Source organism: Stegostoma tigrinum, chromosome 47, assembly GCF_030684315.1.
Source record: "Stegostoma tigrinum isolate sSteTig4 chromosome 47, sSteTig4.hap1, whole genome shotgun sequence".
NCBI lineage: Eukaryota > Metazoa > Chordata > Chondrichthyes > Orectolobiformes > Stegostomatidae > Stegostoma > Stegostoma tigrinum.
In genome coordinates this window covers 2339534-2404495 of record NC_081400.1, presented here as the reverse complement: position 1 = coordinate 2404495, position 64962 = coordinate 2339534, and the positions used below count along the sequence as shown (strand labels likewise).

Below are 64962 nucleotides of genomic sequence, written 5' to 3'. Positions count from 1 at the left end.
CATTTCTTACTCCTTTCTCCCTTGTGTTTATCCAGCTTCCCCCTTAAATGGATCGCTGCCTTTCACCTCATCCACTCCCTGTCCCCAATGGAGCAAGTACTGTACTGTCTCCACACTCTCTCAGATTCTTAGTGTGGAAACAGGTCATTTGGCCCAACAAGTCAACACAGACTCTCTGTCCTTGTAACTCTGCATTTCCCATACCTAATCCACTGTAACCTACACATCCCTGGACACTTATGGACAATCCACCCTAACTTGCACATCTTTGGACTGTGGGAGGAAACCAAAGACACAGTGAGAACATACAACTCAACACAGTTGCCAGAGGCTGGAATTGAACCCACGTCCTGGCGCTGTGAGGTAGCAGCACTAACGAGTCCACAGTGAAGAACATGTCACCCAACCCCTATCCTTGTGATTCTGAATACACCTAACCTACACATCCCAGAGCACTGTGGGTAACTTAGCATAGCCAATCCACCTACCTTGCACATCTTTGGATTTTGAGAAAACCAGGGCACTCAGCAGAAATCCATGCAGACACAGGGACAATGGGCAGGCTTCCCACAAGACAGTTGCCTCAGGACATTTCAGTCTAGCTGGTTGGTTCCAAGTTCAACACATTCCATACCTGCTTTTCAAATATCTACCTGGTTGCCTCTTGGCTAATAGCACACTATTCCAGATACAATTCCATAAGTCCAGTGTACTACTAAGGAAGCACAAGTGCATAATTTCAGAGGCAGTAAAAACAAGCTTCTCAGCAGCTTGATAAAGGATTTTTTGAGGGGAGGTTGGAAAGGGAGGCAACGACAGGGTGGGGAGAGGGATGTGTCCTCATTTCCCTGTCTCCTTTGGCCCAATAATTTACATCACAGCAGATTGTTTGGCCATTATCACAGTGCTTACAGGAATCTGCTGCGCAAAGAATCAACAACTGTTATTTCTTACATTACAACAGCTATGCTTCAGGAAACTTCATTGGCTTGGGGTGGGGGAGAGAAATGTAAGATGGTGAGAGGTGCTAGAGAAATGCATATTATCCTTATGGCTTCCTACATTTTTAACTCTTATTTCCACTGTTCCATCAAGCAGCAGATTACAGCTGTGACAAGACAGAATTTTTGTCTTCTCTTTTCCCCCCACATCCCTGATCCTTTTGGATGAACAGCTTCAATATGTGTCTATCTGGTTACCAACCCTCCAGCCTGCAAGAACAGTTTCTCCTTGTTTACTGTGTCTAAACTCTTGCCTGAATTTGAATACCTCTATCAACCTCATCACCCTACTTTGTTCCAGTCACTCAAGTCCCTCATCATTCCTGCTGTTCCAGTAATTCTCCTCTGCAACCTCAGTCTACTGTTGTCACATTTTAAAGAGGTTTCAGTGAAGGGATTGTGAAATGTCTTGTTCATAAAACCCTTACACCACTGCACATGACTGATAGATACTAATTTTCTAATCAGTAGGCTATTCAAGCCAAGCTTGTTCTCCCATTCAGTCAGACCATGGCCTACACAGCCCTGTCCAACAAAAAAAAACAATTAAAACAAAGTTTTACAGATTTAATTTATTTGGAAAAGAAAACAGAGTTCCACATTTGCATTTTTGTGTGAAAGTGCTTTCTAAAAATCACCCCTCCCCAGTCTAACTTACTTCCCTCACCTGAAGGATCCCATCCACCCTATCAAATCCTTTAATCATCATCTTAACCTCATCAACTCAATCAGATTTTAATCTTCTGTACTCTGGGAATACAAGACTAGTCTGTACAACCTGTGCTCATATTAACCTTGTGAATTGTTCTGGCGCCTCTCCCTCCAAGGCCACTATATCCCTCAAGGTGTGATGCCCATGATTGAATGCAGTTAAGTCTATTTGGGGTTTACTGGAACTTTGTACAGTTCTAGCTTAACTACAGCACACTTGCAATAACTGCATCCTTCTGTTTGTGAGCTGACAAAGGCCAAACCAAACCACTCAAATTCTTCAATACTTAATGAAGAAACACACCCACTCTGCCCTTTCTGCTGAAACCGTTATCTGTGTCTTTATGTTTTGTTATTACTCCTCCAGAGCTCTTCAGTTTGTCTGTCTGGTTGCCTTAGTACTAACTTGCACCAGGCTACGTCTGTGTGGCAGCCTCCGTGCTCAGCGACCTAGCCTGGCTTCTGTTCCTGCAAGGCCTCTTTAAACACTCAGCCTCTCTTCCCAAATCCTTCCCGTGCCGCCTCCAGTTCTGGCCTCTTGCTATTCATTGACTTTTGCGTACCACCGCGGGCAACCAAGCTGCCTAGTCCCCAAGCTCAGTAATTCTTTCCCTGAACCCCTCTGCCTTATTCAATGCTTAAACAACTGAACCAGGCCTTGTGAGGCAGTTTATCATATAACCAGAATGCTGGCAGAAAATTAAGTCCGAAGAGACTTCATCAAAATTAAAGAAACATTTGGGGTCATATGACACTCCAGCCCTTGTGCCCAACTGATGTGAAACATCTGTAGTGTTGGTGATCTCTACATGTTTCATCTCCATCGAAAACTCCTGTCTCCTCTAAGATTCAACTTAAAGCATGCGTACGTTAATGTCCTTTGTGATTCCATGTCAACTTTAGTAACAACACTGGTTACACACCTTGGGATGTGTGACTACATCAGAAGAGGCAACACAAGATACAGGATTGCACCTAGGCCACTTGGGCCTTCCAAGCGCTTGCACCGTTTCCTGAAGAGAATTTTCTTCACTGTTCTGTTATCCTCAATAACCACGGATTTCAGCTTTCAACACATACTCAATGACCGAGCAACCACAAGACTCTAACGTGGAAGATTCTAAAGATTCAGAACACTGAGTGATGAGATTTTCTTTCTTTTCACCTCAACTGCAGCCTATCTTTGACATTTTCAGAGACAGGGAAAAGCAGCTTAAGAATTCTTTGTTAGATCAAACTATAGGAGTCATAAGTCAATACAGTTGTTCCTCATACAACAATCCTGTAAACTATACTGCTCTTCCAAAATGTTAACATGTTCATCCTTGGGTAAGGGAAACAAAATTAGACATACTCCAGGTGTGGTCTCACTAAAGGTTCTGTAGCAATGCATTAAGTCTTTTCTCATCTTGCTTTTGCACTCTGGTTTTAAAAGACTAAAATGCCTTGCTTTCTGGGTGCACATTTTAATTGAGATTGGTGTACAAGGACAACCCCTGAATACCGTCATCTCTTGTTGTCACACTGTATTAAGAAAAACAAAGCCTGCTTTTCTATATTCCTCCACAGTGGAAAACTGCAAGTTTCTGTATGATACCCCACCTACTGATTGCAATTCCTTCTGCATCCTCCTCACGGCTTACCTTCCTACTGCCTTTGTATTGCTGGCAAATCTGAAAATGTCCAGATCAAAAATAAGTTCTATACCACAGAATAACTATTTGATGTTTTTAGGCCACTTGCTCAGCTGTGTTAGAAGATGTCAATGGGCAGGTGAGACTTGAAGCCAGGCATCTAGCCTAGAGGTATGAACACTACCACAGCACCATAACACCCCAGTGCCTACTTGTAGATTAAATCCAAAATAAAAATATACTGCTGAAGAAACTCAGTAGGTCTGGCGGTATCTGTCTGATATGATGACTTCTGAAATATTTGTAGACTTTTTATATTTAAAAAAAAGTATTTGGCTGTGTAAAGACCCACCTCGGGAGCACAGTCTTCTGGCTGAGAGGTGGGACACTACCGCTACAGCATGAGCTCCAAGTAGACTTTTTTTTTACAGAACATCAACCTGTTCAGGCATGTTGTGACAATGGCTGGAGCAGTTGGGACTTGAATCCAGACATTCTGAAGGGAGACACCAACACTGAACCTGTAACCTTTCATAAATTGCACTCTTCACCTTCATTGATACAGACCTCAGATCGTTTAAGACCAAGCATAGATTCTAAAACTGGCCAATATCTGTTTATTGCTACTTTGGTCTGGCCATTAACCAATTTTCAGTCCAAGCTAATATTACTCCCAATCTTGAGAGTGCTGAAACCAATCTGTTTAAATCCATTTATTCTCTCCATTGGTTACAACCTCAAAACATTTTCTCATCAAACCCAGATTCCCTTTGACATGGTTATTTGTCTCAAGCCCCCAGTTAAAACATCTCTGTTAATAAAAGGCAAGGTAAGGGTCACTGTTGTCTTATCAGACCATTGAGCTGCTTTCCCACATGAGAGAGACAACTTAACCGGAGGCTCACCATGCCTCAGGCGAGGGGAAAGGTTGAGGAGGAGAGTCCTTCAGGGTAACCTCAGTAGTGCAGGAATTGAACCCACAAGGTTGGCGTCACTCTGCATTGCAAACCAACTAACTGGTCCCCCACCTTGTTAATAGTATTTACCCTAATTCATGAAGGCTGTTGCAGCGTAATGGTAGTATGCGTATCTCAAAGCCAGGGGGCCTAGGTTCAGTCCTACCTGCTGCAGTAGTGAGTGATAAATAACATCTCTGATCACGTTGATTAGAAAATATCTTTACCATAACGGGTCCATGACTTGCCCCTTCACTCTGTTCCTCTGATGTGGAAGTGTAAGGTTAGACTTGCCACCTTACAATTCAGGGGATCTTACTAAAATCCCAAAGAAGAAATAAACCTGGCAGCTCATCCTGAGCAGGATCAGGCCTGCAGGATACACAAAGGCAATCTTGGCGGAATCAAGGCCGTATAATATTTGCAGACATAAGACAGACCTGCTTCAGTACCATAAAATCTCACCATTACCCTTGAGCTCACAAGGATCGGTCTCCAGGAGCTTGGGTGTATGTCGAGAATACATGTTGGAATTGAACGACTGCCGTGTGCCCCACGTCCGTCCCCCGTCTCCCCCACCCCACATTTTCATCTCTTCAGTTACAATGTCCACAATTGTAACAGATGTAAGACTTTCCATTTTTCTGTGATCCGAATGGATCAAAATTCCTTCCCATTTACTACCGCTGCACACAATCTTAATGGAATCCAAACCCTCTTTCCATTCAAATTGTACACAATCCCAGTATATCCAAACTTGACACCATTGTAACCAAAGTCCTCCCCATTCACTCCCACCATACACAATCGCAACGTATCAAATACCTTCCACTTACTCCCACTCTGTACCATCCTAAAGGAGCACCTGGAGCAAGGAAGGAGAGAGAGAGAGAGAGAGATACAGACCAAAAATACGAAGACAAAACAGCCACAGGCTTGGTTCCTGGCTGGTCTGCTGTCCCAGCCCACCACGGTCTTCCGTGTTACAAACACTGGCACAGAGACACCAGGCAGAAGTCCATAAACTGCAGTCATTAATAAACTGTAATTATCAGTTCAGAAAGATACACATCTTCACAAAACCAGCATACATTTTAAACAAAAAAAAAAGATAAAGGTGCATGTGAAGATAGGGAAAAAATAAATTAAACGTCCACGTTGATACCTAGTTAGAGTGAGGTGAGGGGAGGCCAAAAAAAAAAACTAGATGCAAAAATTGATCCAAATCTATTCAAAATCCAGTTTATATGAAGTGGATTTAAGAGTCTGCAGGAGCAGGATACCCAGTACACGGGGCCTGGCAAGAGAAAGGGTTTGCAGTATTTGTCCATGTGTGTACAGATGTATACTTGTATGTACAGGGTTTAATTTATAATAAGTATATGATCCAAGGTTCCGGCTGAAGCCCATTCGTCTCTCAGGGAAAGAGGCAGCTATCGATAAGATGGAGTTTTCCCAATCAGTACAGCTTAAGTTGGTCCTGAAGCGTGTGGCACCTGCAAGGCTAGCCGTCCTCTTTGGGTGGGGTATACCAGCCTGTGGATACAAAAGTCAGAGTGCTAGATAGTTCTGGAAGACACTGCCTTCTCTCATTTTTGATATCAAACAGTGATCAACTCAATGTCAAATAGAGGCACTGCCATTGTACAAGTTCCCCATGGGAGAAAACACAGTTAGATCCATTGGGATTTATGGACGATAGGAACAAAGTCCCATATCCATTGTTCACAATCCCAATGGATTCAATATCTTTACCATGCGTTATGAACAATCCCAAATGGATTCTAATTCAATCCCATTGTCCACAATCCTAATGGAGCCAAACCCGTTTCCAATGTAAACAATGCCAGTACACCCGAGTCCCATTCCCATTATCCACAATCTCAATGGACTTGAACCCCTACCCATTCACTCCCACAGGGCTAGTGAGTGTGCACAGCAGCACTCCTTACACACAGCAGCTGAACACAATGCTTAAAGCCGTCTGATGCTTTTATTTTCCACAGCAGGCTTATCAATACAAATTGAGGCTGTGCCTTGAAGCCAAGTACAAGCAGCTTTAGCTAAGGTCACCCATGTCTGTTTATTTTACAGCTAGCAGATGAGAAATCTCGGCTGGAATCCTAGCAGGACACAGGTGAAAGTACACTGTACTAACCCAGTCTAACACAAGCCATTGTGCCGTAAATCATACTCGCTAGCAAATAATCCAGAATTATTGCTGCTGATCTTCATACACTGGAACAAATAGTGACAGGCCTGATTCCACAAGCACACTACCCCAGTGTTACACAGCAACAGTCCTGTCTCTACATTGTACTACATACCAGTGTTGTAAGGCTAAAAAGTAGTGTTCTCAGACCTAATCTAGAAATAAGGAACACGGTGCATTCTGTACTCTAGAAACATCTGAAAGGAATCACATTACAGCATTAACTTTGCACTTCAATGTCATCAGTGCCTTAAAGCACTCTGCACAGTTCATTGTTTGTTGGAGCAGTGACAGTGATGCAGGGAATTCCCACAACCAGAGGTGACTGACACTAGGTAAACTGTGTTCCAGCTAAGTGTCTCAACTGAAACCCCTTCCAGTTGAATTCCACAGGAGTTTGAACATTCCACAAGAGCCACTGAGACTGGCCATGGTGTCCAGCATCTCCTATGAAGAATGGCACCTCTAACACTGCAGCTGTACGCTTTTAGCTGCAATTTCATGCCACAACAATGGGTTCAATCTCTGAACCACAAGGCCCAACTATTAGGTGAAGACAAACAAGGCAGGCTGTGGTACTGTTACTAGACTGATAGAGATCCAGGCAACATTCTGGCGACCTAGGTTTGAATCCCATCGTGTGGGGGGGAAAAAAAAGACCAAGTGTAATGATAACCATGAAACTAATCATCATAAAAACCTCTCTGGTATTAATGTTCTTGAGGGAAGGAAATCTGCAGTCCTTATTTCATGACTTACTGGTATGACTTGATACGGGCTTGGTGTGCTGAAGGGCCTGTTCCAGGTGTGGTTGATGTGTGGTTGACCCAGCAAGATACCCCATTGCATCAAACCAAAGGGCTGAGACTTTGTGGAGCACTGGCATTGACTGAGGCACCAGAGATGACACTGGCATATTGTAGCATCACCACACTGACACCTAACATCTAGGGGCTACTGCCAAAAGTGGTAGATCAGTCCAACACACCAGTGAAGCCCAATGTTGTCGTACTCATGGCATCATATCTTACAAACAATGCCAGAGATGCTCCATTGCCACCCCTGCATCACCATATTACCCCACTCCCTGCACCAATACTCCTGTGTTGTTCATGTCAAACAGTAAATGGAGGAAGCGCTGAGGGTGTCAAGGGCAAAACATATTCTCTAGGTAGGGGGAGTTTCAGTGTCCGTCATCAAGAGTGGCTCACAACAACTGATAAGCCAAGTGTTGGGGAAAGTCAGAAGAACATAATTGACCTCTTCCTTGCTGACTTGCATCCTGCAGATGCATCTGTCCATGATGGTTTCAGCAAGAGTGACCACCCTACACTGTCATTGTGGAGACAAAGTCCCAACTTCACATTGAGGATACGCGCCATCACCATGCTAAATGGGACCAGACTTCCAACATATCTAGCAACACAAAACTGGGATCTATGAGGCAGTGTGGTGCCCTCATCAGCAGAATTGTACTCCCAACATAATCTGCAGACTCATGGCTTGGCATATTCCTCCCTTCAACCACAGCAAGTCAGAGGGTGGGAATATATGCAGTAACTCCCCTCTATCTCCCCAGTGCCTGTCCGCCATCTACAGGGTACAGTTCATGAGTGTGGTGGAATATTCTTTACTTGCTTAGCTTTACACCATCCAGGACAAAGCAGATTGCTTGATTGGTACCTAACGTCCCAACTCAAACATTGACTCCCTCTACCCAATGCTCATTGCTTGCAGTAGGTCCCACCTAAAGATGAGCTGCAGAAATTCAACAAAGTTCCTGAACAGTACATTCCAAATACATGACCACTACCCTCTAGATGAACAAGGGCAGCAAATACACAGGAACATTACCCCACCTCCCAAAATCCTCCTCCAAGCCAATCTGGACTTGAAAATACATTGTTGTTCTTTCTGGATTAAGACCGTGGAACTCCTGAACAAGACTGTGAGGGTGTCTACACCACATGGACTGCAGCAGTTCAAGGCAGCAGCTGACCACCACCTTCCCAAGGGCTTCCAAGGGTGGGTCATAAATGTTGGCCCAACCATGTGCGATGCCTGACACCCTTGACTCCACCCTCTCCACGAAGGTTTGTACCTATAGCCGTTGAGTCTGAACCGTTCAGTTGAGACAGTTTCAGCAGCTGTGGGTCCTGTACCCATTTCCCCCCCCCCCCCCCCCCCCCCACTACTGGCTAGGCCAGCATTTATTGCCCATCAGGCAGTTAAGAGTCAACCACATTGCTGTGGGTCTACGGTCATGTGGGGTCAGACCAGACAAAAGGTCATGAGGGAACCAGATTTTTCTGACAATCGCTTTATGGTCATTGTTAGACTCTCAATTCCAGATATTTTTTTAAAAATTGAATTTAAATTCCACCATCTGCAGAGGCAAATTCGAACCCAAGCCCCCAGAACATTCCTGGGTCTCCGGATCTGTAGTCCAGCAATAACGCCAATTGCCATCCCTTGTCAAGAAGCACCCAAGTACACAGAAACCTCAAGTGGAAAACAGACAGAGGTATGAGCGTGGACCGCGATGACAGTTTGTCTGTGATTCGTACCGTTTTTCTCGTGAATCTGAACCAGTGATTTGTAGGACTGCTGAGCCCGCGTGAGGCTGTATTGCGACTAGAAAAAAAAAAGAGGACATGGTTTGTTTCAAAAAAGACAGACTTGCATTGCCTTAGCACCTTCCATGGGCCTGGATATCCTACAGTACTTTACAGCCAACAGTCTTTTTTTCAAAGATGAAATACCGTCACTGTTGAAAAGAGGCACTTTTATACACAGCAAGATCCTGTACTGATAACAAGCTGGTAATCTGTTGGCGATGTGAGCAGGGTTTAAATACTGGTGCCAGGGAGGACTCACCCTGCTCTTCAGAATGTTGACAAGTTGATCTCTAACATCGACTCAACGGGGCAGAGGGTTTCACCAAAAAAACTGCCATGCACGTACATGGTGATGCCCTCTGGGCACTGCCTTGCCAAGTGACTGCTACTGCCATGGTGCTGAGGTGGTGATAACAACCCTGAGCTTTCTGAAGTCCATGGCATGGGTCCTGAATTTTGCCGTGTTCTGATGGAGCCACACTGGATTAAAGGATTGGGAGAGGAAAGAGAGTTCAGGAGTGAGGAGAGTGCACACAGACAGAGGGGGACCAAGGAGGAAACAGGCTCCATGGCACAGGAGTCACATTACAGCAGCTAGAACCAGGGCTCACAGACTCAGGACACAGGATAGGCTGTTTAGGACCGAGAGAAGGAAGCATTTCTTTACTTAGGGTGGAATTCTTCACCACAAAAGGCTGGATCACAGAATATTTAAAAAAAAAGGAAAATTTTCAGATTTGAAAAGCACAAAGTGTTATGGAGAGAAAACAGGAATATGGTAGTGACATAATGAACATCATGATCCTATTGAATGGCAGAGCAGGTTCAAAGGTCTACTTCCACTCCTCATTTCAATGAATGGCTTAGTATCCATTTTGCTGAAAGTGGCTGGGTTGTGGGGGGAGACAGCATATGGACGTACACGGAATAGCGTAGGTTAGATGGGCTTAAGATCGGTATGACAGGTCGGCACAACATCGAGGGCCATAGGGCCTGTACTGTGCTGTAATGTTCTATCCGAAAGACAAGGACTCCGAAGTTTTCCTATTACAGTGGGCACTGCGACGGTGAGGGGAGGGGGTTACGAACAGACACATCTCACCTTCTCACTACACAGTGGGCATCACCCAGCTCCCAATCTGACAGCCGCTCACCTTATTGGCTCCAAATTGAATTCTTGCTTTTCCTTTCACCAGCGTTGCACTAATCTGCATTATGACAGACTCGATAGAGTAAGCACTGCTCCAGCCCTGGGGCAGGGAAAAGCAAATAAAAACACACAGAACATACAGTGAGAGGGAGAGAAAAAAGTGGTTCTCACTGTGAAACAAGCAGGACTGCGCACCTAACGGGAGAGAAGAGAACTTTGCTCAGGACCTGGTGACATGCACACAGAGAGGTGGAGGGTCTCCTGGAATTCAGTGGCTCCCCCGTAGAATGGGACAGAGCAGCACCCCCGACCCAGGCGGCAGGCTGAAGCTCCCGCTGCAAGCACCCACCTTGGTGTCAGCCGAATACAGGATCAGACTGAATCGCGATGCCCACCACAGGCAGGTGCTCTTGACTCAGCCTTTCAGACCCTATCCTGCCCATTCGAGGCAGGGATGGTGCTGCTGGACCCTCCTGAGCAGGAGATGTTGTCCTCCAAGATAAGGAGGCTGCCACGGCCGTTCTAACTGGATACACAACACAGCGGGAAGTTCAAATCCCAGTGTGGCGACTTTAATTGGAATGTGAAGTCATTAAAAGGAAACCTTAAGCACTGATATCCTCCAGAGTCAGTCTGGCCCATCACTGCCCACTTAAGTTTCCTACGTAGTGGCTTTGTTGGAACAAACTGTTACCTTGTAGCACCAGAACAGACCATTCAGCCCATTGTGAGCCTTATGAAAGAGTCGTCAGATTGGTGGGTGGCGGGGTGAGGCCGCGCATGATTGCAGTATTTTGCTTCAGTTCAGAATGGTTACAGTGCAGGAGGTGGCCCTTTAGCCCATCATGTCTGTGCCAGCTCTCTGAATGAGCCCCGCATCTAAAGGATAGCGCAGACCCCGTGGGGTGAATTCCAAATCCTGCCAAAACCAGTTGGGACCCACAAGCAATGGATTTCCTGGTTGAACAGCCCACTTGGTGCTCACCTGTTTCGTCAGGAGCTCCATGCAAATTGCACCTCCTCCAAGGACATAGCTGTGGAAAAGAAAAAGGCAGTGAGGCCCTGAACAACAGACAGGCTTCTGGAACTGCAGCATCTAAACTGGAAGGGGAACCCTCAAGCCCCCTCCCCTGCTCGACAAGATTGTGGTTGATCTGAGCACAGCCTACTTCCTGCCTACTCCCAAAACTCATTAACCACCTTGAAGTTGACATCCAAATTAGAACATCAATCAGGCCCGTTAACTTAACTCCCCCTCAAAGACAGTGACTTCTGAACATGTCAGATCACTTTCTCCAGTACTGTCTCTTGTATGTTGCATTTAGTGTTCCAAAGCTTGCACAGCAAGATTATGCAAAGCATCAGGGTGGTTGAAATGTCACTGGACGTTCTTTCTTCGCCTCCTCTCCCCAGTGCCCAAGACAGGATTGTCAATCAGAGCACCTCTCTCAACCCATTACCCTTGTGGGAAATTCAGTATCCATCCAGAGTTTCAGCTCGAAACTTCAACCAAACATCACCCCTGACAATGTGTGTAAAAGCAAACAAATAAAAAAGATCGCAAGAGAAACTCAATGGGTCTGGTAGCACTTGTTGAGAGAAAAAGCAGAGTCAGCCTTTCAAATCTAGTGATATTGGATCAGAAATTGGCTAGCTGCAAGAAGACAGAGGGTGGTGGTTGATGCGAAATGTTCATCCTGGAGTTCAGTTACTAGTGGTGTACCGCAAGGATGTGTTTTGGGGTCACTGCTGTTTGTCATTTTTATAAATGACCTGGGTGAGGGCGTAGAACAGAAACGTACAGCACAGTACAGGCCCTTCGGCCCACAATGTTGTGCCGTGGAATAATCCTAATCCAAAAATAACCTAACCTACATTCCCCTGATAATAAAAAGTGTGAAGCTGGATGAACACAGCAGGCCAAGCAGCATCTCAGGAGCACAAAAGCTGATGTTTTGGGCTTAGGCCCTGCATCAGAGCATTCCCCTCAATTCACTGCTGTCCATCTGCATGTCCAGCAGTCGCTTAAATGTCACTAATGACTCCGCTTCCACGACTACCACTGGCAAACTATTCCATGCGCTCACAACTCTGGGTGAAGAACCTCCCTCTGATGTCTCCTCTATACCTTCCTCCTAACACAAGCCTCTGGCCATCGACTCTATCCATGCCTTTCATTACCTTGTACACCTCGATCAGGTCACCTCTCTTTCTCCTTCTCTCCAGAGAGAAAAGTCCGAGCTCAGTCAACCTCTCCTCTTAGGATAAGCCCTCCAGTCCAGGCAGCATCCTGGTAAACCTCCTTTGCACCCTCTTCAAAGCCTCCACATTTTCTGGATGTGAGTTTGCTCGCTGAGCTGGAAGGTTAGTTTACAGACGTTTCGTCACCATTCTAGGTAACAACATCAGTGAGCCTCCGACGAAGCGCTGGTGTTATGTCCCGGTTTCTATTTATCTGGTTAGGTTTCCTTGGGTTGGTGATGTCATTTCCTGTGTTGGTGATGTCATCACCAACCCAAGGAAACCTAACCAGATAAATAGAAACCGGGATATAACACCAGCGCTTCGTCGGAGGCTCATTGATGATGTTACCTAGAATGGTGACGAAACATCTGAAAACTAACCTTCCAGCTCAGCGAGCAAACTCACATCCAGAACCTCAACCTGAGCTACAAATCTTCTCAAAACTCGCTACCTCCACATTTTTCCTATAATAGGGCGACCAGAACTGGACTCAATATTCCAAGTGTGGTCTCACCAGGGTTTTGTAGAGCGGCAGCAAAACCTCGTGGCTTTTAAACTCGATCCCCCTGTTAATGAAAGCCAAAAAACCATATGCTTTCTTAACAACCTTATCCACTTGGGTGGCAACTTTGAGGGAGCTATGCACTTGAACACCAAGATCCCGCTGTTCCCCCACACTGCCGAGAATCCAGCCTTTAATCCTATATTCAGCATTTAAGTTCGACCTTCCAACATGCATCACTTCGCATTTACCCAGATTGAATTCCATCTGCCATTTCTCAGCCCAGCTGTGCATACTGTCAATGTCTCGCTGAAGCCTGCAATAGCACTCGTTACTATCAACGGCACCTCCAACCTTTGTGTCATCAGCAAACATACTAACCCACCCCTCAACCTCCTCATCCAAGTCATTTATAAAAACTACAAAGAGCAGAGGCCCAAGAACAGAGCCCTGCGGGACACCACTCAGCACTGACCTCCAGGCAGAATACTTACCATCTACAACCATTCTCTGCCTCCTGTCAGCCAACCAATTCTGAATCCAGACAGCCAAATCACCCTGTATCCCATACCTCCTGACTTTATGAATGAGCCTGCCGTGGGGAACCTTATCAAATGCCTTGCTGAAGTCCATGTACACCACATCCACTGCGCGACCCTCGTCAACCTGTTTCGTGACCTCCACAAAGAACTCAATAAGATTTGTAAGGCATGACCTGCCCCTCTCAAAGCCATGCTGACTCCCTTTAATCACGCTATGCTTTTCCACATAGTCATAAATCCTATCCCTCAGAATTCTTTCCAAAACCTTGCTGACCACAGATGTAAGACTGACTGGTCTGTAATTTCCAGGGATTTCCCTATTCCCTTTCTTGTTAGTAAATTGGGTTAGTAAATTTGCAGATGACACTAAAGTCAGTGGAGTTGTGGATAGTGCAGAAGGATGTTATAGAGGGATGTAGATAAGCTGCAGAGCTGGGCTGAGAGGTGGCAAACGGAGTTTAATGTAGAAAAGTGTGAGGTGATTCACTTTGGTAGGAGTAACAGGAATACAGAGTACTGGGCTAATGGTAAGATTCTTGGCAGTGTGGATGAGCAGAAATCTTGGTGGCCATGAGCATGGATCCCTGAAAGCTGCCACCCAGGTTGACAGGGCTGTTAAGGCGACATGTGGTGTGTTAAGTTTTATTGGTAGAGGGACTGAGTTGAGTTCCGGAACCAAGAGGTTATGCTGCAGCTGTACAAAACTCTGGTGCGGCCGCACTTGGAGTATTGTGTACAGTTCTGGTCACCGCATTATAAGAAGGATGTGGAAGCTTTGGAAAGGGTGCAGAGGAGATTTACTAGGATGTTGCCTGGTATGGAGGGAAGGTCTTACGAGGAAAGGCTGAGGGACTTGAGGCTGTTTTCATTAGAGAGAAGGTGGTTAAGAGGCGACTTAATAGAGACATAGAAGATGATCAGAGGGTTAGATAGGGTGGACAGTGAGCGCCTTTTCCCTCGGATGAGGATGGCTAGCACGAGGGGGCATAGCTTTAAATTGAGGGGTGATAGATATAGGACAGATGTCAGAGGTAGGTTCTTTATTCAGAGAGTAGTAAGGCCGTGGAATGCCCTGCCTGCAACAGTAGTAGACTCGTCAACTTTAAAGGGCATTTAAATGGTCATTGGATAAACATACGGATGACAATGGAATAGTGTAGGTTAGATGGGCTTCGAATTGGTTTCACAGGTCGTTGCAACATCGAGGGCTGAAGGGCCTGTACTGCGCTGTAATGTTCTATGTTCTAAGTCATACTGGACTTGAAACGTTAACCCTTCTTCTCTCTCCACAGATGCTGTCAGACCCACTGAGTTTCTCCAGCAATTTGTGTTTTTGTTTGCTTGTTTCAGATTTTCAGCATCCACAATTCTTTGTTTGACTTTAGAGTTGCAAAATTGTTTTTGCCCACAATTATATCTGGAGCTCTCTGAAGAGTTTACAAGCCTGGCTCAAATTTGCAGCAACGTTTCTGAGAAATAGGAAGGTCTGGCAGACTTGCAATGGAAATTTTGACTGGGACCAGAGTGGGTGCAGGGGAAAATGTGGACACTTTTAGGCAGCTTTCAGCTAAGTCTCACACGAAAGGTCATGGACAAAATTAAAACCACATGGGACTGAGTGAGGGAATTACCATCCTGGATTAAAAACCAGTTTAAAAAAAAAGTAGAGCATAGGATAAATGGATCATTCTTGAATCAATAAACTTTGACCAGCGCGGGGATATCCAAGGTTTGGACCTATGTACAATTCTTATCACCGATTTGGTTGTAAGGATTAAATACAATATTGTTCAAGTTTGCAGATAGCTCAAAGCTGGGCAGGAGTGAGCTGTAAGGGGATGCAAAGACACTGAGGAGATTTGGAAAGGCTACACCAGTGGGAAAAAATGGCAGATGGAATACAATGTAGAGCTACGAGAGGTTATCCATTTTAGTTGAAAAACAGAAATATTTCTTAAATAGAAGGAGTCTAGGAAGTGCTGAACTTCAGAAAGAACTGGGGTGTCCTTGTTCAGGGGCCACTGAGACAGTGTACAGGTACAGCAAATGGTGAACAAAGGGAATGCTGTCTTTATTAAAAGAAGTTTTGAGTACAGGAGTGAAGATGCAATTACTACAGTTAGATAGGACCTTGGGTCTAGATGGAGGCGGCACAGCCTCAGGATGATGTACAATCTAGGACTGAGACAAGGAGGAATTTCTTCACTCGGGTGAGGAATTTCTTCGTTTGGATGAGGAATTCTCTCCGCCAGGGTCTGTGCACGTTCAGTTATTGACAACGTTCAGGATTGATTTCTACATGTCAAAAAAGCAGGGCTACTGCGGTGAGAACAACAAATAAAAAAGTTTTTGAAATGAAAGGTTGACCATGATCGCATTGAATGGCAGAGTGGGCTCGAGGCACTGAATTTCCTCGCTGTTTCTGGAGTTCTTAAGAAAGCTGTAGAGTTTGTGGTGTGTTTGAACTGGAGACCAGCAATTTCTCCTACTGCAGGACACAGCAGCAGTAAAGTAACACATGGCCTACAGCCTATGTTCCCTACTGGGACTAGCGCTCACGATACACCCATTCCTAACACAGATTTACGGGGGGGGGGGGGGGGGGGGGGGGTGAAACAGTACTGTTACTACTTACCCTCCGGACAGAACTGGAGAAACCACTCTTACAAAGGGTGGGTCGAAAGGAAAGTTATCCTAGGGGGCAAGATAATCGTCAAGAAACTCAGCCCATACTGAAATTTCAAAATGACAAAGCATATTCATCTCATAACTCCAATTCCCATTCTTCCCCCACCTTCCCCCACCCTCCAGTGACTGTCTCCGCCCACAGTCCAACGTAGATTCTCGCCCGACAACTTCCCACCCTTGGCCTCCCCCATCACGGGCAAACCCACCCCTTGTCCTGCGTACTCTCTCTTCCCCCCTTGTCCTGCGTACTCTCTCTCTCCTCTCCTCTCCTCTCCTCTCCCCCCACCCCACCCCCCTCCACAGCCCTGTGCATGCACAAGGTTTCCTGAATCGCCGGTCTCCTGTTACCCTGCAGCTCCCTCACTGGCACCCCTCCCCTTCCCGGTACTCACTTTAAAAGAGAAATTTAACAAAATAAAGTCGATTCCTTCTTTCTCGCGAAGGATCTGGAGGTCATTATGCAAAGCACTGTCTTGATCAACTCTACAAGCAAAACAGCAACATGTTAGTCAAGGAGGGCAGCCTCTACAACCCTCACTGCCTGCCACAAATCCCTCTCCCCAACATTGTTAGAGCCTACCAGAGCTTACAGCTCACACTCAACTGGCCCCAGTGGACTTGAGACATGTAGGTGCCAGCTACTGTCCCTGCCCCACCCTCATTCCAAGTATACTGAGCTGCTGCCGGTGCCCGAGGGAGAGAATTCCATCAATACATCACCCTCCAAGTGAGGGTATTCTTCCATGAATCAGTTCAATCAGCCCCTTATACTCCCATAGTCCAAGGGGAGGTGGTAATTGGAGATTGGGAACCAGCTCTCACCTTCTGTGTGATCATACCTTTCAGCACATTTCCATGAGATCATCTCGGTCTCTTCTAAACTTCAGAGAACACAGTTCCACTCTACTCAATCTGATAGGGCAGACCTCTCATCTCGGGTATCAGTCTCAACAAAACTCAATGTAATTGCAACAAGATCTCTTTTTCTCTAACAATGTGACCCCATACCCCTTTCAGTTAATTCCCATGTTCCCTACCATCCCAGCACTGGCCAATCTCATTGGGCTTAAGACTGCAGCCAAATGCACCAGAATCAGGGGCCATCCATTGAGGACAGATGAGGAGGAATTTCTTTCCTCAAGCAGCTGTTGAGGCTGGATCATTCAGTATATTCAAGGCCAAGATAGATTTTTAAACCATCAAGGGTAAGGCTGGAGAGTGGAGTTGAGGATGATCAGATCAGCCATGATTTCAGACATTGGGGGAGCAGACCTGGTGGGCTGAATAGTCTATTTTTGTTCCTACATGGGTCATATGATCAAGATCATTCAACAGGAAAAGGAGAGAATGTGACCGGACTAGAGGGGGAGGATCAGGGGAGTTTCATCAGGATGTTGCCTGGGCTGGAGCATTTGAGCTATGAGAGAGACTCAGTAAGGCTGACGGAGTTAAATGGGACTCTGGGGCACATAGATAGGGAGAAACTTCTCCCCTTAGCAGAGGGATCATTCAGCATGGGGCTTAGATTCAAGGTAAACAGGACAGGAAGTTTAAAGAGGATGAAGCAGGCAGTGGGTGTCTGGGACACATGCCTGACAAGGGTGGCAGAATTGGACCATTAAGAATTATCATTTGAAATGTCATAGCCCTGGGTTAAGTGCTGGAAAATAAAACAAGAATAGATGAGTGCTTGATAACCAGCAGAGAAAAAAAAGGGGCCTTTTGCAAAATTGCTGTAAAGTTCAGTAATTATTATTACCCCTCTCCAGTGAATTACACCTCGCAACTGTAAAAACAGCATTGCTTGGGGAGAATCACTTACTTGAGAATCTTTACGTTCCAGTCGTATAGACTGTCATTGACAAGTTCAACAGCATAGTTTCCTACAGGCCAGAAAGATGAGAGAAGTCAATCAGCACGCTTTCACAGAATTCCTACAGTGTGGAAGCAGCCCATTTAGTCCATGCTGACTCTGTAAAGAACATCCTTCCTACACCACCCGAGTAACCCTGCATTTCTCATGGCTATCTCACTTACCCTGGACACTAGGGGCAACTTCAGCATGGCAAACCTGCACATCTTCGGACTGTGGGAGGAAAGCCACACAGATACGGGGAGAACATGCAAACTGCAAACAGACAGTCACTTGAAGGTGGAATCAAACCCGGATCCCTAGCACGGTGGGACAGCAATGCGAACCACTGAGACACCCCTGTGCTTTCTCAGAGGAGTGGTCTCCAATGTTTAAAAAGAAACACTGATTGGTTTTCTCTGCCTCCAAGCCAGACTCTCTCCCACACCTCTTCAACCTCCTCTACTTATTTAGATGCCAGTTCAAGCTCTTTCACTCTACATATAATGGCTACTCCCCGTTAGCAATGCCTGTGTAGGCACCAGCTGGATGATCATTATATTAATCCTGTCTGCAGCCAATCCAGTCCACTTCCAGTTTTTATTTAAACATGTAGCTAGCATTTAGTGCCTAAGCCAATTCCCCTTGGAACCGCTTGACCGTGCTAACTACAGATCCAGTCAAGGAGAGTCATACAGCACAGAAACAGACCCTTCGACCCAACCAGTTCATGCTGACCATTACTGCAATCTAAACTAGTCCTTCCTGCCTGCTCCTGGCCCATATTCCTCCAAAGCTTTCCTATTCCTGGACTTATCCAAATGTCTTTTAAACATTGTAACTGTACCCACATCCAACACTTCCTCAGCAAGTTCATTCCACACACGAACCACCCTCTGTGATACAAAAGTATTGCCCCTTGCCTTTTTTAAAAATATCTCTCTCACATATGTCAGAACAGGTTTAAGAACTTTGAGAAGATTTGTAGCTCAGGTTGAGGTTCTGGATGTGAGTTTGCTCGCTGAGCTGGAAGGTTAGTTTTCAGACATTTTGTCACCATTCTAGGTAACATCATCAGTGAGCCTTCGACGAAGCACTGGTGTTATGTCCCGCTTTCTATTTATCTGGTTAGGTTTCCTTGGTGTTGGTGAAATAGAAAGCGGGACTAGCACCAGCGCTTCGTCGGAGGCTCACTGATGTTGTTACCTAGAATGGTGATGAAACGTCTGAAAACTAACCTTCCAGCTCAGCGAGCAAACTCACATCCAGGTTTAAGAACACTACACTTCATTCTGGTGGCGGGGGGGGGGGGGGGGGGGGGGGAGTGGTTTTCCTCCCACACTTGCTTCATAATTCCATGTTTGTTTTAAAAATGAATTCACTTTAAATTCCACCAGCTGTCGTCACAGGATTTGAACCGGTATTCCCCACAGCATTAGCCTGGGACTGTGGGGAAATTTCCATTCATGTGCCTGTACCTACTGAGCTTCCTACCACCTCAGGGAATCTCAAGGTGGTACCTGCCAACAAAATATTTTTGAAGTGGTGTGTGCACATAGTGGTTTGAGCACAGCAAGCTCCCACTAAAAGCAACGTGATGACCGGACAGTCAAGTCAATTGTGGGACACATTTCATAGAATCCCTACAGTGTGAAAGCAGGCCATTCAGCCCATCAACTCTACACTGCCACTCCAAAGACCATCTCCCCCAGACACTCCTTTCCCCTAGTAGCCCTGCGTTTCCCTATGGCCAATCCACCCAAACCAGCACATCCCTGGGCAGTATGGGACAATTTAGCACGGCCAATCCACCCTAACTCGCATCTGGAGGAAAGCCATGCAGACACGGGGAGAATGTGCAAACACCACACAGACAGTCACCCAAGCCTGGAATCAAACCCAGGTCCCTGGCACTGTGAGGCTGCAGTGCTAACCACTGAACCACCATGCCAGGCCCAAGAAAAACGTTCTGAGGTAGCGGGCTGTGGCATCTTCTTGGTCGACCAGATGGGACCTAACCCCATTTCAACGGAAAGTCCTGCGACCCTGGCATCATGGCATTACCTATGGACCAGCAGCTCTGTATGCTTTACAGCAGGACTCAAACCCAGAATCTTTGCTGAATCAGAGGAGAAGGGAGTCATACACACACACACACCCCTCCTCCCAAGCCATGGAGGGAGGGAGTGAGCCCATCCGGCTACTTGGATCGGTCCTAACTCCGATCTTGCCGAGTCACAGAAAATTGTCTCCTTGCACAGGCAGACTGGAGAATGTGTGACAGTGCTCCTTTAGAGCACAGAAGGCCGGTGATAGGGTTAGGACTATAGGAAATAGGTACAAACAAGATTTAAAGGAGGTGGAACACAGTTTCATGTGATAGGAGGTGTGGCCAACTATGGCAGTGGGGGGAAAGAGACATAAGACAACTGGTGAAAGAACCAGAAAAATACAGAGAAGGTGGTTTCATTTTTCATGAAATGTGTGATCAGGAGCACGGTGCCCAAAAGGATGATGGGAAGCAGATTCAATGTGAACTTTAGAAATGGACTGTCGGGAATGGGCAGACAGAAGGGGCAATGATTGTAATCCAGTGGAACAAGGTGTCTGAATCCTCGCAGCACCATGTGGTTGAACAGCCTGCATGCTAGCTGCATGGATGGCCACCCAGCACAAGGAACTGCAAACACTCACTCCCCAGCAACAGGAGTTGGGGATTGCAGGGAATGGTACTAATCAGGTAGGAAAGGGGTATGCAGTGTCTTTTTAACATTGACTCAAAGGATGTGAGCATCACTGGTTGGTCCAGTGCTTATTGGTCATCTCTAACTGTCCCTGGAGAAGGTTATGGAACATAGACACACTCAGAATATCATTAGGGAGGTAGCTTCAGGATCTTGACCCAGCGACACTAAAGGAATGGCAATGTATTTCCAAGTCAGGATGGTGAGGCTGCATGGCCTTCTAGATAGTAGTGGTCATAGAAAGCATCTTCAAAACCGAAGGAGCCTCGGTGAGTTGCATTTTGTAGATAGTGCACTCTGCTGATGAGTGGAGATTTGTGGATGTGGGGTCAATGAAGTTGGCTGCTTTGTCCTGGAGAGCATCAAGCTTCTTGAGCACGTTGCTGAAATAGGGACAAGGGCAGCACTTACTTGGGAGCACCACATCCTGTAAAATTGTCCACAAAGCCACTCACTGCCCTTTCATGGAAATGTATGGCTGTTCCTTATGGTGTCGCTGGGTCAAAATGCTGGAATTTCCTCCCTCACTAGCACAATGGAGGTCCCTACACTACGTGGACTGCAGCAGTTCAAGGATGTAGCTCGCCACCACCTTCAAGGGGCAGTTAGGGATGGGATAATAGAGGCTGACACAGCCAGCAACCTACACATCCCTTGAATGAATTTAAACAGAAAAATTACCGTATTGCAGATGATACCAAAATTGGTGGTCTCATGGACAGTGAAGAAGGTTATCTAAAATTACAAAGAGATCTTGATCAATTCGGTTAATGGGCTGAGGAGCAGTAGATGGAGTTTCATTTGGATAAATGTGAGGTATTGCATTTTGGTAAAACAAACAAAGGCAGTGTTTATACAATTAATGATAGGGCCCTGGGGTGTGTAGGACAGAGACCAAATGGATCTAGTACATAATTCGTTGAAATTTGCATCCCATACAGACAGGTTGGGTAGGAAGCCAAGGTGTTAAATGCCTTCATTGCTCAGACTTTTGAGGAAAGGATTTGGGACATCATGTTGAGGTTATACAGGACGTTGGTGAGGCATTTCCTAGAGCACTCTGTCCAGTTCTGGTTGCCCGCTATAGTAACAATATTATTAAACTGCAGAGGGTTCAGAAAAGATTTACCAGGATGTTGCCAGCAATGGAGGATTTGAGTTACCAAAATAGACTGGAAAGCCCAGGATGTTTTTCTCCTGGAGAGTAGGAGGTTGAAGGGGGACCTTAGAGAGGTTTGCAAAATCATGAAGGTTATGGAGGTGGTGTCTTTTCCCTAGAGTGGGAGAGTTCAAGATTAACCGCCATATTTTTAAGATGAGAAAAGGATTTTAAAAAGGACACAAGGGCACATTTTAAAACACAGAGTGGTTCGTGTGCAGAATGAGCTGCCAGAAGAAATGGCAGATGTAGGTAGAGTTACAACACTTAAAAGACATTTGGATAAGTCAGGAATAGGAAGGGCTTGGAGGAAAATGGATCAAGCACAGGCAGGTAGGCTGATGTTTTGGGGTCTAGGCCCGAAACATCAGCTTTCCTGCTCTTAAGACGCTGCTCGGCCTGCTGTGTTCATTCAGCTCCACAACTCGTTATTATAGGCAGGTAGGACAAGTTTTAGTTTGGGAACATGGTTGGTGCGGACTGCTTCCATGCTGCATGACTTTATAACTCTAAAGACAAAATCCTGGGCTCAAAGCTAACAAACAATTTAAGTCATTGGAAACTCCTTACCCGCTTTAAAACTCTCCGACCGGTAAATATCCCGGAGCTCTTTCATTAGTCGGTCAGTGGCCTGAACAGAACCAGACACTGCCCCCTGTGAAAACAAAAGTGAGCAGAGGACAAGTCAGCAACAAAACCTTTAACCTCATCAGCATTACTAGATTCAACACCCTCCACCTTCCACTCCCTCACACTGCCGAGTGTCTCTTCCCAGAGCTGCCACTGCCTTCTGCTGGCCAGCTCTCTCCCTCTTGGCTTACAACAACTTGCATTCGTGTAGCATGCTCAGGACAGCAAAATTCTAAGGCACCTTGTGAGAGCACAAGTCAGGGGGGGAAGAAACAAAATCATTTGATGAGTCAATGGAGCAGGCGTTAGGAACAGGTGTCCAAAAGCTCAGTTTGAAGGACTGGTCTTAACAAGGAGAGACAAAGAGAGGGAATTCTGAAGGTACAGCCGTCAGTGACAGAGGAATGGGAACAAGGAAAATGCACAAGAGGGGTTCAAGTCCATACTCCCTGAAAGTGGCCACACGAGTAGGGAGGGCAGTAAAGAGGGCGTATGGGACGCCTGCCTTTATTGGTCGGGGAATTGAGTACAAGAGTCAGGATGCTGTGTTACAGCTTTATGAGACTTCGGTTCGGCCACGCTTAGTGCATTGTGCTCAATTCTGGTCGCCACATTTCAGGAAGGATGCGGAGGATTTGGAGAGGGTGCAGAAAAGGTTCACCAGGTTGAGAGGGTATGAGCTATAAGGGGAGGCTCTGGATCTGTGGAGGCCGAGAGGAGATTTGATAGAAGTCTGTAAAATTATGAGTACATAGACAGGGTTGACGGTCAGAATCTTTCTCCCCCAGAGTTGAAATGTCTAATACTGGGAGGGCACGTATTTACAGTGAAGTGGGTGGGGGGGGGTGCGGAGAAGAGTTCAGACGAGATGTGAGGGACAAGTTTTTTTTTAAACTAGGGATAGGGGTCTGGAATGCCAGGGGTGGGTGGTGGAGGCTGATACGATAGGGGCGTTTAAGGGGCTTTTAGATAAACACACGAATATGCAAGGAATGGAGGGATATGGACCAAGGGCAGGCGGACTGGATTTGTTTCATTTGGCATCATGTTCGACACAACACTGTGGGCCGAAGGACCCGTTCCCGTGCTGTAGGGTTCTATGTTCTAGATGGTAGGAATGCAGAGATCTGTTTGCCTCCTCACAGGGTCATCAGCTGGGCACAGGGGATAGTGAGGCTCACATCAACAAGGTGGGGAAAATCAGCAGTGTGATCACTTGGTGGGTGTGTCTGTGTGGTGGTGGTGAGGCAGGGGAAGCATGCAGACGGTGGAGGAATCCAATCCCCACCTCCGCCCAGAAGGTGCCAATTCTCCCAGGTGGGCAGAAGTGAGCACTTTGATCACCCAGCACCCAAACCGCACAGTGCCAGCAGTAACGGGAGCCTGGGATCTTGCTGCTCGGGCTTTGTCTCAATGCTAAACCGCCTCTCCCCAGAGCGGCCTTTAAAGGCCTCACAGGTGCCAGTACCCAAACGGAACAGCTACAGGAGAGGCTCGCACTGTAACTCTGGGAGTTACAGACACGTACGTTTAGATAATCTTGCCTCTGGTTCCTCTTTATCTTCTCTAAGATAGCCAGGTTCTCCTTCCCAATGCCTTCGTCTTCTGATTTCTTGCCCTCTGCGGGCTCTTCTTCCTTCATTTCATAATGATCCAGATCCTCGTTGTCCTGTGGGAGCAGATGGAGAGCAGTCAGCCCGAGACACACGCTGGCAACATCAGTGCAACATCCTCCAAGTTTTCAGGCTACCCCCTGCCCATCCTACCAAATCTGGCCACTCCCTGTCAAGCATTACACTGTTTGAGCCGTTCAGTCGCCCTCTCGCCCCCCCCCCCCCCCACCCCCCCCCAAACAACCGACTCAACTCCTCTCCCCCTAGTGCGTTTATGCAGTTTCTACCACTTCAGTGCATCTCCTCCAATGGCCTTGACCATTCCCACTGGGAGAGAGTTTCACATTTTCTATCCATCCTGGGATTTCCATGGGAAGAGGTTCCTCCTGAATTCACATGTGGAGAACCCCACTGCCTCGGCTCTAGTTCTCCCACACCTGTGGAAATGCCCGTGGCCACCCCAGATATCCCCAAAATAAGGGGCTGAAGGAGCCTCACCTCCGCCATCTCCTCATCTTCCTCCTCGGATGTCACGTCATCCCGGGTGCTCTGGAAGCAAGGGGAGGAGAGGGAGAGAGAGAACACATCAACTCAATACTGAGACACAGAACTTGAACATTCAGCAGTGGAGTACCACAGCAGGCGTGATGGTGGGTTCAAACAGTGGGCAGAGAGGCTCAAAGTCATTTCCCAACTTCTGGGTTCCAAGAGTGTCGGGTGGGGGTCAAGGGGCTGACGGGATTAGGACAGGCAAAAGAAATCACACAGATTTACGGAGATCTGGCAGCTCAGGCCCCCAGCCTGTAAAGCAGGAGTTTCTGCTGCTGCTGCTCTTCACCCCAGTTCCTCACCGCCCGAATCCCACAGTCACTGCACCCAGAGGTGCTAGAAACAAAGCTCACTCCGCACACCCAGGCGAACGTACCAGATCGATCCCATGGCCGTTACTTCCTTGAAGAGGAGCACTGGGTTGGTGGGTGTCCCAAAAGCTAGTATGTATCCCTGAGCCAACAATTGCTACCTCGCCGTGTCACACTGCTCGCGGGATCACACTGTGCAAACCGTACAATTTCTGTGGGACGTGCCGAGGAACGGCCAGACCACCCCATCACATTCTCTCTCTGTCTCCGTGTCTCCCTGCTGACCACCATGTCCACCTACACTAGCCCCACGCCCCCACCACACCTATCCCCATTCCACATTACCTGTTCCGTTGGTAAAGGCTGATCCAACATTTCCACATCCGGGTGCTGCGGAAGGTTGTAAAGTTTGCACAGGTCAGAGATTATTCGTTTAAAGTGTTGAAGAAGCTGGAGAGAGACAGACACACACACACACACACACAAATAGAGAACGTATCAATACAGGAAGGCTGTTCAGCCCATCCAGGGCTTCCTAACCCTGGCTGCCTGTCTCGAATTGGACACTGCTGGGCAGATTTTTAAGCTGAGGTCTGAGGCTATTCTAGAAGGAACCAGGATTAAGAAAACACCAAACCCATTGATCTAACCTGGACACACCTCCTTGATCTTCAGTCTCTTTACCCACCAGAGGACACAGATTCTCCCCAGCCACCCAAGTTAATCCTTCTGCAATTTTGACACCGTCTGTGCGACCTGTCCCATTTGAATTTTCAGTGGGAGGACCATTCTGGAAAATTCACCCAGCGATCCCTGACTGAATCCAAGATGGGAACAGGAAAATAAAACAGAGAAACAAACACACAAAGGTGAAACTCAGCAGGTCTGGCAGCATCTGTGGGGAGAAAGCAGAGGCCGTGTTTCATCAGAACAGGTAGGGGCTAGGGAAAGCAGAACACGTGCTGGGCGAGTGGACAGGTAGAGAGACAGAGAGAGACAGGGATATGAAACTGGTATACAGACAAGGGGATTATTAATATTATTAGGCCGGGACAGAAGAATCATACAATCCCTACAGTGTGGGAAGAGGCTATTTGGCCCATCAAGTTTTCACTGGCCCTCTGAACAGCATTCCTACCCCTATCCCTATAACCCTGCTTTTCCCACGGCTAATCTACCCTAACCTACACATCTTTAGATGAGAGATAACGGGAACTGCAGATGCTGGAGAATCCGAGATAACAGCGTGGAGCTGGATGAACACAACAGGCCGAGTAGGAAAGCTGCTGCTTGGTCTGCTGTGTTCATCCAGCTCCACACTTGGTTATCTCTCATCTTTAGAATAAGCAAGAATGAGAGCTGAGGGTAGGAGAAAACAGATAGGGTGAGCTAGAACTAACCCATAACATGAGCCGGGGGGGGGGGAATACATCAGTCTCTGAAGTTATTGAAATTAACGTTGAGTTCCAGAGGTCCCCAAGTAGAAAATGAGTTGACGAGGAGGCCATTCAGCCCATCAAGCCTGCCTTGCTATTCAACACTGTATCACGGCTGACTGAGCTCCTCAACGGCCTTTCCCCACTGTGCCCCCATTATATAAACTGCCCAAGGTACTGAACACCTTTCTGACAAGGCCCATCTTGGGTCCTGGAACTGATTCCAGCAATCACAGCAGTACACACACACATACACAGTGGTACAGGGTCCCACACACACAGATTCTCACTGGCATATGGGGGTCTCTCTCTCTCACGCACGCACACACACTAAACAGATCCAGGTCCCAAATGCACAGGCACTCCTGTCGCCGTCCACCTGGGGCCACAGGTAGGTCCAGACCAGCCAACGACAGCAGACTTCCTTCCCTAAAGGACAATTGCCAGTGGACAGAAAATTGGCTTTTAATTCCAGATTTTTACTAAATTCAGGTTTTAGCAGCTGCTGCAGTGAGAGTCAAACTCATGTCCCCAGAATATTTGACTCACGCTATCCCTGTCCCTGGCAGTGTTTGATGGGGGACAGCGTACAGGAAGCATTACTCTGTATCTAACCTCATGCTTGCCCTGCCCTGGGGAGTGTTTAATGGCGATAGCGATGTGACTGCTCCTCTCAAGTCAGTTAGGGTTCAACAATAAACGTTGGCATAACCAGCAATGCCCATATCTCATGAATGGCTTTTGTGGAAACAAAAAGGTCTGATCCATCCCGAAACACTGCCTGTCCCTTTCACGTGGGAATCTGTGTTGCGAAGATCCCGTGGGGGTGCCAGGTCTGCAGTTAACTAATAGCACACTCCCTCCTTCTCCTACAGACTCACCAGTGTACTGCTTTTCTTAATGTCAGTCAGACGCTCCAGCACTGCGGCTAGGTTTGGGTCATCTGACTCCACAAACCAGATGGGAGGCACTGAGGGATAGGATTCCTGAAAAACAGAAATGCAAAGTACGGTCAGCGCAACAAAGAGTCTTACCCTGCCCTTTGCTGACCAAAAATATCCCTAACCCTACTGCACTTACTCCAGTGAGGCAAAAAAAACTAGGCAGCAGCTACTGGCTGAACAGCACTGGGATGATGGGCCCACTGGCCGGTGTCTGCACCCTCAGTATTCTGGGGAAAAATAAAAATCACACAGAGCTGAAGACCTCATGTTGTTGGGGAAGGAGCACAAGGGGTCATGGATCGGGACCTGGATTTACCAGGATGTTGCCAGGAATGGAAGGTTTGAGACATTAGGAAGGGCTTCGGGCTATTTTCACTGGAGTGTAGGAGACTGCGGGGTTACCTGAAAGAGGTATATAATATCAAGAAGGGTACAGAGAGGGTGACTGGCAGGTGCCTTTTCCATAGGGTAGGGGAGTCCAAAACTGGGGGGGGGGGGGGGTTCAAGTTGAAAGGAGAAAGATTTTTAAAAAGGGGTTAAGAGTAGTTTTTTTTTAAACTGTGTGGTTCATGTTTGGAATGAACTTGCAGAGAAAGTGATGGATGTGGGTACAGTACATGAATAAGAAATGTTTGGAGGGAAGAGCAAGCAGGTGGGGCTAGTTTAGTTTGGGAGTATGGTCAGCAAGAACTGGTTGGACCGAAGGGTCTGCTTCCGTACCGTATGATTCAATGACCATAGACACCAAGACCATCCTTTACGACGAAAGGGGGGGGCGGTGGGGGGAAAAGAGGCAGACATGGACAGAAACTATTCTCTCCTCACTGGTCAGGCAATGATTAGAAGGTGCAACATTGCAAAGTACTATCCCTGCTCAGTGACAGGTTAAGTGGTCAGCGAGCTGCATTGCCCACACCTCCCCATTAGCCAGACGGTTTCTACCTGTAGCCTTTTGACTCGGCTCGCTGCCTTGCCCAGTCGAATAGCGCACACTGGGAAGCTACTCGAGCAACAGCACGTCCAGCAAACCCCCAGCAGGTCAAGGTTCTCGTGGGTGAGCGAGAGAATGCCACCACCAAAGGCACTAGTCCGAACCAGCCACGCGCAGATGGCGGAATTTGAATTCAGTAAATATCAGACATCTAATTATGACTATGAATCAATTCTCAGGAAAATCCCACCTGGCTCGCTAGAAATGGGAAACTGCCATCCTTACTTGGTCTGGCACTTAGCTGCCCTCTGGGCAGTTAGGAATGGGTAATTAATGCTAGCCTGGCCAGTGATACCCACATCCCAGAGTCTTCGAGCTGTGTACAGCATGGAAGCAGAGCAGTCAGTCCAACACGTCAATACCAACCAGATATCCAAAATTAATCCAGTCCCATTTGCCAGCATTTGGCCCATATCCCACTGAGCCTTTGCTATCCATACACACACATCCAGACGCCTTTTAAATGCAATTGAACATAAGACAGAGCTGACCTTGCCCTCACTGGTACCAAGTGAGGTCACAAGGCAGTAATTAGGAATGGATTCCATTGCAAACTTTACATCAGAGAGAGGTTCTCCTGTTCCCATGTCACACTCTCCAGCAGACTCCACCTAATGGTGTGTAACACGCTCAAGTGACTGAACAGCAACTGGCACGAGAGGGGCTGAACAACTTCCGCCAGTTCTTGTGGCAGCCAAACATAGCTTTCTGCTGTCCCTGTCTAACACTGTCAGCAGCCTCACGTTCTGTGTAGTAAGCTCAAGGGGTGGCCGAATGGCCTCCTCCTGTCAAACAGTTGAGGCAGCAGCTGATTGGCTCCCTCCAGTTCCTGTGTAATTCAATGTGTGAAGCCCAGAACCAGCCGGTGACTTTTCATGGGGGGGGAGGGACAGGGGGTGGGTGGAGAGAGAGAGAGAGAGAAAGAATCAGAAAAAAAATTTTAAAAATCCCTACTGACTCAGACTCCCAAAAGGTGGTGACGTGCGACTACAAGGCACCAGCGTTACAACTCGCACAGCCAGCAGTGAGCTGTCATTTAGTTGCAGGGTACAAGAGTGGTTTACATGTCAAAAATCCCACCCCTGACAAGGGCTTTGAGTGATGTAGTGTCCTCACCCTTGATACAATCAAGCGAGTGCCTCCCCTCACTGCTGGGAGTCAGAGACTGAACATGCAATAGGTTTGGGGATAGTTTCAACGCTTTAGCAGTGTTCCACCCAAAATCCAAATCATTAACAATCAGATTCAACGGGAGCCTGGGCAAAGGGAAAAAATAATGGTACATCAACAGTGTCCTCTCAGATTTGGACCAGGCTACCTTGTAATAGTTTAACTGTGTATCCTACCCCATGCTGTACATCTTCTAGCAGTATTTGGTGAGGATAATGGAGGAGTTTTACTCTGTATCTGACCCCATGCTCTCCCTGTCAGAGTCATACAGCATGGAAACAGACCCTTCGATCCACTCGTCCATGCTGACCAAGTTTCCCAAACTAAATTAGTCCCATTTGTCAATGTTTGGCCCATATCCCTCCAAAAGTGGCCTCAGCCACATCCTGTACAACTGCAACATGATGCCCAGGGCCCAACTATTAATCGTGTAAATCCTGTCCTTGTTCATCTTACCAGAATGCAACACCTCGCATTTAATCAAATCTAAACTCCATTTGCCATTCCTGGGCCCACTGTGCCAACTGATGTCTTTGTAATCTTAGATAATGTTCCTCACTGTCTACCACAAACTCACTAACCATGCTTTCTGTATTCTCATCCAAAATGACAAATAACAGTGGACCCAGTACTGAACCCTGTGGAATACTGTTGGTCACAGGCCTCCAGTCCAAAAAATAACCCTGTACTACCACCTTCTTTTGGGTCTATTGTTTGGAGATTTTGAGGGGGAAATCTAACCGTGCACTTTTACATGTCTTCCTAGCTTTCTTTCACTGGAATACTTAACCTCCCACATCTGCAGAATGTGTGAATGCTAGCCCTCTGACATCTCTCAACATCCCTTCAATATTCTGAAAGAATGCAATCACAGGCATGAAAGGATGTCCTTATTTGAGTTCTTGTGGTTTTAACCTGTGCTTCTACTAACACTTTGATACCCCAACTATCTTACAAATGGAGACTGGAAGCCAGGTTATGGCAGTGGCACCATCCCAGCATGATAGAGACAGTGAAAGTCCTGTATTTTATCCAGGAGGCTGATTACACAAATGGCAAGCTTGTATCACCACCGCATGGGGGCTGATTTACAGAGACATGCCCTTTGACACAATCAGTTGCTGCCCCCCAGGGTCAGGCTGCGACAGACCCCATCCCCATCCACACTGTACCCACACCATTCCTACAGAATCCAAAGGCTGATGGACACTGCTTCTGAATGGGCACCTCTCACTGATCACAGGAAATACCCATCCTGCTGTACACACAGAAGAGGCAGGTCGCAGGGAGAGTCCACCAGGCTGGGAGAGGAAGCAGAGCAGGTACTCACGTGAGGCAGATACAGCCACCTACCCACATGAAGACACAGAACTGGGAACAATACCGCAGCCCGCCCTCTAATCTACGACGATTCAGTGCGACGTATTACTTTTGATGTCATTGCATTTACCAAGCCAATGATCCCAAATACAACAGCCGACAGAACTGGACTGCCATCAGTACTATCCAGTAACAGTGTGAAAGACCAGCTTTGGTTTGGAAGGAGGAAACCCCTTCTCCCTGCTTTGCCCTTCAATATCATGTTCCCACACGATCGCCAAAATCTGCCCCACCTCAGTCTCGGATGTACTCAATGACTGTGCCTAGCACCCTGGGCATAAGGATTCAAAAGTCTTTCAACCCTCAGAGTGAGGGCACATTTCCTTGTCGCAGTGCAGAGTGGCCAACCCCCTTATCACAGTCTGCGAACACTCTGCTCTCCGGTCAGGGGAGCAACTGTCCAGTAAACGTCCTTGTTCAAGTCTGTTCGGAATGTGCAACCTCATCACTTCTAAACTTTAGGGAATATAAACTCAATTCCTCTCCCCCAACCCCCTTCCAAGTGCATTGTGGGAGTGGCTGCAAGGGTGAATATACAGGTGTCGGGGGGAGTGCGGAGTGCCTTAAGCACCATGCGTTGCAGAAAGAGAAATTCGAGCCAGGAGTGGGCCATTCAGCCCTTCAACACTACTGCACCACCCAACACAAAGAGGGAGGGGGAGATCTTTGCTGCCTGTCTACACCAGGTCGTCAATTTTGTTGAGACCGTGCACAAGTTTAGATAAGTCATGGCCGTTACTGTCAACTTAAAAGAAAAAACACGACAGTATTTCAGACAACAGAGAGACATCCAATTAAAGATCAAAATCAGTTTCGGCCAAACCTGGAACTCAACGCATTGTGTGCCACATCAGATTCTCAGCTGAGCCCCACAAGTTTCTGTCTTTTTTTTGTTTTAAACATACTTCATCAGCAATCACTGGAAATCAGCAAGTCAGAGTGTGAGCTAATGCTGGCTGATACATGGTCTGACAAATGATTTTGTGCCTTTTATCTGGGCCTAACCAAATCTTGTTCCCGTTCCACACTAAACATGAATGTTAAAATATTTGCCTGTATCTGCCAATATTGGGAGATACAGGCAAATATTTTAACATTCATGTTTAGTGTGGAACGGGAACAAGATTTGGTTAGGCCCAGTTAAAGTGATGAGGTTCTACATTCAGTAACGGTCTTCCATTGTATACAGGAGTGTAATGAAAGACACTACTACATAATGTACAGGAGATTTACAACAATGGCTTGTATTTATACAGCACCTTTAATCTCATTAAAAAAGGGGAAGGAGTGTTAAATTAACAACATTTGATGCCGAGCCACATTAGGATAATTGCAGGGCAGGTAGCAGGAAGCCCATGTGAAGTGGTAGGATTTAAGGAACATCTTAAAAGAAGACCATTTGGTGAGGAATGCCCAGTTAGATCACAGTCAACGTGGATTCGCAAAGGAGAAGAAATCACATTTGACTAATGTGTTGCAAGTTTGTTTTTGAAGGCATGACTAACAAATTTGATAGGGAGGAGCCAATGGACGTAATATACTCGGGTTTTCAGAAGGCTGTGGATAAAGTTCCCCCAGAGGAGGCTGGTTCAAAAGATGAAAGCAAGTAGGAGATAGGAGGTAATGTGCTGGTACAGATTAATGGTTATTTTGTGTGTGTCAGCCAGAGTAGGAATGAATGGGTCAGTCACATTGGCAGGCTGCGACTAGTCGGGTACCACAAAGGGCAGTACTTGGTGCCCAGCTATTTACAGTGAATATCAATGATCTGGGGATGGGATCAAACGTAATATTCCCCAAATTTGTGATGATACAAAGCTAAGTGGGAGTAAGCACTGGGAGAAAGGCAGAGAAAGGGAGATGGGGCAGTCTGCTAAAAGGTCAAGAGTCTGACTGATAAAATACAATGTGGAAATGTGAGATTATTCAATTTGGTAGGAGGAACACAACTCTAGAATATTTCTCAAATGGTATGAGGTTGGAAACTGTAAGTGTACTAAGAGACTAAGTACCCTTGTCAATTCGTCACTGAAGGCTGATAACAGGTGCTGCATGTTATTAGGAGCCTAGTGGAATCTTAGCCTTTCTTGCGCGAGGATTTGAGTGCAGGAGTAGTGAGGTCTTGCTTCGACTGTTTAGGAGCTCAGTTAGCTCACACCTGGAGTACTGTGTGTAGTTCCGGTCTCCTTTTCCCGGGAAGGACATTATTGCCATTGTGGGAGTACAGCGAGGGTTCACCAGACTTGCTCCCGTGATGCTGGGAGCATCCTGCGAAGAGGGATTTAGCGAATGGAGCTTCAGTCCCTGGTGCATACAAAACGCTTAGAAAGACAGATACATAGGGTTGATGCGTTTAAGGCATTGCCCTGGTCGGTGGTGGTGGAGGGTGGGGTCTAGACCCAGGGGGATGCTGCTGAGGTCTGAGATGCGGAGAAGCGTGTGTCAGTGTGTGTCACATTGCTGTGGAAGTACAGCCTGAAAAAGTTTAAAGTAGAGACCGATAGGTTTCTGATTCCCAGTGGCATTCAGGGTTTGAGGATGAGGTAGCTACAACTACGAGTATATTTAATGGGCCAGCAGGTTCAACATCGTGAAATGGGGGTGGGGGGGGGTGGGGAAGAGAGAATGTAGGGACCCCCCCCCCCCCCCCCCCCTTCACATTGGCTGTAGTTGCTGCGGTTCAAGGAGGGAGTTCTGAAACTTAGAGCACCAGACGGCTGAAGGTATAGCTGCCAACAGCAATCGGTGGACTGTTTAAGGTGCTGGAACCGAAGGGGCACAGACATTTCAGAAGGTGGTGGGGGCCGGGGGAGGCGACAGAGATTGGTGAGAGGGGGTGGGGGTGTGTGTAGGAGACAGTGTGAAGACAAGGGCCTTTGGATGTGGATTTTTAAACAAAAACCAAGACTTGGAGTGTGAGCACAAGGGTGATGGTTACATAGCTCTTGGCAAAAGCTTAAACCAGCTGAAGTCTGGAAGTTCCAACTGTGAAAACCAGGCCTGGGCTGAGCTGAGCTGAAATCTTCAGGCAACAAAGGCATGGCTGAGACTTCAGTTGTGGATAAGTAGACGCCAGAAATCTCTCATAGTGGACAGGAAAGTGGATTGCAGATCACAAGCAGATCAGTAATCTTATTGAATGATGAACAACCTCAAGGTAAAACAGCCTACTCCAGACCCTAAGTTACACACCGCAAGTATAACAGTGTTATGATATGGGTTATTAGTTCATTTGAATATGTATGGAAACATATATAACAGCGTTATTACAAACTAATGATATCCCCATAACAGTATTATGTGATAGTCGTGTACACAAGTCACAATGAGTTATTTTGTGATATACACAAGTGTACTGCACTCAGTAACTGGTGTTACACTGTTATATAATGTCACAGTGATATGATGTGATATACATAGTATTGCACACAGTAACTGCAGTATTGTAGTGTTACAGTCAGTAACAGTGAGTTATTACATCATACACAGAAGTTTCCTATCCAGTTACTGTGATGTTCTACAAGCGTTACCGTGTTTATTTTATATAGAACGTAGAACCCCTATAGCGTGGAAGCAGGCCATCTGGCCCATCGAGTTCACACCTACCCTCCAAAGAGCATCCCATCCAAATCTACACCCAACTTTATCCCTGTAACGCCACATTTCTTACGGCCATCCCAGCTAACCTACACATCCCTGGGCACTACAGGGCAATTTAACGCGGCCAATCCACCCTAACCCGCACATCCCTGGGCACTACGGGACAATTTAGCATGGCCAGTCCACCCTAACCCGCACATCCCTGCGCACTACGGGACAATTTAGCACAGCCAATCCACCCTAACCCGCACATCCCTGGGCACTACGGGACAATTTAGCACGGCCAATCCCACCCTAACCCGCACATCCCTGGGCACTATGGGGCAATTTAGCACGGCCAATCCACCCTAACCCGCACATCCCTGGGCACTACGGGACAATTTAGCACGGCCAATCCCACCCTAACCCGCACATCCCTGGGCACTATGGGACAATTTAGCACGGCCAATCCACCTGAACCTGCACATCCCTGGGCGTTACGAGCAATTTAACACGGCCAACACACCCTAACCTGCACATCCGTGGACACTATTGACCATTCAGCACAGCCATTCCACCCCTAATGTGCACACCTTTTAACTGAGGGAGAAAAATCACACAGACACAGAGGAGAGTGTGCAGACTTCACGCAGACAGTCACCCAAGGATGGAATCGAACCCAGGGTCCCTGGTGCTGTGAGGCAGCATGCTAACCAGTGAGCCACCGTGCCGCCCAAACGATAACAGTGAGAGTTACGATGCAATATACACAGTATTCCACACATTATTATAGTGTTACAGATAGTAACACTGAGTTATTATAGAAGATAGAGAGTAGTCCCACTAGTTTGTTATTATTTGACAGTGTTAAATACAGTGCCTATGTTAATAATCTTATATCCGGTGACAAAGTATATTAATATACAAGAGAAAAAGGACTATCCCACCCAGCAACAAGGTACATTATGTAAATGCCTGAACTCCACCCTTGTAACAGTGTGTGAAGTTTCGATCAGTGTATTAATACTGTCATGAGCAGTGGCAGTTATAGGTTTTACAGGAATATTCCATCCAGTCACATAATATTAACATATACTGTTATAGCCACTGGTGGAGTGGCTGTGGACTAAAGGAATGTCCTACCTGGTTTCCAAATGTTGTTATTAGAATCTATGTCAGCAGTCACATGACACCAGGTCATAGTCCAACAGGTTTATTTGAAATCACAAGCTTTTAGAGCGTAGCCTCTTCATCAAGTGACGAAGGAGCAGCGCTGTGAAAACCTGTGATTTCAAACAAACCTGTCAGTCTGTAGCCTGTGTTTTGTGGCTAGTGAACATCAGTCTGGCACCACTGCAATCATTTAAAAACACTGGCTCTCCCAGCATGGAGCCTTGCAACAGTTTGCACTCCACTGTCCCACCCAGCACCCCCCAATGTGGGACAGTGGAAGGGTCTAGCCTGGGCATCAAACCCAATGGCCAATTTCTCCCCTTTACCTGTCGTCCCAACTCTGTCTGGCTGCCCGAAGACAGACTAACTGGAAATAGGAGTAGGCCCCTTGGGCCTAAGCTGCCATTCAATAAGATCACAGCTGATCTGATTACTCCCATCGACCCCCGGTAACCTTTCGCCCCACTCATCTTCCTCACTTATTAAGATTCTATCCACCTTAAATATATTCACATTTGGAGGAAAATTCAAGACTCATGACCCTCAAATGGTTCCCCCTGATTCAGACTCTCCCACAAGCACAGATGATTCCCCACATCAATTCCTCCAGACCCCTCAGGATACTGTGTGTTTCAGTTGACTGGCCACATCTAAAGCCTCGTCTGCCTAACCTTTCCCAGCCATCCCAGTACTAGTCTAGTAAGCTCACTCCTTACATCCCTCCTTAAACAAGATAAGGGGATGCCAGTGTTGGTCTGACGTGGACAAAGTCAGAAGTCACCAGGTTATAGTCCAACAGGTTTATTTGAAATCACAAGCTTTTGGAGCGCTGCTCCTTCGTCAGGTGAAGTGGACATGGTCTCATGCACATGCAACCAAACCCACAGGCATTTTCCCACCGCCCCCTATGAACCCCCAGCCCAACCAGCACCTAAAACTCATCATAGGAGCTACAATAGGCCATTCAACTCCCTGGGCCTGGTCCACTGTTAACTTGGATCATAGCTCATCAACAGCTGCAGTTGCATAGCGCCTTTGACATCGCAAAACATCCCTCCAACCCCCCCACCCCCCACTCAACTCCAAGGCCCTTCCCAGGAGTGACTGCAAGACAGAATTAGATGAGGCACAGGAGGTGGTATTAGGGAGAGGCGATCAAACAAGGCCCAAGTTACAGGGAGAGAGGGAATTGCGAGGCAGCTGGAGGCACGACCATTAATGGTAAAGTGACTGGGTGACAGGAACTGGGGTAAGGCCAGAAGGGAAAAGTAAACTTTCTGGTGGGGCGGGGTGGTGGGGAGAAAGCGTTACAGAGATCAGAGCAAATTGGGGAAGGGATTAATTAGTATCAATGACAGGAGCTTTAAAAATAAAGGCAAGGAGTGGACTGAGTAGTGGGTGAACAGGACTTGGGATGGAGGAGGCACAGAAATGTGAGAGTTGGCGAGGCAGCGCGATTGGCACTCTTAGCAAGAAGCCCTTTACAGACGCCCCAATGCAACCTTGGGGACAGGAATTGATCACGATCCCATCCCCCAAACCAACCTCCCTCACCAGCTACTGTCATTTTGTCTTCAACAAGGAGCAAGACTGCCTCCCGATTTCCCCCAGCTGTAAAATCTGTGGGAGGTAGCACAAACCATGTTTCTCTCCCCATCCCCCTTCAGCCCAGACCAGACATCAGTAAACACAAGGCGCAGGAGAACGTGGCCTATTCAGCTCAGGACCAGAGTGGCTGCTTAATCAAGTCTAATTAATAATATTCCCAATTATTCTAACATAACGTAACATCCTAGGCCTAAATGCAGGCCCTGCCTCAGTGCTCAGATCAACACTGACACGCACAGAAATCTCTTAACATGGCCTTTTACTTTAAAGGGAATAAAAGCAACAACCAGGAACTGGGCCTGCAAAAACTCTAAGGCCTCATCCTGGCTGAATGCTCTTAATTATTTTCTTTTGAAAAGGTCTCCTAGAATCATTTGCACACATTTTTCACAGTTATGTCCTCGACATGAACAGCCACAGCACTTCAGCCCTCGCCAGCTCTCACACCCAACTCATCCCACCACCCACCCCCCTCCTGCTCCAAATTCTGCACAGAAACTTTGAGGCCTGGCCTCTTGTGTTTTCCTTTGATCCTCGTAAGAAAAACAGCTTGCTTTACAACACTGAAACACTGGCTTTTCGCAAAATGCCTCTTCTACCCACCCCCCCACCTGCCCTGGGGGTGTGGGCAACACATTTGTGTTTTGGAAGGGGCCAAGTTCAATCTCCCTTTCCCAAACGAAGATCGAAAAGGAAACATTGCTTCAGCAGTGTGACTTGAAGACTCTTGAGCTGTTAGAGAGGGGTATGGGGGCCTGAATTTGGGATCAATTTCCATGAAATCAGGAGGGTGGCGGCGTTGTGGGAAATCTGGAGATACTGGGGGTCACAGTTAAGAGTTTAGCTTCTGTTGGAATAATAGTGGAGTCTTTCTACGGTGGTGGCATACCATATTATCAATCACTTCTGGGGGTTGGGGTAACCTCTGGTGGCTACAATGTAACTTTTGGGGGTGAAAGAACCGCAACAATGTTTCCTTTTACCCCCTCAGACACACTGTTGCAAGTCTGACACCCCCACACAATGTTACATTGTAGCGTGGGGGGGGGTAAATGTTGCCACTTCAGCCTGTTGGCCTTCCCCACCCCCCCCCCACCCCGGACTACAACGTAACACCTTCCACCACCTCAGTTACTTAAAGCGAGTGTAAGCTTTCTGCCTGGTTTTTCACACCAGCTGTTTCTGGGTGAGAAGGGGGACGGGGTAGTGGTTAGTAATGCTGGCGGCTAAAGCTTCCCATCCCCAAAGCCAGGCCAGGGCTTCCCCCTTTCATCCCCAGACCGGACCAGATCAGAACCCCCCCCCCCCCCCTCTCTCTGCCTCCGGGAAGTTGGGGGCTCTCCTCCTCCTTCCCCCCCACCCCCAGTCTGTGCTGTCGGCTCTGGGAAGGCCCCTGGCACTCAGTTACTCACCGTGATGTTACAGTGAATGATTAGGATCTGCTCCTGGGTGATAAACTGGCAGCTGATCTCGTCCAGGGATCCGGACACGATGCGGAACCTCTCGTGTCTCTGGTGGAAGATCGACTCTAGGAGTTTGAGCTCTTGTTTCAACGCAGAGCCCGACATTTTCTCACCATTTCCGACGACGGAATTTTTTTAAAATTTATATTTCGGGCCAAGGGTGTTTTTTTTTGTTGAAAACAAAAATAAAATTTGAAAGAAAGAACATAAACGAGAACGTTCCACCCCCCAACACAAATGTCTTTTCGTTTTAAAAAAAAGAAAAATCGACTTGCTTTCCTTTCCCTCCCCCTTTCAGAGATGATTCGTCAGGCACAAAGCACGTAATGGAGACCAGGAAGGAGTGAGAGGTAACTCTTACTGAGGAGGGGCAGACAGAGGGGGAAGGGGGCAATTACAGGGAGAGGGACACACACAGAGAGGGGGAACGGGGGTAATTACAGGGAGAGGGACACGGGGGGTTGTCAGGGGGACACACACAGAGAGGGGGAAGGGGGCAATTACAGGGAGAGGGACACGGGGGGGGGGTTTCAGGGGGACACACACACACAGAGGGGGAAGGGGGGGGTTTCAGGGACACACACACACACACAGGGGGAACGGGGTAATTACAGGGAGGGGACACGGGGGGTGTGTCAGGGGGACACACACACAGAGGGGGAAGGGGGGTGATTACAGGGAGAGGGACACAGAGTGGGGGGTGTCAGGGACGCAGAGAGAGTGAGTGGGGGGGGAAGTCAGGGACACAGAGTGAGTGGGGGGGGAGTCAGGGACACAGAGTGAGTGGGGGGGGGGGAGTCAGGGACACAGAGAGAAGAAGAGTCAGTGACGGCGAGAATGAGAGAGGAGGTGTCAGAGGGAGACAGGGTTGTTAATAGAATACAGAGAGAGGAGGGGGTAAATGCTAGAGGGACACAGGAGAATATTAGGAGGACACAGGAGAGGAGATTTATTAGGTGGAGATTTATTTACGTGGGACAGAGAGAGGGGATCTTTATTTGTAGGGGTGGCAGAGAGGGGGGGGAAATCTTTATTTGTAGGGGTGGCAGAGAGAGGGGATCTTTATTTGTAGGGGTGGCAGAGTGGGGGGAATCTTTATTTGTAGGGGTGGCAGAGAGAGGGGAATCTTTACTTGTAGGGGTGGCAGAGAGAGGGGATCTTTACTTGTAAGGGGAACAGAGAGAGGGGGTCTTTATTTGTGGGGAGGGACAGAGAGGGGGTCTTTATTTGTGGGGAGGGACAGAGAGAGGGGATCTTTATTTGTGAGGAGGGACACAGAGAGGGGATCTTTAGTTGGGGGGGTGTCAGAGAGAGGGGATCTTTAGTTGGGGGGGTGTCAGAGAGAGGGGGTCTTTATTTGTGGGGAGGGACAGAGAGAGGGGGTCTTTATTTGTAGGGGGGGCAGAGAGAGGGGATCTTTATTTGTGGGAAGGGACAGAGAGGGGGTATTAGGGATAAGGGTTACTAGGAGGGTAAAGGGGTGGTTAAGGAAGGGGGGAGGGCAGGATTGAAGGGTGGGGGGGGGGAAGAAGAGGAAGAGGGTGAAGAAAAGGAGGTGTGGTTTGGGGGGGGGGGGGGGGAGTGCTACTTTCTACAGGAAGGCAGCCAGAGGCAAACTCAGCTGCAGCACAATCTGCTCCCAAACCAAACACCCCCCCTCCCCAAGACAAGGTTCACTTCCTCCTCCTCCTCCTCCCAGCACCCCCCTCCCCCCCGCCCCAAAACACACACAACACACACAAAAAAACTTCTTCAAAACCCCCAAAATGGCGACAGCGACCAGCCCCGGGTCCCAGCATCCATCCTGATCGCGACCAAAAACCCGTGAGATCCCAGGAAAGAGGAAAAAGCAGAGAGAGAGACAACCTCGGCCCCTTAAAGCGACACCCACACTTAAAGCAGCACCGCCCCTTCCCGGAAGTGATTCCGGTCCTCGGACCGAAATTGTGGCACCAGCTTCTCGCCAGAACAGGGCCGAACGGCCACCTCCGCGGGGCCATCGGGAGGACCTTTTCATTCCGCTCCCACCCCGCCCGGGGGGGACGCACAACACAGGGGGAAGCAAATAAGCCCAAGGGAGTGTAGATTTAAAGCCAGGCGGGCAGCATTGAGGAAAATATCTGTCCCAGGTCTGGGAGCGCACTGTCGGGAAATGTAGAGGAGGCCGGATCAGCCGAGGCATTCGAGAGGGGTAGTTATTTAGGTACAAACGGTATGCAGGGAAAGGGCTAGCATATGCACGATGGGCCGAATGACCCTATACTGCACTGTGACAATTCTGGTTCATTGTTGTGCTGGGTCAGTCAGAACTATCCTGAATTTCTAAAGTCCTCTGCCACAGGGGACCAGCAGGTGGCTTCTCGTTGCACGAGGAATGTCGGCAAGGGGTAGGGGTTGTAGCAATGGAAGACCATTGGTATCACAATTCCAAACTCTTGGTTCCCCCCCAACCCCAATCACCCCAAGGGCTCTGCACAGGGCACCACAATGAACCGGCAGGGTGAGGAAAGCCAAGGGCATGATACTTGAAGTCACGTCGCTCATGTGTCGAGACTCCAACGGGCGGAATGGCCTCCTCCTGCACACGAACAAACCTGGAGCCTTGTGTTCAGGCAAGTTCATGGAATCTCTACAGCGTGGGAGCAGGCCATTCAGCCCATTGCATCCTAACCGACTCCAAAGAGCATCCCACCCAGACCCAACCTATCCCTGTAACCCTGTATTTCCCATGACTAAACCGCACATCCTTGGGCACTATGGGACAATTTCGCACGGCCAATCCCACCCTAACCCGCACATCCCTGGGCACTACGGGACAATTTAGCACGGCCAATCCACCCTAACCCGCACATCCCTGGGCACTACGGGACAATTTCGCACGGCCAATCCCACCCTAACCCGCACATCCCTGGGCACTACGCGACAATTTCGCACGGCCAATCCCACCCTAACCCGCACATCCCTGGGCACTACGGGACAATTTAGCACGGCCAATCCACCCTAACCCGCACATCCCTGGGCACTACGGGACAATTTAGCACGGCCAATCCACCCTAACCCGCACATCCCTGGGCACTACGGGACAATTTCGCACGGCCAATCCCACCCTAACCCGCACATCCCTGGGCACTACGGGACAATTTAGCACGGCCAATCCCACCCTAACCCGCACATCCCTGGGCACTACGCGACAATTTCGCACGGCCAATCCCACCCTAACCCGCACATCCCTGGGCACTACGGGACAATTTAGCACGGCCAATCCCACCCGAACCCGCACATCCCTGGGCACTATGGGGACAATTTAGCACGGCCAATCCACCCTAACCCGCACATCCCTGGGCACTATAGGACAATTTAGCACGGCCAATCCACCCTAACCCGCACATCCCTGGGCACTACGGGACAATTTAGCACGGCCAATCCACCCTAACCCGCACATCCTTGGGCACTATGGGACAATTTCGCACGGCCAATCCCACCCTAACCCGCACATCCCTGGGCACTACGGGACAATTTAGCACGGCCAATCCACCCTAACCTGCACATCCCTGGGCACTACGGGACAATTTAGCACGGCCAATCCACCCTAACCCGCACATCCTTGGGCACTATGGGACAATTTCGCACGGCCAATCCCACCCTAACCCGCACATCCCTGGGCACTACGGGACAATTTAGCACGGCCAATCCCACCCTAACCCGCACATCCCTGGGCACTATGGGGACAATTTAGCACGGCCAATCCACCCTAACCCGCACATCCCTGGGCACTACGGGACAATTTAGCACGGCCAGTCCACCCTAACCCGCACATCCCTGGGCACTATGGGACAATTTCGCACGGCCAATCCCACCCTAACCCGCACATCCCTGGGCACTACGGGACAATTTAGCACGGCCAATCCCACCCTAACCCGCACATCCCTGGGCACTATGGGACAATTTAGCACGGCCAATCCCACCCTAACCCGCACATCCCTGGGCACTATGGGACAATTTAGCACGGCCAATCCCACCCTAACCCGCACATCCCTGGGCACTATGGGGACAATTTAGCACGGCCAGTCCACCCTAACCCGCACATCCCTGGGCACTACGGGACAATTTAGCACAGCTAATCCGCCCTAACCCGCACATCCCTGGGCACTACGGGACAATTTAGCACGGCCAACCCACCCTAACCCGCACATCCCTGGGCACTACAGGACAATTTAGCACGGCCAATCCGCCCGAACCCACACATCCCTGGGCACTACGGGACAATTTAGCATGGCCAATCCGCCCGAACCCACACATCCCTGGGCACTACGGGACAATTTAGCACAGCCAATCCACCCTAACCCGCACATCCCTGGGCACTACAGGACAATTTAGCACGGCCAATCCAACCTAACCTGCACATCCCTGGGCACTACGGGACAAGTTAGCACGGCCAACCCACCTTAACCTGCACATCCCTGGGCACTACGGGACAATTTAGCACGGCCAATCCACCCTAACCTGCACATCCCTGGGCACTACGGGACAAGTTAGCACGGCCAACCCACCTTAACCTGCACATCCCTGGGCACTACGGGACAATTTAGCACGGCCAATCCACCCTAACCTGCACATCCCTGGGCACTACGGGACAATTTAGCACGGCCAACCCATCCTAACCCGCACATCCCTGGGCACTACGGGACAATTTAGCACGGCCAACCCATCCTAACCCGCATGCCTTTGGACTGTGGGAGGAAACCGGAGAACCTGGAGAAAACCCATGCAGACACATGGAGAGTGTGTAAACTCCACACAGACTGTTGCGTGAGGCTGGAATAGAACCTGGTTCCTTGGTGCTGTGAGGCAGCAGTGCTAACCCCTGTTAAACCCTTTTAAATGAGGAATTTAAACTTTGAAAGGAAGAATTTTGTTTTCATTGTGAACTTGGGAAGTCCCAGAATGTTTTGCACCCAGTGAATGCTTCTGTTTTGTAGTCTAGCTTCTGGCAATTTGGTTGGGGAAGGTGGTAGAGTAACGGTAATGTAATGGGACTTGTAACCTGAAGTCCCAACCTAGTGTTCTGGGGATGTGGGTTCAAATCACATTGGGACTTCTGGTGAAATTTTAATTCTGTGAAAAAAAACTGGAACCCTTGTCAATTGTAAAAACAAAACTATCAGAAATGCCCTTTTGGGGAAAGAAATTTGTCCTCTGGCCCTGGACCGACATGTGACTCCAGATTCAACAGGATGGGGTTATCTCTTAACTGCGCTCTGGGCCATTATGCAAAATCTTGATGCAAAATCCTGCATCAGAGGATACGAATATCAGAATTAGAAGCAGATTCATGCCATTCAGCCCCTCTATCCTGTCCCAGCATTCGATAAGATCATGACTGATTACTTCACATTTCTACCTACCCCTGTTAACCTTTCACCCCTCGCTTATCAAGAATCTATTCACCTCTGCCTGAAAAATATTCCAAGGAAAGGGTTCAGTAAATTTAAGCACACGTTACTGGGGCTGGAGGGTTTGAACTACAGGGAGAGGCTGAATTGGCTGGGGCATCCCTGAATTCTCTGGAGCGTCAGAGGCTGAGGGGGTGACCTTACAGAGGTGTACAAAATCATGAGGGACGTGGAGAGAGTGAATAGCCAAGGTCTTTTCCCCCAGGGTGGGGGGAGTCCAAAACTAGAGGGGCATGGGTTTAAGATGAGAGGGGTAAGATGTAAAAGGGACCTGAGGGGCAACTATTACACACAGAGGATGGTGCGTGTATGGAAAGAGCTGCCAGAGGAAGTGGGTGGGGGCTGGTACAGTTACAGCATTTAAAAGGCATCTGGACGAGGACATGGATAGGAGGGGTTTAGAGGGTTAGGGGCCAAATGATGTCAAATGGGACTGGATTAATTTAGGAAATCTGGTTGGCGTGGACAAGTTGGATCAAAGGGTCTGTTTCCTTGTTGTACATCTCCACGACTCTACGTTCAGCATCTTTTCAGGAAGCGCGATCCAAAGATTCAGAGACATTTGCCGGAGAAAAACTTCATGTCATTTCTGCCTTAAATATTATTCTTAAACAGAGACCACTATTCCAGATATGCAGTAAAGCTCCAGAATTAAGATGATTGATCTCCAACAATCTGAATCATCATAATTTATGCTAGTGCAGATCTCCCTCAGCACTGACCCTATGACAGTGCCCGCTCCCTCAGTACTGACCCTATAACACTGCCCGCTCCCTCAGCACTGACACTATAACACTGCCCGCTCCCTCAGTACTGACCCTATGACAGTGCCGCTCCCTCAGCACTGACCCTCCGACAGTGCCTGCTCCCTCAGCACTGACCTTGACAGTGCCCGCTCCCTCAGCACTGACCCTCCGACAGTGCCCACTCCCTCAGCACTGACACTATGACAGTGCCGCTCCCTCAGCACTGACCCTCCGACAGTGCCTGCTCCCTCAGCACTGACCCTTCGACAGTGCTCGCTCCCTCAGCACTGACCCTGCGACAGTGAGGCGGTCCCTCAGCACTGACTCTCCGACAGTGCCCGCTCCCTCAGAGCTGACCCTCCGACAGTGCCCGCTCCCTCAGCACTGACCCTCCGACAGTGCGGCGCTCCCTCAGCACTGACCCTCCGACAGTGCGCTGCTCCCTCAGCACTGACCCTCCAACAGTGCTGCTCCCTCAGCACTGACCCTCCGACAGTGCCTCCTCCCTCAGCACTGACCCTCCGACAGTGCCCGCTCCCACAGCACTGACCCTCTGACAGTGCCCGCTCCCTCAGCACTGACCCTCTGACAGTGCGGCGCTCCCTCAGCACTGACCCTCTGACAGTGCCCGCTCCCTCAGCACTGACCCTCTGACAGTGCGGCGCTCCCTCAGCACTGACCCTCTGACAGTGCCCGCTCCCTCAGCACTGACCCTCCGACAGTGCCCACTCCCTCAGCACTGACCCTCCGACAGAGCCCGCTCCCTCAGCACTGACCCTCCAACAGTGCGGCACTCCCTCAGCACTGACCCTCCAACAGTGCCCGCTCCCACAGCACTGACCCTCCGACAGTGCGACACTCCCTCAGCACTGACCCTCTGACAGTGCCCGCTCCCTCAGTGCTGATCCTCCGACAGTGCGGCGCTCCCTCAGCGCTGACCGTCCGCCAGTGCCCACTCCCTCAGCACTGACCCTCCAACAGTGCGGCGCTCCCACAGCACTGACCCTCCGACAGTACGGTGCTACCTCAGCACTGACACTCCGACAGTGCCCACTCCCTCAGCACTGACACCCCGCCAGTGCAGCCCTCCATCAGCACTGACCCTCTGACTGTGCCCACTCCCTCAGCACTGACCCTCTGACAGTGCCCACTCCCTCAGCACTGACCCTCTGACAGTGCCCGCTCCCTCAGTGCTGATCCTCCGACAGTGCTGCGCTCCCTCAGCGCTGACCGTCCGCCAGTGCCCACTCCCTCAGCACTGACCGTCTGACACTGCCCACTCCCTCAGCGCTGACCCTCCGACAGTGCCTGCTCCCTCAGCACTGACCCTCTGACAGTGGCCATTCCCTCAGCACTGACCCTCTGACTGTGCCCACTCCCTCAGCACTGACCCTCTGACAGTGCCCACTCCCTCAGTACTGACCCTCTGACAGTGCCTGCTCCCTCAACACTGACCCTCCGACAGTGCAGGGCTCTCTCAGCACTGACCCTCCGACAGTGCCCACTCCCTCAGCACTGACACTCCGACAGTGCCCACTCCGTCAGTACTGACCCTCTGACAGTGCCTGCTCCCTCAGCACTGACACTCTGACAGTGTGGCACTCCCTCAGCACTGACCCGCCGACAGAGCCCGCTACCTCAGCACTGACCCTCTGACAGTGTGGCACTCCCTCACCACTGACCCGCCGACAGAGCCCGCTACCTCAGCACTGACCCTCCGACAGTGCAGGGCTCCCTCAGCACTGACCCTCCGACAGTGCCCACTCCCTCAGCACTGACACTCCGACAGTGCCTGCTCCCTCAGCACTGACCCTCCGACAGTGCCCACTCCCTCAGCACTGACCCTCCGACAGTGCCGGCTGCCTCAGAGCTGATCCTCCGACAGTGCGGCGCTCCCTCAGCGCTGACCCTCCACCAGTGCCCACTCCCTCAGCACTGACCCTCCAACAGTGCGGCGCTCCCACAGCACTGACCCTCCGACAGTACGGTGCTCCCTCAGCACTGACACCCCGACAGTGCAGCCCTCCCTCAGCACTGACCCTCTGACTGTGCCCACTCCCTCAGCACTGACCCTCTGACAGTGCCTGCTCCCTCAACACTGACCCTCCGACAGTGCAGGGCTCCCTCAGCACTGACCCTCCGACAGTGCGGCGCTCCCTCAGCACTGACCCTCCGACAGTGCCCACTCCCTCAGCACTGACCCTCCGACAGTGCGGCGCTCCCTCAGCACTGACACTCCGACAGTGCCCGCTCCGTCAGAGCTGACCCTCCGCCATTGCCCACTCCCTCAGCACTGACCCTCCAACAGTACGGTGCTCCCTCAGCACTGACCCTCCGACAGAGCCCGCTCCCACAGCACTGACCCTCCGACAGTGCGGTGCTCCCTCAGCACTGACCCTCCGACAGTGCCCACTCCCTCAGCACTGACCCTCCGACAGTACGGTGCTCCCTCAGCACTGACCCTCTGACAGTGCGGCGCTCCCTCAGCACTGACCCTCTGACAGTGTGGCACTCCCTCAGCACTGACCCTCTGACAGTGCCCGCTCCCTCAGCACTGACCCTCCGACAGTGCCCACTCCCTCAGCACTGACCCTCCGACAGAGCCCGCTCCCTCAGCACTGACCCTCCAACAGTGCGACACTCCCTCAGCACTGACCCTCCAACAGTGCCCGCTCCCACAGCACTGACCCTCCGACAGTGCGACACTCCCTCAGCACTGACCCTCTGACAGTGCCCGCTCCCTCAGTGCTGATCCTCCGACAGTGCGGCGCTCCCTCAGCGCTGACCGTCCGCCAGTGCCCACTCCCTCAGCACTGACCCTCCAACAGTGCGGCGCTCCCACAGCACTGACCTTCCGACAGTACGGTGCTACCTCAGCACTTACACTCCGACAGTGCCCACTCCCTCAGCACTGACACCCCGCCAGTGCAGCCCTCCATCAGCACTAACCCTCTGACTGTGCCCACTCCCTCAGCACTGACCCTCTGACAGTGCCCACTCCCTCAGCACTGACCCTCTGACAGTGCCCGCTCCCTCAGTGCTGATCCTCCGACAGTGCTGCGCTCCCTCATCGCTGACCGTCCGCCAGTGCCCACTCCCTCAGCACTGACCGTCTGACACTGCCCATTCCCTCAGCGCTGACCCTCCGACAGTGCCTGCTCCCTCAGCACTGACCCTCCGACAGTGCCCACTCCCTCAGCACTAACCCTCCGACAGTGCCGGCTGCCTCAGAGCTGATCCTCCGAAAGTGCCCGGCTCCCTCAGCACTGACCCTCCACCAGTGCCCACTCCCTCAGCACTGACCCTCCAACAGTGCGGCGCTCCCACAGCACTGACTCTCCGACAGTACGGTGCTCCCTCAGCACTGACCCTCCAACAGTGCCCACTCCCTCAGCACTGACACCCCGCCAGTGCAGCCCTCCATCAGCACTGACCCTCTGACTGTGCCCACTCCCTCAGCAGTGACCCTCCGACAGTGCCCGCTCCCACAGCACTGACCCTCCGACAGTACGGTGCTTCCTCAGCACTGACCCTCTGACAGTGCCCACTCCCTCATCACTGACCCTCCAACAATGCGGCGCTCCCTCAGCACTGACCCTCTGACAGTGTCCGCTCCCACAGCACTGACCCTCCGACTGTGTGGCGCTCCCTCAGCACTGACCCTCAAACAGTGCCCACTCCCTCAGCGCTGACCCTCCGCCAGTGCCCACTCCCTCAGCACTTATCCCCCGACAGAGCCCGCTACCTCACCACTGACCCTCCGAAAGTGCCCGGCTCCCTCAGCACTGACCCTCCGACAGTGCCCACTCCCTCAGCACCGACCCTCCGACAGTGCCCACTCCCTCAGCACTGACCCTCCGACAGAGCCCGCTCCCTCAGCACTGACGCTCCGACAGTGCGCTGCTCCCTCAGCACTGACCCTCCAACAGTGCCCACTCCCTCAGCGCTGACACTCTGACATTGCCTGCTCCCTCAACACTGACCCTCTGACTGTGCCCACTCCCTCAGCACTGACCCTCCAACAGTGCCCACTCCCTCAGCGCTGACACTCCGACATTGCCTGCTCCCTCAACACTGACCCTCTGACAGTGCCCACTCCCTCAGTACTGACCCTCTGACAGTGCCTGCTCCCTCAGCACTGACCCGCCGACAGAGCCCGCTCCCTCAGCACTGACCCTCCGACAGTGCGCTGCTCCCTCACCACTGACCCTCTGACTGTGCCCACTCCCTCAGCACTGACCCTCCAACAGTGCCCACTCCCTCAGCGCTGACATTCCGACATTGCCTGCTCCCTCAACACTGACCCTCCGACAGTGCAGGGCTCCCTCAGCACTGACCCTCCGACAGTGCGGCGCTCCCTCAGCACTGACCCTCCGACAGTGCCCACTCCCTCAGCACTGACCCTCCGACAGTGCGGCGCTCCCTCAGCACTGACCCTCCGACAGTGCCCACTACCTCAGAGCTGATCCTCTGACAGTGCCTGCTCCCTCAGCACTGACCCTCCGACAGTGCCCACTACCTCAGCACTGACCCTCCAACAGTGCCCACTCCCTCAGCACTGACACCCCGCCAGTGCAGCCCTCCATCAGCACTGACCCTCTGACTGTGCCCACTCCCTCAGCAGTGACCCTCCGACAGTGCCCGCTCCCACAGCACTGACCCTCCGACAGTACGGTGCTTCCTCAGCACTGACCCTCTGACAGTGCCCACTCCCTCATCACTGACCCTCCAACAATGCGGCGCTCCCTCAGCACTGACCCTCTGACAGTGTCCGCTCCCACAGCACTGACCCTCCGACTGTGTGGCGCTCCCTCAGCACTGACCCTCAAACAGTGCCCACTCCCTCAGCGCTGACCCTCCGCCAGTGCCCACTCCCTCAGCACTTATCCCCCGACAGAGCCCGCTACCTCACCACTGACCCTCCGAAAGTGCCCGGCTCCCTCAGCACTGACCCTCCGACAGTGCCCACTCCCTCAGCACCGACCCTCCGACAGTGCCCACTCCCTCAGCACTGACCCTCCGACAGAGCCCGCTCCCTCAGCACTGACGCTCCGACAGTGCGCTGCTCCCTCAGCACTGACCCTCCAACAGTGCCCACTCCCTCAGCGCTGACACTCCGACATTGCCTGCTCCCTCAACACTGACCCTCTGACTGTGCCCACTCCCTCAGCACTGACCCTCCAACAGTGCCCACTCCCTCAGCGCTGACACTCCGACATTGCCTGCTCCCTCAACACTGACCCTCTGACAGTGCCCACTCCCTCAGTACTGACCCTCTGACAGTGCCTGCTCCCTCAGCACTGACCCGCCGACAGAGCCCGCTCCCTCAGCACTGACCCTCCGACAGTGCGCTGCTCCCTCACCACTGACCCTCTGACTGTGCCCACTCCCTCAGCACTGACCCTCCAACAGTGCCCACTCCCTCAGCGCTGACACTCCGACATTGCCTGCTCCCTCAACACTGACCCTCCGACAGTGCAGGGCTCCCTCAGCACTGACCCTCCGACAGTGCGGCGCTCCCTCAGCACTGACCCTCCGACAGTGCCCACTCCCTCAGCACTGACCCTCCGACAGTGCGGCGCTCCCTCAGCACTGACCCTCCGACAGTGCCCACTACCTCAGAGCTGATCCTCTGACAGTGCCTGCTCCCTCAGCACTGACCCTCCGACAGTGCCCACTACCTCAGCACTGACCCTCCGACAGTGCCTGCTCCCTCAGCACTGACCCTCTGACAGTGCCCACTCCCTCAGCACTGACCCTCCGACAGTGCCTGCTCCCTCAGAGCTGATCCTCCGACAGTGCGGCGCTCCCTCAGCGCTGACCCTCCGCCAGTGCCCACTCCCTCAGCACTGACCCTCCAACAGTGCGGAGCTCCCACAGCACTGACCCTCCAACAGTGCCTACTCCCTCAGCACTGACCCTCCGACAGTGCACTGCTCTTTCAGCACTGACCCTCCGACAGAGCCCGCTCCCACAGCACTGACACCCCAACAGTGCAGCCCTCCCTCAGCACTGACCCTCTGACTGTGCCCACTCCCTCAGCACTGACCCTCTGACAGTGCCCACTCCGTCAGTACTGACCCTCTGACAGTGCCTGCTCCCTCAGAGCTGATCCTCCGACAGTGCCTGCTCCCTCAGCACTGACCCTCCGACAGTGCCCACTACCTCAGAGCTGATCCTCCGACAGTGCCTGCTCCCTCAGCACTGACCCTCTGACAGTGGCCACTCCCTCAGCACTGACCCTCCGACAGTGCCTGCTCCCTCAGCACTGACCCTCTGACAGTGCCCACTCCCTCAGCACTGACCCTCCGACAGTGCCTGCTCCCTCAGAGCTGATCCTCCGACAGTGCGGCGCTCCCTCAGCGCTCACCCTCCGCCAGTGCCCACTCCCTCAGCACTGACCCTCCAACAGTGCGGAGCTCCCACAGCACTGACCCTCCAACAGTGCCTACTCCCTCAGCACTGACCCTCCGACAGTGCCCGCTCCCTCAGCACTGACACTCCAACAGTGCGCTGCTCCCGCAGCAGTGACCCTCTGACAGTGCGGCGCTCCCTCAGGGCTGACCCTCCGACAGAGCCCGCTCCCTCAGCACTGACCCTCCGACAGTGCGGCGCTCCCTCAGCACTGACCCTCCGACAGTGCACTGCTCTTTCAGCACTGACCCTCCGACAGCGCGGCGCTCCCTCAGCGCTGACCCTCTGACAGAGCCCGCTCCCACAGCACTAACACCCCAACAGTGCAGCCCTCCCTCAGCACTGACCGTCTGACTGTGCCCACTCCCTCAGCACTGACCCTCTGACAGTGCCCACTCCGTCAGTACTGACCCTCTGACAGTGCCTGCTCCCTCAGCACTGACCCTCTGACAGTGTGGCACTCCCTCAGCACTGACCCGCCGACATAGCCCGCTACCTCAGCACTGACCCTCTGACAGTGTGGCACTCCCTCACCACTGACCCGCCGACAGAGCCCACTACCTCAGCACTGACCCTCGACAGTGCAGGGCTCCCTCAGCACTGACCCTCCGACAGTGCCCACTCCCTCAGCACTGACACTCCGACAGTGCCCACCCCCTCAGCACTGACCCTCCGACAGTACGGTGCTCCCTCAGCACTGAACCTCCGACGGTGCGCTGCTCCATCAGCACTGACCGTCCAACAGTGCGGCGGTCCCACAGCACTGACCCTCTGACAGTGCCCGCTCCCTCAGTGCTGATCCTCCGACAGTGCTGCGCTCCCTCAGCGCTGACCGTCCGCCAGTGCCCACTCCCTCAGCACTGACCGTCTGACACTGCCCACTCCCTCAGCGCTGACCCTCCGACAGTGCCCACTCCCTCAGCACTGACCCTCCGACAGTGCCGGCTGCCTCAGAGCTGATCCTCCGACAGTGCGGCGCTCCCTCAGCACTGACCCTCCACCAGTGCCCACTCCCTCAGCACTGACCCTCCAACAGTACGGTGCTCCCTCAGCACTGACACCCCGACAGTGCAGCCCTCCCTCAGCACTGACCCTCTGACTGTGCCCACTCCCTCAGCACTGACCCTCTGACAGTGCCTGCTCCCTCAACACTGACCCTCCGACAGTGCAGGGCTCCCTCAGCACTGACCCTCCGACAGTGCGGCGCTCCCTCAGCACTGACCCTCCGACAGTGCCCACTCTCTCAGCACTGACCCTCCGACAGTGCGGCGCTCCCTCAGCACTGACCCTCCGACAGTGCCCGCTCCCTCAGATCTGACCCTCCGCCAGTGCCCACTCCCTCAGCACTGACCGTCTGACACTGCCCACTCCCTCAGCGCTGACCCTCCGACAGTGCCTGCTCCCTCAGCACTGACCCTCCGACAGTGCCCACTCCCTCAGCACTGACCCTCTGACAGTGCCCGCTCCCTCAGCACTGACCCTCCGACAGTGCGGCGCTCCCTCAGCACTGACCCTCCGACAGTGCGGCGCTCCCTCAGCACTGACCCTCCGACAGTACGGTGCTCCCATAGCACTGACCCTCCAACTGTGCCCGCTCCCTCAGCACTGACCCTCCGACAGTACGGTGCTCCCTCAGCACTGACCCTCCGACAGTACGGTGCTCCCTCAGCACTGACCCTCCGACAGTGCCCGCTCCCTCAGCACTGACACTCCGACAGTGCCCACTCCCTCAGCACTGACACTCCGACAGTGCCCGCTCCCTCAGCACTGACCCTCCGACAGCGCCCACTCCCTCAGCACTGACCCTCCGACAGTGCGGCGCTCCCTCAGCCCTGACCCTCCGACAGTGCGGCGCTCCCTCAGCACTGACCCTACGACAGTGCCCGCTCCCTCAGCACTGACACTCCAACAGTGCCCGCTCCCTCAGCACTGACCCTCCGACAGTACGGTGCTCCCTCAGCACTGACCCTCCGACAGTGCGGCGCTCCCTCAGCACTGACCCTCCGCCAGTGCGGCGCTCCCTCAGCACTGACCCTCCGACAGTGCGGTGCTCCCTCAGCACTGACCCTCCGACAGTACGGTGCTCCCTCAGCACTGACCCTCCGACAGTACGGTGCTCCCATAGCACTGACCCTCCAACAGTGCCCGCTCCCTCAGCGCTGACCCTCCGACAGTGCCCACTCCCTCAGCACTGACCCTCAGATAGTGCGGCGCTCCCTCAGCACTGACCCTCCGACAGTACGGTGCTCCCTCAGCACTGACCCTCCGACAGTGCGGCGCTCCCTCAGCACTGACCCTCCAACAGTGTGGCGTTCCCTCAGCACTGACCCTCCGACAGTGCGGCGCTCCCTCAGCACTGACCCTCCGACAGTGCCCGCTCCCTCAGCACTGACACTCCAACAGTGCCCACTCCCTCAGCACTGACACTCCGACAGTGCCTGCTCCCTCAGCACTGACCCTCCGACAGCGCCCACTCCCTCAGCACTGACCCTCCAACAGTAAGGTGCTCCCTCAGCACTGACCCTCCGACAGCGCCCACTCCCTCAGCACTGACCCTCTGACTGTGCCCACTCCCTCAGCACTGACCCTCCGACAGAGCCCGCTCCCTCAGCACTGACCCTCCGACAGTGCGCTGCTCTTTCAGCACTGACCATCCGACAGCGCGGCGCTCCCTCAGCGCTGACCCTCCGACAGAGCCCGCTCCCACGGCACTGACACCCCGACAGTGCAGCCCTCCCTCAGCACTGACCCTCTGACTGTGCCCACTCCCTCAGCACTGACTCTCTGACAGTGCCTGCTCCCTCAACACTGACCCTCCGACAGTGCAGGGCTCCCTCAGCACTGACCCTCCGACAGTGCGGCGCTCCCTCAGCACTGACCCTCCGACAGTGCCCACTCCCTCAGCACTGATCCTCCGACAGTGCCCACTACCTCAGAGCTGATCCTCCGACAGTGCCTGCTCCCTCAGCACTGACCCTCCGACAGTGCGGCGCTCCCTCAGCACTGACCCTCCGACAGTGCCCACTACCTCAGAGCTGATCCTCCGACAGTGCCTGCTCCCTCAGCACTGACCCTCTGACAGTGCCCACTCCCTCAGCACTGACCCTCCGACAGTGCCTGCTCCCTCAGCACTGACCCTCTGACAGTGCCCACTCCCTCAGCACTGACCCTCCGACAGTGCCTGCTCCCTCAGAGCTGATCCTCCGACAGTGCGGCGCTCCCTCAGCGCTCACCCTCCGCCAGTGCCCACTCCCTCAGCACTGACCCTCCAACAGTGCGGAGCTCCCACAGCACTGACCCTCCAACAGTGCCTACTCCCTCAGCACTGACCCTCCGACAGTGCCCGCTCCCTCAGCACTGACACTCCAACAGTGCACTGCTCCCGCAGCAGTGACCCTCCGACAGCGCGGCGCTCCCTCAGGGCTGACCCTCCGACAGAGCCCGCTCCCTCAGCACTGACCCTCCGACAGTGCGGCGCTCCCTCAGCACTGACCCTCCGACAGTGCACTGCTCTTTCAGCACTGACCCTCCGACAGAGCCCGCTCCCACAGCACTGACACCCCAACAGTGCAGCCCTCCCTCAGCACTGACCCTCTGACTGTGCCCACTCCCTCAGCACTGACCCTCTGACAGTGCCCACTCCGTCAGTACTGACCCTCTGACAGTGCCTGCTCCCTCAGCACTGACCCTCTGACAGTGTGGCACTCCCTCAGCACTGACCCGCCGACAGAGCCCGCTACCTCAGCACTGACCCTCTGACAGTGTGGCACTCCCTCACCACTGACCCGCCGACAGAGCCCGCTACCTCAGCACTGACCCTCCGACAGTGCGGCGCTCCCTCAGCGCTGACCCTCCGCCAGTGCCCACTCCCTCAGCACTGACCCTCCAACAGTGCGGAGCTCCCACAGCACTGACCCTCCAACAGTGCCTACTCCCTCAGCACTGACCCTCCGACAGTGCCTGCTCCCTCAGAGCTGATCCTCCGACAGTGCGGCGCTCCCTCAGCGCTGACCCTCCGCCAGTGCCCACTCCCTCAGCACTGACCCTCCAACAGTGCGGAGCTCCCACAGCACTGACCCTCCAACAGTGCCTACTCCCTCAGCACTGACCCTCCGACAGTGCCTGCTCCCTCAGAGCTGATCCTCCGACAGTGCGGCGCTCCCTCAGCGCTGACCCTCCGCCAGTGCCCACTCCCTCAGCACTGACCCTCCAACAGTGCGGAGCTCCCACAGCACTGACCCTCCAACAGTGCCTACTCCCTCAGCACTGACCCTCCGACAGTGCACTGCTCTTTCAGCGCTGACCCTCTGACAGAGCCCGCTCCCACAGCACTGACACCCCAACAGTGCAGCCCTCCCTCAGCACTGACCCTCTGACTGTGCCCACTCCCTCAGCACTGACCCTCTGACAGTGCCCACTCCGTCAGTACTGACCCTCTGACAGTGCCTGCTCCCTCAGAGCTGATCCTCCGACAGTGCCTGCTCCCTCAGCACTGACCCTCCGACAGTGCGGCGCTCCCTCAGCACTGACCCTCCGACAGTGCCCACTACCTCAGAGCTGATCCTCCGACAGTGCCTGCTCCCTCAGCACTGACCCTCTGACAGTGGCCACTCCCTGAGCACTGACCCTCCGACAGTGCCTGCTCCCTCAGCACTGACCCTCTGACAGTGCCCACTCCCTCAGCACTGACCCTCCGACAGTGCCTGCTCCCTCAGCACTGACCCTCTGACAGTGTGGCACTCCCTCAGCACTGACCCGCCGACAGAGCCCGCTACCTCAGCACTGACCCTCTGACAGTGTGGCACTCCCTCACCACTGACCCGCCGACAGAGCACGCTACCTCAGCACTGACCCTCCGACAGTGCAGGGCTCCCTCAGCACTGACCCTCCGACAGTGCCCACTCCCTCAGCACTGACACTCCGACAGTGCCCACCCCCTCAGCACTGACCCTCCGACAGTACGGTGCTCCCTCAGCACTGAACCTCCGACGGTGCGCTGCTCCATCAGCACTGACCGTCCAACAGTGCAGCGGTCCCACAGCACTGACCCTCTGACAGTGCCCGCTCCCTCAGTGCTGATCCTCCGACAGTGCTGCGCTCCCTCAGCGCTGACCGTCCGCCAGTGCCCACTCCCTCAGCACTGACCGTCTGACACTGCCCACTCCCTCAGCGCTGACCCTCCGACAGTGCCTGCTCCCTCAGCACTGACCCTCCGACAGTGCCCACTCCCTCAGCACTGACCCTCCGACAGTGCCGGCTGCCTCAGAGCTGATCCTCCGACAGTGCGGCGCTCCCTCAGCGCTGACCCTCCACCAGTGCCCACTCCCTCAGCACTGACCCTTCGACAGTGCCCACTCCCTCAGCACTGACCCTATGACAGTACCCACTCCCTCAGCACTGACCCTCTGACAGTGCCCACTCCCTCAGCACTGACCCTCCGACAGTACGGTGCTCCCTCATCACTGACCCTCCAACAGTGCCCGCTCCCTCAGTGCTGACCCTCTGACAGTGCCCGCTCCCTCAGCACTGACCCTCCGACAGTGCGGCGCTCCCTCAGCACTGACCCTCCGACAGTGCGGCGCTCCCTCAGCACTGACCCTCCGACAGTACGGTGCTCCCATAGCACTGACCCTCCAACTCTGCCCGCTCCCTCAGCACTGACCCTCCGACAGTACGGTGCTCCCTCAGCACTGACCCTCCGACAGTACGGTGCTCCCTCAGCACTGACCCTCCGACAGTGCCCGCTCCCTCAGCACTGACACTCCGACAGTGCCCACTCCCTCAGCACTGACACTCCGACAGTGCCCGCTCCCTCAGCACTGACCCTCCGACAGCGCCCACTCCCTCAGCACTGACCCTCCGACAGTGAGGCGCTCCCTCAGCCCTGACCCTCCAACAGTGCGGCGCTCCCTCAGCACTGACCCTACGACAGTGCCCGCTCCCTCAGCACTGACACTCCAACAGTGCGGCGCTCCCTCAGCACTGACCCTCCGCCAGTGCGGCGCTCCCTCAGCACTGACCCTCCGCCAGTGCGGCGCTCCCTCAGCACTGACCCTCCGACAGTGCGGTGCTCCCACAGCACTGACCCACCGACAGTACGGTGCTCCCTCAGCACTGACCCTCCGACAGTACGGTGGTCCCATAGCACTGACCCTCCAACAGTGCCCGCTCCCTCAGCGCTGACCCTCCGACAGTGCCCACTCCCTCAGCACTGACCCTCAGATAGTGCGGCGCTCCCTCAGCACTGACCCTCCGACAGTACGGTGCTCCCTCAGCACTGACCCTCCGACAGTGCGGCGCTCCCTCAGCACTGACCCTCCAACAGTGTGGCGTTCCCTCAGCACTGACCCTCCGACAGTGCGGCGCTCCCTCAGCACTGACACTCCAACAGTGCCCACTCCCTCAGCACTGACCCTCCAACAGTGCCTGCTCCATCAGCACTGACCCTCCGACAGCGCCCACTCCCTCAGCACTGACCCTCCGACAGTACGGTGCTCCCATAGCACTGACCCTCCAACAGTGCACACTCCCTCAGCACTGACCCTCTGACTGTGCCCACTCCCTCAGCACTGACCCTCCGACAGAGCCCGCTCCCTCATCACTGACCCTCCGACAGAGCGGCGCTCCCTCAGCACTGACCCTCCGACAGTGCGCTGCTCTTTCAGCACTGACCCTCCGACAGCGCGGCGCTCCCTCAGCGCTGACCCTCCGACAGAGCCCGCTCCCACGGCACTGACACCCCGACAGTGCAGCCCTCCCTCAGCACTGACCCTCTGACTGTGCGCACTCCCATAGCACTGACTCTCTGACAGTGCCTGCTCCCTCAACACTGACCCTCCGACAGTGCAGGGCTCCCTCAGCACTGACCCTCCGACAGTGCGGCGCTCCCTCAGCACTGACCCTCCGACAGTGCCTACCCCCTCAGCACTGACCCTCCGACAGTGCCCACTACCTCAGAGCTGATCCTCCGACAGTGCCTGCTCCCTCAGCACTGACCCTCTGACAGTGCCCACTCCCTCAGCACTGACCCTCCGACAGTGCCTGCTCCCTCAGCACTGACCCTCTGACAGTGCCCACTCCCTCAGCACTGACCCTCCGACAGTGCCTGCTCCCTCAGAGCTGATCCTCCGACAGTGCGGCGCTCCCTCAGCGCTCACCCTTCGCCAGTGCCCACTCCCTCAGCACTGACCCTCCAACAGTGCGGAGCTCCCACAGCACTGACCCTCCAACAGTGCCTACTCCCTCAGCACTGACCCTCCGACAGTGCCCGCTCCCTCAGCACTGACACTCCAACAGTGCGCTGCTCCCGCAGCAGTGACCCTCCGACAGCGCGGCGCTCCCTCAGGGCTGACCCTCCGACAGCGCCCGCTCCCTCAGCACTGACCCTCCGACAGTGCGGCGCTCCCTCAGCACTGACCCTCTGACAGTGCAATGCTCTTTCAGCACTGACCCTCCGACAGCGCGGCGCTCCCTCAGCGCTGACCCTCCGACAGAGCCCGCTCCCACAGCACTAACACCCCAACAGTGCAGCCCTCCCTCAGCACTGACCCTCTGACTGTGCCCACTCCCTCAGCACTGACCCTCTGACAGTGCCCACTCCGTCAGTACTGACCCTCTGACAGTGCCTGCTCCCTCAGCACTGACCCTCTGACAGTGTGGCACTCCCTCAGCACTGTCCCGCCGACAGAGCCCGCTACCTCAGCACTGACCCTCTGACAGTGTGGCATTCCCTCACCACTGACCCGCCGACAGAGCCCGCTACCTCAGCACTGACCCTCAGATAGTGCGGCGCTCCCTCAGCACTGACCCTCCGACAGTACGGTGCTCCCTCAGCACTGACCCTCCGACAGTGCGGCGCTCCCTCAGCACTGACCCTCCAACAGTGTGGCGTTCCCTCAGCACTGACCCTCCGACAGTGCGGCGCTCCCTCAGCACTGACACTCCAACAGTGCCCACTCCCTCAGCACTGACACTCCGACAGTGCCTGCTCCCTCAGCACTGACCCTCCGACAGCGCCCACTCCCTCAGCACTGACCCTCCGACAGTACGGTGCTCCCATAGCACTGACCCTCCAACAGTGCACACTCCCTCAGCACTGACCCTCTGAGTGTGCCCACTCCCTCAGCACTGACCCTCCGACAGAGCCCGCTCCCTCAGCACTGACCCTCCGACAGTGCGGCGCTCCCTCAGCACTGACCCTCCGACAGTGCGCTGCTCTTTCAGCACTGACCCTCCGACAGCGCGGCGCTCCCTCAGCGCTGACCCTCCGACAGAGCCCGCTCCCACGGCACTGACACCCCGACAGTGCAGCCCTCCCTCAGCACTGACCCTCTGACTGTGCGCACTCCCTCAGCACTGACTCTCTGACAGTGCCTGCTCCCTCAACACTGACCCTCCGACAGTGCAGGGCTCCCTCAGCACTGACCCTCCGACAGTGCGGCGCTCCCTCAGCACTGACCCTCCGACAGTGCCTACTCCCTCAGCACTGACCCTCCGACAGTGCCCACTACCTCAGAGCTGATCCTCCGACAGTGCCTGCTCCCTCAGCACTGACCCTCCGACAGTGCGGCGCTCCCTCAGCACTGACCCTCCGACAGTGCCCACTACCTCAGAGCTGATCCTCCGACAGTGCCTGCTCCCTCAGCACTGACCCTCTGACAGTGCCCACTCCCTCAGCACTGACCCTCCGACAGTGCCTGCTCCCTCAGCACTGACCCTCTGACAGTGCCCACTCCCTCAGCACTGACCCTCCGACAGTGCCTGCTCCCTCAGAGCTGATCCTCCGACAGTGCGGCGCTCCCTCAGCGCTCACCCTCCGCCAGTGCCCACTCCCTCAGCACTGACCCTCCAACAGTGCGGAGCTCCCACAGCACTGACCCTCCAACAGTGCCTACTCCCTCAGCACTGACCCTCCGACAGTGCCCGCTCCCTCAGCACTGACACTCCAACAGTGCGCTGCTCCCGCAGCAGTGACCCTCCGACAGCGCGGCGCTCCCTCAGGGCTGACCCTCCGACAGAGCCCGCTCCCTCAGCACTGACCCTCCGACAGTGCGGCGCTCCCTCAGCACTGACCCTCCGACAGTGCAATGCTCTTTCAGCACTGACCCTCCGACAGCGCGGCGCTCCCTCAGCGCTGACCCTCCGACAGAGCCCGCTCCCACAGCACTAACACCCCAACAGTGCAGCCCTCCCTCAGCACTGACCCTCTGACTGTGCCCACTCCCTCAGCACTGACCCTCTGACAGTGCCCACTCCGTCAGTACTGACCCTCTGACAGTGCCTGCTCCCTCAGCACTGACCCTCTGACAGTGTGGCACTCCCTCACCACTGACCCGCCGACAGAGCCCGCTACCTCAGCACTGACCCTCCGACAGTGCAGGGCTCCCTCAGCACTGACCCTCCGACAGTGCCCACTCCCTCAGCACTGACACTCCGACAGTGCCCACCCCCTCAGCACTGACCCTCCGACAGTACGGTGCTCCCTCAGCACTGAACCTCCGACGGTGCGCTGCTCCATCAGCACTGACCGTCCAACAGTGCGGCGGTCCCACAGCACTGACCCTCTGACAGTGCCCGCTCCCTCAGTGCTGATCCTCCGACAGTGCTGCGCTCCCTCAGCGCTGACCGTCCGCCAGTGCCCACTCCCTCAGCACTGACCGTCTGACACTGCCCACTCCCTCAGCGCTGACCCTCCGACAGTGCCTGCTCCCTCAGCACTGACCCTCCGACAGTGCCCACTCCCTCAGCACTGACCCTCCGACAGTGCCGGCTGCCTCAGAGCTGATCCTCCGACAGTGCGGCGCTCCCTCAGCGCTGACCCTCCACCAGTGCCCACTCCCTCAGCACTGACCCTTCGACAGTGCCCACTCCCTCAGCACTGACCCTATGACAGTACCCACTCCCTCAGCACTGACCCTCTGACAGTGCCCACTCCCTCAGCACTGACCCTCCGACAGTACGGTGCTCCCTCATCACTGACCCTCCAACAGTGCCCGCTCCCTCAGTGCTGACCCTCTGACAGTGCCCGCTCCCTCAGCACTGACCCTCCGACAGTGCGGCGCTCCCTCAGCACTGACCCTCCGACAGTGCGGCGCTCCCTCAGCACTGACCCTCCGACAGTACGGTGCTCCCATAGCACTGACCCTCCAACTCTGCCCGCTCCCTCAGCACTGACCCTCCGACAGTACGGTGCTCCCTCAGCACTGACCCTCCGACAGTACGGTGCTCCCTCAGCACTGACCCTCCGACAGTGCCCGCTCCCTCAGCACTGACACTCCGACAGTGCCCACTCCCTCAGCACTGACACTCCGACAGTGCCCGCTCCCTCAGCACTGACCCTCCGACAGCGCCCACTCCCTCAGCACTGACCCTCCGACAGTGAGGCGCTCCCTCAGCCCTGACCCTCCAACAGTGCGGCGCTCCCTCAGCACTGACCCTACGACAGTGCCCGCTCCCTCAGCACTGACACTCCAACAGTGCGGCGCTCCCTCAGCACTGACCCTCCGCCAGTGCGGCGCTCCCTCAGCACTGACCCTCCGCCAGTGCGGCGCTCCCTCAGCACTGACCCTCCGACAGTGCGGTGCTCCCACAGCACTGACCCACCGACAGTACGGTGCTCCCTCAGCACTGACCCTCCGACAGTACGGTGCTCCCATAGCACTGACCCTCCAACAGTGCCCGCTCCCTCAGCGCTGACCCTCCGACAGTGCCCACTCCCTCAGCACTGACCCTCAGATAGTGCGGCGCTCCCTCAGCACTGACCCTCCGACAGTACGGTGCTCCCTCAGCACTGACCCTCCGACAGTGCGGCGCTCCCTCAGCACTGACCCTCCAACAGTGTGGCGTTCCCTCAGCACTGACCCTCCGACAGTGCGGCGCTCCCTCAGCACTGACACTCCAACAGTGCCCACTCCCTCAGCACTGACCCTCCAACAGTGCCTGCTCCATCAGCACTGACCCTCCGACAGCGCCCACTCCCTCAGCACTGACCCTCCGACAGTACGGTGCTCCCATAGCACTGACCCTCCAACAGTGCACACTCCCTCAGCACTGACCCTCTGACTGTGCCCACTCCCTCAGCACTGACCCTCCGACAGAGCCCGCTCCCTCAGCACTGACCCTCCGACAGAGCCCGCTCCCTCATCACTGACCCTCCGACAGAGCGGCGCTCCCTCAGCACTGACCCTCCGACAGTGCGCTGCTCTTTCAGCACTGACCCTCCGACAGCGCGGCGCTCCCTCAGCGCTGACCCTCCGACAGAGCCCGCTCCCACGGCACTGACACCCCGACAGTGCAGCCCTCCCTCAGCACTGACCCTCTGACTGTGCGCACTCCCTCAGCACTGACTCTCTGACAGTGCCTGCTCCCTCAACACTGACCCTCCGACAGTGCAGGGCTCCCTCAGCACTGACCCTCCGACAGTGCGGCGCTCCCTCAGCACTGACCCTCCGACAGTGCCTACCCCCTCAGCACTGACCCTCCGACAGTGCCCACTACCTCAGAGCTGATCCTCCGACAGTGCCTGCTCCCTCAGCACTGACCCTCTGACAGTGCCCACTCCCTCAGCACTGACCCTCCGACAGTGCCTGCTCCCTCAGCACTGACCCTCTGACAGTGCCCACTCCCTCAGCACTGACCCTCCGACAGTGCCTGCTCCCTCAGAGCTGATCCTCCGACAGTGCGGCGCTCCCTCAGCGCTCACCCTTCGCCAGTGCCCACTCCCTCAGCACTGACCCTCCAACAGTGCGGAGCTCCCACAGCACTGACCCTCCAACAGTGCCTACTCCCTCAGCACTGACCCTCCGACAGTGCCCGCTCCCTCAGCACTGACACTCCAACAGTGCGCTGCTCCCGCAGCAGTGACCCTCCGACAGCGCGGCGCTCCCTCAGGGCTGACCCTCCGACAGCGCCCGCTCCCTCAGCACTGACCCTCCGACAGTGCGGCGCTCCCTCAGCACTGACCCTCTGACAGTGCAATGCTCTTTCAGCACTGACCCTCCGACAGCGCGGCGCTCCCTCAGCGCTGACCCTCCGACAGAGCCCGCTCCCACAGCACTAACACCCCAACAGTGCAGCCCTCCCTCAGCACTGACCCTCTGACTGTGCCCACTCCCTCAGCACTGACCCTCTGACAGTGCCCACTCCGTCAGTACTGACCCTCTGACAGTGCCTGCTCCCTCAGCACTGACCCTCTGACAGTGTGGCACTCCCTCAGCACTGTCCCGCCGACAGAGCCCGCTACCTCAGCACTGACCCTCTGACAGTGTGGCATTCCCTCACCACTGACCCGCCGACAGAGCCCGCTACCTCAGCACTGACCCTCAGATAGTGCGGCGCTCCCTCAGCACTGACCCTCCGACAGTACGGTGCTCCCTCAGCACTGACCCTCCGACAGTGCGGCGCTCCCTCAGCACTGACCCTCCGACAGTGCCCACTCCCTCAGCACTGACCCTCCGACAGTGCGGCGCTCCCTCAGCACTGACACTCCAACAGTGCCCACTCCCTCAGCACTGACACTCCGACAGTGCCTGCTCCCTCAGCACTGACCCTCCGACAGCGCCCACTCCCTCAGCACTGACCCTCCGACAGTACGGTGCTCCCATAGCACTGACCCTCCAACAGTGCACACTCCCTCAGCACTGACCCTCTGACTGTGCCCACTCCCTCAGCACTGACCCTCCGACAGAGCCCGCTCCCTCATCACTGACCCTCCGACAGAGCGGCGCTCCCTCAGCACTGACCCTCCGACAGTGCGCTGCTCTTTCAGCACTGACCCTCCGACAGCGCGGCGCTCCCTCAGCGCTGACCCTCCGACAGAGCCCGCTCCCACGGCACTGACACCCCGACAGTGCAGCCCTCCCTCAGCACTGACCCTCTGACTGTGCGCACTCCCATAGCACTGACTCTCTGACAGTGCCTGCTCCCTCAACACTGACCCTCCGACAGTGCAGGGCTCCCTCAGCACTGACCCTCCGACAGTGCGGCGCTCCCTCAGCACTGACCCTCCGACAGTGCCTACCCCCTCAGCACTGACCCTCCGACAGTGCCCACTACCTCAGAGCTGATCCTCCGACAGTGCCTGCTCCCTCAGCACTGACCCTCTGACAGTGCCCACTCCCTCAGCACTGACCCTCCGACAGTGCCTGCTCCCTCAGCACTGACCCTCTGACAGTGCCCACTCCCTCAGCACTGACCCTCCGACAGTGCCTGCTCCCTCAGAGCTGATCCTCCGACAGTGCGGCGCTCCCTCAGCGCTCACCCTTCGCCAGTGCCCACTCCCTCAGCACTGACCCTCCAACAGTGCGGAGCTCCCACAGCACTGACCCTCCAACAGTGCCTACTCCCTCAGCACTGACCCTCCGACAGTGCCCGCTCCCTCAGCACTGACACTCCAACAGTGCGCTGCTCCCGCAGCAGTGACCCTCCGACAGCGCGGCGCTCCCTCAGGGCTGACCCTCCGACAGCGCCCGCTCCCTCAGCACTGACCCTC

The 64962-nt window shown here is 53.2% G+C and overlaps 1 protein-coding gene across 2 annotated transcripts; it reads right to left on the bottom strand.

Moving 5' to 3' along the window:
- Positions 1-5328: 5328 nt before the first annotated feature.
- Positions 5329-40391, bottom strand: LOC125449764 (ubiquitin-conjugating enzyme E2 Q1). 2 transcript variants are annotated; one of them, XM_048525652.2, is made up of 13 exons: positions 38810-40391; positions 27434-27538; positions 25462-25506; positions 24755-24805; positions 24172-24312; positions 22584-22668; positions 18081-18141; positions 16651-16741; positions 16206-16264; positions 11268-11316; positions 10287-10382; positions 9082-9148; positions 5329-5838 (listed from the first exon to the last, which is right to left on the bottom strand). In XM_048525652.2, exons 1-13 carry the CDS (start codon positions 38963-38965, stop codon positions 5807-5809), a joined length of 1038 nt encoding a protein of 345 aa, XP_048381609.1. In that variant the 5' UTR covers positions 38966-40391; the 3' UTR covers positions 5329-5806. The 2 variants fall into 2 exon arrangements, with proteins under 2 accessions (XP_048381609.1, XP_048381608.1); XM_048525651.2 differs by having other exon boundaries at positions 25462-25566; positions 38810-40389.
- Between the last annotated feature and the right edge of the window lie 24571 nt (positions 40392-64962).

Coding starts and splice junctions, on each gene's coding strand:
- LOC125449764 (XM_048525651.2), bottom strand. CDS start 38,965: ATGTCGGGCTCTGCGTTGAAACAAGAGCTCAAACTCCTAGAGTCGATC. Junction 18,142..22,583: donor GTCGGAGAGTTTTAAAGCGG/GTAAGGAGTTTC, acceptor TCTGGCCTGTAG/GAAACTATGCTGTTGAACTT. Junction 9,149..10,286: donor TTCAATTTGGAGCCAATAAG/GTGAGCGGCTGT, acceptor TTTTTTTTCTAG/TCGCAATACAGCCTCACGCG.